Source organism: Aquarana catesbeiana, linkage group LG02 (assembly GCF_042186555.1).
Source record: "Aquarana catesbeiana isolate 2022-GZ linkage group LG02, ASM4218655v1, whole genome shotgun sequence".
NCBI classification, from domain to species: domain Eukaryota; kingdom Metazoa; phylum Chordata; class Amphibia; order Anura; family Ranidae; genus Aquarana; species Aquarana catesbeiana.
Window position 1 is genome coordinate 796,455,540 of NC_133325.1, and position 61,004 is coordinate 796,516,543.

A 61,004-nucleotide genomic window follows, 5' to 3' on the forward strand; every position below is an offset into this window, starting at 1 on the left:
TTTTCGAAAAATGGAAAAAAATTAACCGTTCAAAAGACTCATTATGCCTCATAGATTATACGTTGGGGTGTTAGCTTTCCAAAATGGGGTCATTTTGTGGGTGTTTCCATTGTCCTGGTTCTCCAGGGCCTTCAAAAATGTAATAGGTGGTTGAGAAATGTGATGTGTAATTTATGCTCCTAGAACACCTGATGGTGCTCCCTGCATGTTGGGCCTCTGTATGTGGCTAGGCAGTGAAAAAGTCCCACACATGTGGTATCGTAATACTCAAGAGGAGTAGCAGAATGTATTTTGGGGTGTCATTTGTGGTATACACATGCCATGTGAGAGAAATAAGCTATTACAATGACAATTTTGTGGGGGGGGGGGATCTCAATTTTGCAAAGAATTGTGGGAAAAAATACAACTTCAAATAACTCACCATGCCTCTAACTAAATACATTGAAATGTCTACTTTCCAAAAAGGGGTTATTTGGGGGGCATTTGTACTTTCCTGGCTTGTTAGAGTCCCAGGAAATGAGATAGGCCTCAGTACATCAGATGTGATAATTTTTTTATGATTTGCACCATAGCTTGTAGACTCTAAAACTTTCACACAGACCAAATAATTTCCACAAATATTTGGTTATTTTTACGAAAGATATGTAGCAGTATAAATTGTGGCCAAAATTTATGAAGAAAAATTACGAATTTGCAAAATTTTATCACAGAAATAAGGAAAAATTTGTTTTTTTTTCAAAATTTTCGGTCTTTTTTCATTTATAGCGCAAAAAATAAAAAACCCAGAGGTGATCAAATACCACCAAAATAAAGCTCTATTTGTATGAAAAAAAGGACAAAAAAATCATTTGGGTACAGTGTTGCATGACTGAGTAATTGTCATTCAAAGTGTGAGAGCACTGAAAGCTGAAAATTGGTCTGGATAGGAGGGGTGTTTAAGTGCCTAGTAAGCAAGTGGTTAAACGCACTGTAAAACAGACTGTATAAAGCTGGTTGCTAAGGAGGGGGCCAGGATGCCGGCTGCGGCACCCCTAACAACCGATGAGTCATCAGCTGTCAGCGGGGTTCCCGCTGAAAGCTGAATAATAATAAAAAAAAATTTGCCGGCAAAGAAATTTCCAAAAAAAAAATGGCTTGGGGTTCCCCCCCAGGTCCATACTAGGCCCTTCAGGTCTAGTATTGATTCGGCAGGGACTCCCCCCCCACGCCAAAACTAAAAGAAAATAGAAAAATAAAATGGCATGGGGCCCCCCAAAATCCATACCAGACCCTTATCCGAGCATGCTGCCCAGCAGGTCAGGAAAGGGAGGGGACCAGCGAGCCTAAAATAAGAAATGCAAAACACATTAAAAAAATGCACTACTTGCGTTTCTGGTGCAGCTCCATTAAAGTCTATTAGCCGTAAATTGCGGGGAAAAAAAATGTATAGATGTGAACTAGTGCTAAAGGAAACCATGTTAAATGGACTGTAGTGCGTTTCTGCAAACTGCAAAACGCACTAAAAAATGTATAGGTCTTAAGGTAGGGTAAAAGAGTGAAATAAAAATAAGTAATCCCAGCCATGTCTGCTCTCCCATTGAAATCCCCGCAAAGGCTCCAGCAGGCTCTGCCCCCAATGCCATGTATGGGGTGGCATGGAACGCTGGCGCTGAGAAGATTGAGCAGTGGTGGTGTACAAAGTATAATACATTACTGCAGTCTGATTACTGAGATGGAATACTGCAGGTTACAAGTTCTTATTGCTCTCTGGATTAAACAATAATTCTCCCGCTCTACAAGACTCTGGTCTGGCTGCACCTGGAGTATGCTGTCCAGTTCTGGGCACCAGTCCTCAGGAAGGATGTACTGGAAATGGAGGGAGTACAAAGAAGGGCAACTAAGCTAATAAAGGGTCTGCTGGTGAAGTTTTAGGATGGGGGGCCAGATACGGTATACAGATCAGCACCACAGATAGGGTATATAGATTGTTTAGGGTGGAAAGGCAGGGAGGGGGTTATTGTTTAGGGTGGAGAGGCAGGGAGGGGGGTTATTGTTTAGGGTGGAGGGGCAGGGAGGGGGTTATTGTTTAGGGTGGAGAGGCAGGGAGGGGGTTATTGTTTAGGGCGGAGAGGCAGGGAGGGGGGTTATTGTTTAGGGTGGAGAGGCAGGGAGGGCTGTTTTAGGGTGGAGAAGTTGGGAGGTGGCGTTTTAGGGTGGAGGCAGCGAGGGGGGTTTGTTTAGGGTGGAGAGGCAGGGAGGGGGGTTTGTTTAGGGTGGAGGGGCAGGGAGGGAGGTTATTGTTTATGGTGGAGAGGCACGGAGGGGGTTATTGTTTAGGGTGGAGAGGGGTTATTGTTTAGGGTGGAGAGGCAGGGGGGGCCGTTTTAGGGTGGAGAGGCAGGGGGCCGTTTTAGGGTGGAGAAGTGGGGAGGTGGCGTTTTAGGGTGGAGAGGTGGGGGGGCTGTTTTAGGGTGGAGAGGCAGGGGGCCGTTTTAGGGTGGAGAGGTGGGGAGGTGGCGTTTTAGGGTGGAGAGGCAGCAAGGGGGGTCATTTTAGGGTGGAGAGGCAGGGGTGCGTTTTAGGATTTTTAGGACGCAGGAAAGGGGGGTTATTGTTTATGGTGGAGAGGCGGGGGGCCATTTTAGGGTGGAGAGGGGGGCATATTTTTAGGGTGGAGAGGCGGGGGGGGGGCGTTTTAGGGTGGTGAGGCAGGGGGGCATTTTAGGGTGGAGAGGCGGGGGGGCGTTTTAGGAGGGGGGTGCCATTTTAGGGTGGAGAGGTGGGGGGCCATTTTAGGGTGGAGAGGCAGGGAGGGGGGTGACGTTTTAGGGTGGAGAGGCAGGGAGGGGGTTATTGTTTAGGGTGGAGAGGCAGGGAGGGGGTTATTGTTTAGGGTGGAGAGGCAGGGAGGGGGTTTGTTTAGGGTGGAGAGGGGTTATTGTTTAGGGTGGGGAGGCAGGGGGGGCTGTTTTAGGGTGGAGAGGCAGGAGGGGCTGTTTTAGGGTGGAGAGGCAGGGGGGGCCATTTTAGAGTGGAGAGGTGACGTTTTAGGGTGGAGAGGCAGCGAGGGGGGCCATTTTAGGGTGGAGAGGTGGGGGGGCGTTTTAGGATTTTTAGGATGCAGGAAAGGGGGGTTATTGTTTATGGTGGAGAAGCGGTGGCCGTTTAGGGTGGAGAGGCGGGGGGCCATTTTAGGGTGTAGAGGCGGGGGGGGCATTTTAGGGTGGAGAGGCAGGGAGGGGGGTGCCGTTTTAGGGTGGAGAGGCGCAGGGGGCCGTTTTAGGGTGGAGAAGCAGGGAGGGGGTGGCATTTTAGGGTGGAGAGGTGGGGGGGCGTTTTAGGATTTTTAGGATGCAGGAAAGGGGGGTTATTGTTTATGGTGGAGAAGCGGGGGCCGTTTAGGGTGGAGAGGCGGGGGGTCATTTTAGGGTGTAGAGGCGGGGGGGGGCGTTTTAGGGTGGAGAGGCAGGGAGGGGGGTGCCGTTTTAGGGTGGAGAGGCGCGGGGGCCATTTTAGGGTGGAGAGGCAGGGAGGGGGGTGGCATTTTAGGGTGGAGAGGCAGGGAGGGGGTTATTGTTGAGGGTGGAGAGGCAGGGAGGGGGGTTATTGTTTAGGGAGGAGAGGCAGGAAGGGGGTTATTGTTTAGGGTGGAGAGGCATGGAGGGGGGTTATTGTTTAGAGTGGAGAGGCAGGGAGGGGGGTTATTGTTTAGGGTGGAGAGGCAGGGGGGTGTTTTAGGGTGGAGAGGCAGGGGGGGCATTTTGGGGTAGAGAGGTGGTGTTTTAGGGTGGAGAGGTGGGGTGGCGTTTTATGGTGGAGAGGCAGGGGGGCCGTTTTAGGGTGGAGAGGCAGGGAGGGGAGTTATTATTTAGGGTGTAGAGGCAGGGAGGGGGGTTATTGTTTAGGGTGGAGAGGCAGGGAGGGTGACCGTTTTAGGGTGGAGAGGCAGGGAGGGGAGTTATTATTTAGGGTGTAGAGGCAGGGAGGGGGGTTATTGTTTAGGGTGGAGAGGCAGGGGCGCGTTTTAGGGTGGAGAGGCAAGGGGGGACGTTTTAGGGTGAAGAGATGGGGAGGTGGTGTTTTAGGGTGGAGAGGCAGCGAGGGGGGGCAGTTTTATGGTGGAGAGGCGGGGGGGGGGCATTTTAGGGTGAAGAGATGGGGAGGTGGTGTTTTAGGGTGGAGAGGCAGCGAGGGGGGGCAGTTTTATGGTGGAGAGGCGGGGGGGGGGCATTTTAGGGTGGAGAGGCAGGGAGGGGGGTTATTATTTAGGGTGGAGAAGAAGCGAGGGCTGTTTTAGGGTGCAGAGGTGGGGAGGTGGTGTTTTAGGGTGGAGAGGGGTTATTGTTTAGGGTGGAGGCAGGGAGGGGGGGCATTTTAGGGTGCAGGAAAGGGGGGTTGGGAACCCCACAACTGCCAGTCACTGCCACACACCACAACAATCAGCAGCCCCCCCTCCCCCCTCCATGAAGCTCTGCAGCAGCTGATAAAAGTGAACAGAGGTGGGGGGAGGGGACACACTGCACAGCGAGTGAAGTCACTCTGTAGCCGCCCCGCAGAGGAATCTGAGGAGTCGGGGGATGGGGAAGCATGTTGCCGTTGTTGTGCCGAGATCGGTTTCCCCGTCTCTCGGCTGAGATCGGAACTCCGCCTCTTCAGCCCTCTGCATTGCCGCTCCTACAACACCGGTGATCGGTGTCTTCAGAGTTGCCAACCCTCCGAAGCAAAACTTACTGGCAGGACACCAAAATTTACAAATGGCACCAATTTTTTTACTGACAAATAATCATGCAATTTACTGGCAGCCACATTTTTTTTACCGACACTGCAAAAAAGTACCTAAAATTGCAGTTTTCAGTGCAAATATCATTATTCAATTTTATTCAATATTGATATTTATATCAATATTTAAACTATAAACATATATCTAGTGCTATTAGCAATGTGTTGAAGTTAAACAAAAGTCAAAAAACATATTTCTGCATTGACATGAAGGTCAGGTTACTAGAACCCAGTCAGCACAGAGTCCCCCCTTACATCAGAGTGTGCAGGATTCCCTCTTACAGTGAAACAAAACTCTTATGTAAAGGGAAACGCTGCAAATCATGATCTAAGGTGGAACTCTGATGTAGAGGGGGGGCTCTGGTGACCAGAGACCATCTTATATCAGAGTCCACTGTGTCCCCTTTACATCAGAGTTCCCAGTTACATCAGGGTCCGCAGACTGAGTTCCCCTTTGCACTGTAAGGGGGAATCCTGCAGACTCTGATGTAAAGGGGAATGCCGGGAACTCTGATGTGGGGGCACTCTGGTGACCAGAGACCACCTTCCGTAGAGTGAATACACTAAGGTAAGGGGAGTTACTAATATAGGGGGAAATCTTTATATCAGTGCCCCTTACATTATTGTGTTCCCTCCCCCCTTACATCAGTGACCCCCCTCAGACTTGCCTGGCGGAGCTGTCACTGACCTCCTCTCAGGTGCACCATCAGTCAAAAGGCTCCAGCTTGGTGGCTCTGGGTTTTATCCTACAGGAAACGGTCAGAGACTGCGGATATACTACAGGAGACGGTCAGAGACTGCGGATATACTACAGGAGACGGTCAGAGACTGCGGATATACTACAGGAGACGGTCAGAGACTGCGGATATACTACAGGAGACGGTCAGAGACTGCGGATATACTACAGGAGACGGTCAGAGACTGCGGATATGCTACAGGAGACGGTCAGAGACTGAGGATATGCTACAGGAGATGGTCAGAGACTGCGGATATGCTACCGGAGACGGTCAGAGACTGCGGATATACTACAGGAGACAGTCAGAGACTGATATACTACAGGAGACGGTCAGAGACTGCGGATATACTACAGGAGACGGTCAGAGACTGCGGATATACTACAGGAGACGGTCAGAGACTGCGTATATGCTACAGGAGATGGGCAGAGACTGCGGATATACTACAGGAGACGGTCAGAGACTGCGGATATGCTACAGGAGACGGTCAGAGACTGCGGATATACTACAGGAGACGTCAGAGACTGCGGATGTACTACAGGAGACGGTGATAGAGACTATGGATGTACTGCAGGAGATGGTCAGAGACTGCAGATATACTACAGGAGACGGTCAGAGGCTGCGGATATACTACAGGAGACGGTCAGAGGCTGCGGATATACTACAGGAGACGGTCAGAGACTGCGGATATACCACAGGAGACGGTCAGAGACTGCGGATATACTACAGGAGACGGTCAGAGACTGCGGATATACCACAGGAGACGGTCAGAGACTGCGGATATACTACAGGAGACAGTCAGAGACTGCGAATATACTACAGGAGACAGTCAGAGACTGCGGATATACCACAGGAGACGGTCAGAGACTGCGGATATACTACAGGAGACGGTCAGAGACTGCGGATATACTACAGGAGACGGTCAGAGACTGCAGATATGCTACAGGAGACGGTCAGAGACTGCGGATATACTACAGGAGACGGTCAGAGACTGCAGATATGCTACAGGAGACGGTCAGAGACTGAGGATATGCTACAGGAGACGGTCAGAGACTGCGGATATACTACAGGAGACGGTCAGAGACTGCAGATATGCTACAGGAGACGGTCAGAGACTGCGGATATACTACAGGAGATGGTCAGAGGCTGTGGATATACTACAGGAGACGGTCAGAGACTGCGGATATACTACAGGAGATGGTCAGAGGCTGTGGATATACTACAGGAGACGGTCAGAGACTGCGGATATACTACAGGAGATGGTCAGAGGCTGTGGATATACTACAGGAGACGGTCAGAGACTGCGGATATACTACAGGAGACGGTCAGAGACTGCGGATATACTACAGGAGATGGTCAGAGGCTGCGGATATACTACAGGAGACCAAATGTGCTCACTACTACTTATTCAGATAAAAATGTATGAATAAACACCTCAAGACCATCGAGCACAATACATAATCAATTATATTAGGAGCAAACAGTACACACACTATACAGACACAATATACAGCAGCACTTTTCATCAGAAAATCAGCTAAATCATATTGCTGCTGCCTCCCCTCCTGGCATGCTGGGATCTGTAGTGCCCCAGACACACGAGGTGGTAACTCTGGAGAGGACTGAGGAGGCTGTGCCTGGACTGGACTGGTGAGCAGTGCCGGTAATAGGCAGAGATTGGAGGAGATCCCAGAAAACATCCTACCTAGTCAGTTTAGAAACAAAGCAGATCTGACACAAAAAACGATTTACTGTACACAACAAGCCTGCTACACAGCCCCTCCTCTGCCCATCCTCCGCCCCTCCTCTGCCCATCCTCCTCCCCTCCTCTGCCCATCCTCCTCCCCTCCTCTGCCCATCCTCCTCCCCTCTTCTGCCCATCCTCCACCCCCTCTTCCTGCCCACTAAGACCACAAGGCAATGAGAGACATTTAGCTAATCACTAGCTTACCCTCCTCTGCTACAGGCTGACTCCTCCCCCTCCCAGCATCTCCTGTGCAGAAATCAAATAAGGTAGGAAGGAAGGGGGAGGGTACAAGACACACAAGTAAGCAGGCGCAGCAGTGAGCAGTGCAAGAAAGATCATCGGGAATGATCGGAGACTCTCAGGCATGCTTCGGAACTGGACATGCGCAGTTCAGAGCCGGGACCGTCATATTTTTACTGGCAAGATATTTTTTCCACAGATTTTCACAGACATGAAAAAATAGCCCCGATTTTACGGCCTGCCCAAAAAAACGGTTGGCAACACTGCATTATACACGCCTGCACTATATACACTATATTGTACATTACACACTCTGCACTATATACACTATATTGTACATTACACACTCTGCACTATATACACTATATTGTACATTACACACTCTGCACTATATACACTATATTGTACATTACACACGCCGGCACTATATACACTATATTGTACATTACACACACTCTGCACTATATACACTATATTGTACATTACACACGCCGGCACTATATACACTATATTGTACATTATACACTCTGCACTATATACACTATATTGTACATTACACACTCTGCACTATATAGTACATTATACATGCCTGCACCATATACACTGTATAGTATATTATACATGTCTGCACTATATACACTATATTGCACATTACACACACCTGCACTATATGCGATTGGTTACACTCACTGTTCACCGATGCGCATGCCGCATTACTACTCCCCTAGGGCACACAGAGGTGTCCCAGGTATTTTACAATCTCATAGTTTATGTTTCAGAAAAAATGCCAAGCCCCGCTGAAGTGTTCGGGTTTGGCATGAAGGTAGCAACCGTAATTCTGAAGCTTCCCTATAACCACTTTGCATATTATTTTATATATACTGTGATTCTGTACTTGTCAAATATTCTGCAGAAATCTCCCTCCACCGAGTCTGGCTGCAACCATTTTAACTGTGGGCAGCTGAAGCTGCTGCATTGTCACTAACTGGATTTACAGAGGCACACCTAGAGCTCTGCAGCCCTGTAGCTCTCATTGGCCCTCTTATGACTCATCCCCCTCCCTTCCTGGCAAACTCTCAGGAGAGAGAGAGCTATGTATGATGTCATAGGCCTAGGCTAATGATCAGACAAGAAACAGGAAGTGGGCTGTATAAGGGATTTACTGGCAGAAAAAAAAATGTTTTACTATCCAAAGTTAAAACAACAACAAGGGCAGAAGATTTAATAGATGGAAAGATGAAAAAATGACTGAAGGTCATCTTTAAGGCAGGATACTGGGCAAATACATGTACTGTGTATATCAGACATTACTAGTCGCTGCCCATCGCTCCACCCTGTAAAGAAAAATTGCATGAGAAATGCGAATTAGCCAGCTGACACTGAGCCAATTGATCCGGTGACAGGGATTGGCCCCCGGAGTAGATGGTCTAGTAGAGCCCATCGGTGTAAAAGTCCCTTCACTTCATTACATAGCTATGCCTCTTCTCTGTACATAACCCCGCCCCCTCTTCTATATAAGCTCGGCTCTGTCACTAGTAATGAGACCAGACCAGTGTTCTGTCAAATTATCCAACTCGTCAAAAACTCCAAACACATCATTTCCGGCAGGAGTTTTTGACGCGTTGGCTGCACTGCCCCTGCGCGCGCACCAGACAGATAATCAACCCCCGTCAGATCCATCAAATACTCCAACCGATGCAGTGCGCCTGCGTGGGACGAAGTATGGCAGCTCTTTCACCCATATTGTAGATGCGTAGTGTGTGGAGAATGGATACGGGGGAGCATTTATCGTTATACGGGGTTTTAGCATACGAGATGGAACGCAATTTACATGATGAACTGCCCAAATCACAATGTGTGGATCTGTATGGGAGTGCTAACATCATTCTAACAATACATCAAAAATACAATTACAGATGGCTGTGTCTGGGTGACTGGATTATAATAGGACAAGCAGATCACATTACCGATCTTTTCATTTTAGCTTGAGGGTAAGGCTGGGAGTCAATCGCTGTCATACCCATTGATTAGAGTAGGACCTATACAGGCAGTGGTGTCCCCCTGAGCATGAAGAATTGGTGTCACCCCCTTCCCCCCTAACTACACACCCCCTTCTCTCAGTATAGACCCCACCCACTAAGTACAGACCCCTCTCACATTATAGATCGCCCTTCCTCAGTACAGACACCCCCACTAAGTACAGACCCCCCTTCCTCAGTACAGACACCCCCACTAAGTACAGACCCCACTTCCTCAGTACAGACCCCCCCTTCCTCAGTATAGACCCCCCACTAAGTACATACCCCCCTCCACTAACTACAGACCCCCCTCTCTCAGTATAGACCCCCCACTATGTACAGACCCCCCTTCCTCAGTATAAACCCCCACTAAGTACAGACCCCCTCCATCAGTATAGACCCCCTCAGTGCAGGCCCCTCTCCATCAGTATAGACATTGTTAGAGCGGTTGCTGCATTTGGGACAGAGCTTCCCGATCCTAAGCCAATGGGTAAAACGACTGTGCAGGAGCTCGATCCCACGGTGTTTAAACTATAAGTGAAAGGAAGGGAGAGGTGTCTTGCACAGTATGCACTGTGCTCTCTGCCACCCCCTACAGTGCAGTACCAGATGTTTCGTCAGATTTGGTGACCTGTAAGATTTTGTAATGAAAGTGACTTTCCGTCACCGCTATCTTTGTACACCCCACACTCGTCCACAGTAAGGTTACAGTGAGAAGGCGGCAAGTGGACATCTTGTTACACCCACCAAAGTCTTGCATTTCACACTTATTTTTACCAATAAACGGCCACCAATGTAATAGGGGTTTACACTGTCCACTAATGTAATAGAAGCATTCACAGTAACCACCAATGTAAGGAGGGATTTACACTGACCACCAATGTAAGGGGGACATTCACACTGGCCACTGGTGTGAATGAAAGTATTCTACACCAAGACCCAATGTACAGAGAATATTTACACTGACCACCAATGTAACTGAGACATTTAGCCTGCGTTCACATATGTGTGTGTCGGGAACGCATGCAAAATCGATTTCCTGACACCACAGAAACATATTGCCCTTTAGCAGATACACAGCAGTGCCATTAATAGTTAACTACACCCTCACACATCTGCTGACATGTGCCTTGGCACCGTGTAAATTTGAAAAATGATTTGGGACTTCCACATTTGTAGCGCATAGAGCAGCCCATTGAAATGAATAGGCTGCCCTACACGTGACCTACATCTTTATCCACCCTGTCAGTACATCTTTGCATCATAAAACCCCCGCTAACCTCTGCACCCCCAAACCTCCCCCATCCTCTCTACTCCAATCCCCCTCCCCTTTAACTCTCTCAGCCTCCTCTGCTCATCTTTGCACCCACCTTCCTTACCTCTATACATCCCCTCCTTGCTCACCTCTGCACCCCAAACTGTAATTCCTTCTCTGCCTACCTCTGCACACCCCACATTACCCTCCCCCCACTAATTTGCTTACCTTTGCAGAACAAGCTGATGGTAGGCTTAATGACCACAGTTGTAGGCAGGACTTTCAAGTTTGCACCTTTATCTCCCCAGTGGGCAGCATTCAGTATAGGTGATGGTGGATATGACCTCAGGGGGGCATGATATACATATGAATACCACCTCTATTTACATATGATTGCTGCCACTATTTACATATCAATGCCAGTATTTACATGTAAACACCGGGTCTGCAGGTGAGTCATCTGTACACAACAATAGGGCAGAGCTGGGCAGCATTAGTAACAGAACTTCACACTGTGATATCAGGACACAGCACGGGACTAAAACCTCAAGGGACTGGGATAGTTGGCAAGTATGACAAAGCTGCTTTGGGCCCCACAACAATGACAGGGCCCAGGGCAGCTGCCCCTTTTGCCCTGCCTTAAAGACGGCCCTGCCTGTGGTCTGATGAGACCAAGATAAACTTAGTTGGTTCAGATGGTGACAAGCGTCAGTGGCGGCAACCAGGTGAGGAGGACAAAGACAAGTGTGTCTTGCCTACAGTCAAGCATGGTGGTGGGGGTGTCATGGTCTGGGGCTGCATGAGTGCTGCCGGCACTGGGGAGCTACAGATCATTGAGGGAACCATGAATGCCAACATGTACTGTGACATACTGAAGCAGAGCATGATCCCCTCCCTTCAGAGACTGGGCTGCAGGGCAGTATTCCAACATGATAACGACCCCAAACACACCTCCAAGACAACCAAGTGTCATTTTTTTCACTGTTGTCACATGAAAAGATAATTTTTATTGTATTTACAAAAATATGAGGGGTGTATATATATATATATATATATATATATATATATATATATATATATATATATATATATATATATATATATATATATATATATATATATATATATATGTGTGTGTGTATATATATATATATATATATATATATATATATATATATATATATATATATATATATATATGTGTGTATGTGTGTGTGTATATATATATATATATATATATATATATATATATATTATATTTTTATATATTTATGTATTACATTTTTTTTTTTTTTCATCAAAAAATAAAGGCAGTGGTGATCATTCAAATACCACCAAAAGAGCTCTATTTGTGGGACAAAAGGACACATTTTATTGGGGTACAGTGTTGCAATCGTCTGTCAGGTAAAGTAACAGTGCCAAAAAAGCAAAAAATGGCCCACAGCCTGTCTGTACTCCTACAATTAACTCCCACCTTTTTCCATAGAGGCTGGCTTAAAAAAGGTTCATTATACTTATAGTCCCACAGAAAAGACCGCGAAATTTGAATTACTCCTTCCAACATTCCTAAGAGTGGGGCTATGAACGAAGTGAGAAAAGCTATCTTTTAAGAATCATTTAACTTACAATATATACATTTCCTTTAAACATATAAAATCCTACATATCAGTATACATATATTTAAAATGCAGTGTTCTTAATCAAGAAATATAATAATGTAAAGAAACAACTTATATTCTTAACATACTGAAACTTTGTGTCTTTGGAAAGACTGTAATCTAATCTCTTACGATGGGGGAGGTGAAATGGTCTACACTAAATTGTATCCATATGTGAGATGAATCTCTCCCAAGCAATGCATACAAAGTCTATACCAGCATAAACTTATATGAGTATAAAAACCTATATAACTTCACCTTTTCCATACATAGATGATATATATATTTATATATATATATATTTATATATATAATTCAATTATCACAAGAACTCAACCATTCATAAATTCTGATATTCTAACATTTCCCTCTCAAAATGATTGATTTAAATTAATCTTAATCATTTTAAATCTAAATCTGAATCTAACTCTAAATTCATTTATACCTCAAACGCATCACATCCGTATTCATTCATGCCCAAAGATCTTAAGATAATTGACTCAAATATATATTTTCAAATGTGATTCTATATAAGGAAAAGTGAATTCATAACCCTTCATCTTCATATACCATAAAAAATATTTTCACAATTATTATTTTCTTTTTTTTTTACCAAATAAATCAATCCCCTTAATTTCATGATTCATAAATGTAACATTGTTGTACAATACTTTGAAATATAGATATCACTTCAGAAATTTGTTTCATATTTTCCCTCCACATTGTGTTTAACATAAATCTATAATCCATAAAACCTTTCTAATAACCTTGTCAAAATTAAAACATAAAATATGTTCTTAACTTCAATTTGTTCATATAAGTGAGATGATTTCAAAACTAAATACATATTACAATGTAAAGTTAATCCTATCTTGTTTATGTACCTTTAAGAAAAATGTACTCTGTCTTAATTAACACCAGATGTTCCCTCTAACTAGAATGACTCTATTGTAAGGATGTTTAACCCTTTCAACTCTGAAAATACACTATATATGAGTGTAAAAAATGATGTGTAAAAAATATCTCATCTTGATATAATAAACATGTCCTGTCACATAAAAATGATATATTAAAACTGCAATATATCTGATGGATAAATGATTTCATCAGTAGTCAAAAAAACTAAAAAGTCCATTGTTTTTAAAATGTCCTCTCTTATCAGAGGTTCTCGAGAATTTTTCTTCTTCTTCTTCTTCCTGTACTCTGTAAAGTTGGAAAAACTTTATTGAACATTAAAATGACAACAATAATTATAACGAATTAATCTCTTCTGTCAATTCTTCTCCCAGAACTGATATTCTTAAACTTCAAGATTTTGTTCCCATCTGGAAGGTCTAGAAATATTAAATTTCTTTCTTTTGGTGACTTACAAGTCAGATCCTAAAAAAGAATGCAGTATCATTATTGAGAATTTAAATACATGCAAAATATACCTTCATTTACTTATTCATTTTACATACCAAAATTCTAATATTTTATTATGACATACAAACCATATTTTAATAATAACAAATCTTCAGGCAGAAAAAAGAGCTCCAAAAAGCTCAAAAGCCTGTAGGAGCTCATCTACACTGCAGAGCAAAAAAAAACTGCTCTTACAGGCATTTGAGATTTTATTTACAACTTGAAGGAGCTTATACTTTTTATAATAGAAAAATCCTCTATAAATAGAAACCTAATAAATGTGTCACCCTTTCACAAACATAAAAATGTTTAAAACAATTAAACATTAACAAAACTAGTAGCTATGAGGTAAGTGAATCCTGTAGCCCCTTGTGACCCCAAAAGGTCGAGCAGATCCTAAATGATTCCATTGGGGTGAGAAGTATATGTAATGTGAATCACTCATCTCTTCTACAAATGCAACTTCTCAGCCAGATAAAGGGCTCAGCCTGGTGGGGCAAATAAATATCCAGGGGTTTTGTGTTCGTAAAACCATGTTTGTTCTTCACCAATTCAATTCTAATAAGCTTTATTGGCAGGACCAAATACATGTTATCATTGCCAAAGCAGTTGAGTTTCTATAAGAAAGAGGAGGGGGAGGGGGTAATGGGTAATATAAAGGTGGATGGGGAGGGGGTAATGGGTAATATAAAGGTGGATGGGGAGGGGGTAATGGGTAATATAAAGGTGGATGGGGGGTAATGGGTAATATAAAGGTGGATGGGGGGTAATGGGTAATATAAAGGGGGATGTGGGGGGGTAATGGGTAATATAAAGGGGGATGGGGGTAATGGGTAATATAAAGGGGGATGGGGGGGTAATGGGTAATATAGAGGGGAATGGGGAGGGGGGAATGGGTAATATAAAGGGAGATGGGGTAATGGGTAATATAGAGGGGAATAGGCGTAAGTCCATGTAAAGGATCTTTAAGTCCTCAGTCTCTCATGTCCCTCTCAGTCAGTGACACGCTGTCACATATTGGATAGCTATTTTTACTGTTGGCTCCTCTTCTCCCAGTAGAAATCGGAGTTTCCTCTTCTCTTCTATAGAATTGAAGTCCAGGATGAGAGAGGAGAGTCTCTGGAAGTGAGTGTCCCTTACTGATGAGTACTTTGGGGCAATGTAGCAGGAAGTGGTCCTCATCCTCCAGGACCCCCTGGTCACATTGCTGGCACAGTCTACTCTCCCTGGGCTTGTAGGTCTGTCTGTGCCATCCTAATTGGATTTCCAGGCTGTGGGCGCTCAGTCTGTACAGGCTCAGGGTCTATCTGTCTTTGGGGTCTTGTAGCACCTCCAGGTATGGGGCCAGTTGTGCAGGCCACTCGGCTTGGACTGGTCCTTACTGTTCAGTAAGGCTTTATGGTGGTATGAGTTGGGACTGCTGTTTTGTAGGTGGTCCCAGTATGATAGCGCCCTCTTCTGTACTGTGAGAAGTAAGGGAAATTTGCCCAAACCAGACCGGCAAGCACTGTTGGAGGTGCTCCGCTGGACTTGGAGGAGGTGCTTGCAGAATTCCAGATGGAATATTTCTGTTGGGCTGGGGTCCCATTTGGATTGGTCTGGGTAGGTGACAGGACCCCAAACTTCACTGCCATAAAGAAGAATTGGGGTGATGACGCTATCAAATATCCTGAGCCAGACCCTCACTGGTGGTTTTAGGTGGTACAGCTGTCTCCTGATAGCATAGAAGGCTCTGCATGCCTTGTCTTTTAGTGCTTGTATGGCTGGCTTGAATTTTCCTGATTTGTTCATTTCTAGGCCGAGGTATGTGTAGCTGTTAGTTTCATCAACAGTGCAGTTGTTTAACCACTTGCCGACCAGCCGCCGCAGTTTTACTGCATCAGAATGGCACGGCTGGGCAAAACAACGTTATGTTACATCGCTTCGTCCTGTGGCCACTATAGGAGTATCAAAGAGATCGATGGCCCGCTGCTCACCCCCAGAGCCGATGAGAGTGCCCAGCAGGAGCGATGACCGCCGGGCTCCCACGATCACTCGTGACACACCGAGAACCAGGATCTGTGTGTGTAAAGTATGAACAGCGATTTGTCATCTCCTCATGACAGTCCCATCCCCCTTTAGTTAGAACACACTGAGGGAACACAATTAACCCCTTGATCGCCCCCTAGTGGTAAATCCTTCCCTGCCAGTGACATTTTTACAGTAATCAGTGCATTTTTATAGCACTGATTGCTGTATAAATGACAATGGTCCCAAAAATGTGTCAAAAGTGTCTGATGTGTCCACCATAATGTCGCAGTCCCGATAAAAATCGCAGATCGCCGCCATTACTAGTAAAAAAATGATAATAAAAATGCTATAAATCTATCCCCTATTTTGTAGACACTATAACTTTTGTGCAAACCAATCAGTATACGCTTATTGTGATTTTTTAAAAATTTTTTACCAAAAATATGTAGAAGAATACACATCGGCCTAAACTGAGAAAAAATTTGCTTTTTTAAAAAAAAATGGGGTTATTTATTATAGCAAAAAGTACAAAATATTGTGCTTTTCAAAATTGTCACTTTTTTTTGTTTATAAAGCATAAAATAATTCTGTTGGTGACAGAAGTAGGACGAGAAACAAACAGAACAGCGCCCTCTAAGTGCAGTGTACAAGTTGGTTTAATCAAGGTAATGGTTAAAAACACTCACAAAAGTGGATGAATAAAAGGCATAAATGTCATCCGCTCCAGACGGCCGGGTGAGAGAGAGGGAGGTCCGGTATGGCTGTGGCGGTGGCAGTGTCTTCATGGATCCAATCCTATGCCGGTCACACTGCTGGTTCACTGTGCTGTCCGGTGGATTGGAGGGGGATCGATGGTGTTCACCGCTTGCAGAGACGGACGTCACTTCCGGGTCAGGTCGGCGGGATCCATGAAGACACTGCCACCGCCACAGCCATACCGGACCTCCCTCTCTCTCACCCGGCCGTCTGGAGCGGATGACATTTATGCCTTTTTATTCATCCACTTTTGTGAGTGTTTTTAACCATTACCTTGATTAAACCAACTTGTATACTGCACTTAGAGGGCGCTGTTTATTGTTTCTCATCCCTTCTAGAGTTCTTGTGCATTCTCAACTCTGAACTGGCAGCCCCCTGTGGACATTTTCTTCTAATAAAATTGCTTTTACATTGGTTTTAACATTGCTATTAATGTTGTTTTTACTATTATGCCCTGTACACACGGTCGGATTTTCCGCCGGATTGTGTTGTGGGAAATTCCGATCGTGTGTGGGCTCCATCGGACTTTTTCCGTCGGAATTTCTGACACACAAAGTTTGAGAGCAGGATATAAAATTTCCCGACAACAAAATCCGATCAGTTAAATTCCGATCGTGTGTACACAAATCCGACGCACAAAGTGCCACGCATGCTCAGAATAAATTAGGAGATGAAAGCTATTGACTACTGCCCCGTTTACAGTCCCGATGTACGTGTTTTACATCACCGCGTTCAGAACGATCGGATTTTCCGACAACTTTGTGCGACCGTGTATATGGAAGACAAGTTTGAGCCAACATCCGTCAGAAAAAATCCATAGATTTTGTTGTCGGAATGTCCGATCAATGTCCGACCGTGTGTACGGGGCATTAGTGTTTTTAACACTGTTCATATACCGTGACTAACACTGTCCTTAAATGACTGTCACATTGCCTTTATGGCCACAGTTTGTATTTTTTAATCAGTTCTAATTGATACCTGATTGTCCCTCCCCCCCCATTCTAGATATATTGTGTATCCATAGAGCGCCGGATTATCCTTCTCTTTTCATGTGTTTGATAGAAGTCGGATGTCATCCGTATACAGCTGGAACTTCCCCTCCGTGTGTCCTGTAGAGTCAGTCCTGTGGTTGGTTCTTATGACCACACTAAGACAACATTCTTTACATGAAGAAACAAGTTCTGCTTTTTTCCTCATATCCATGCTCAGTTTCTGGTAACTTCAGATAGTTCCTCAATGCACAATTATTATTATTTTTTTGCTTAGCAATCAAATTTTGTGAACAAACGTCCAAATCCCTCCATCTTATGACATTAAAGTGTTACTAAACCCACAACAGTAAAATCAGTGTGTATACTGTATGCAGTAAAGAATGCTTGTTATACTCGCTGTGGAACCTAAACGGGTTAATCCTCTGCATTGTGTAAAAAAGGCTGTTTGATCCTGTCTTCTCTGATCCTCCCCTTCTTCCACAGTCCCCAATCCATCCCCTCATAGAACAGAGCCTTGGGGCCACTCTGCACATGCTCAGTTTGGTGTGCATTGCTAGAATTTTATTCTTGAGTGCATGCAATCAATGTAGGGCCAATCAGCACTGTCCCAACAGAGGGTCAGGGGTCCTGCAGCCTCATAGGACAATCGGGAGAATTAAAACTCCTCCTACAAGCTTTTCACTGCAGCTGTATGTCGGCTCCTTTTAACAGTTGTAGCAGGCGCATGCCCGCTGCACGGCGGGGAAGGCCATGTGCATGGACGCGATCGGATTCTGTTGTGGGAAATTCCGATCGTGTGTGGGCTCCATCTGACTTTTTCCATTAATTTCCAACACACAAAGTTTGAGAGCAGGATATACAATTTTCTGACAACAAAATCCGATCGTGTGTAGACAAATCCGACGCACAAAGTGCCACGCATGCTCAGAATAAATTAAGAGATGAAAGCTATTGGCTATTGCCCTGTTTCTAGTCCCGCTTTACATCACCGCGTTCAGAACGATCGGATTTTCCGACAACTTTGTGCGACCGTGTGTATGCAAGACAAGTTTGAGCCATCCGAAGGATTTTGTTGTCGGAATGTGCGATCAATGTCCGATCCTGTGTACAGGGCATAAGACATTAGAAAAGATCCACTAAGGGATAAATAAAGTGCAAACATATTAAAGCGGCGCTCCGCTGAAATTTTTTTTTTAAATCAGCAGCTACAAATACTGCAGCTGCTGACTTTTAAAACATGGACACTCACCTGTCCAGGGCGCCCGCGATGTCGGCACCCGAGGCCGAACTGTCTCTCGGTCCTCGGCAGCTGCCGCCTCCATCTTCGGTAAGGGAATCAGGAAGTGAAGGCTTGCGGCTTCACTTCCCGGTTCCCTACTGCGCATGCGCGAGTCGCGCAGCGCAATACAGATGGTCCCTGCTGTCTCTGGGAGCCGTGTGTTTCCCAGCAGACAGCAGGGGGGGGGGGACAGGAAGTGGCGTAAATACCCGCAGATTCTGCGGATATCTATGCCGGAAGTGGGTGCAAATACCTGTAATATACAGGTATCTGCACCCCCCTTACCCACTGAAAGGTGTCAAATGTGACACCGGAGGGGGGAGGAATCCGATGAGCGGAAGTTCCACTTTTGGGTGGAACTCCACTTTAAGGTGCAGAATTATGGTGTCTCCAAAAAAAAGGTGCAAACAATGAAAAAGAAACATATATCTATATATAATATACACACACATGTGCCAAAAATGTCCAAATAATGTTCAAAATCCTTATGAAAATGAAGTAAAGCACATCAATAGACAAGTTGAACTCTTCACAGCATCCTATTGGGGCCTTATTTTGTTAACATACACTGCTGCTGGAACCATGGATACTTCTCCAAATATATAAATCCTCCACTGAGCCGTCCTAATTTTCTCCGGTACAGTACCAAAGCAAAGATGGGGGAAGAGAGAAAGAATGCCTCCAATGGTGTAGTAGGTTTAAAAAACAAAGGTAATATTTATTCAAGTACCAAATAGGTGGACTCTTACATAAAAAGTATAAAAGCAAAAAGCAATAACATCGGCGTTCTCAGCACCTTCTCACGTCACTTCCAGTGTGCGTCTGATTCAGGCCACTCCCTATGCGTTACGACACGTCACGTGTCTTCATCTGGGGAACCGGATTGGTTGTACAGACCTGGTTTATATGATGTGAAACCGTAAATGATAGAGCAGCCATATTTTTGTAGTTCGCTCTATATTTACATTACGGCCATTTTGTTGGTTATCTATACGGTGCGCACAGCGGCCATTTTCTTGTGGTTCAGTCGACACAACATATAACCAAAGGGCCGTGTCTGTATAAATCAATCTCATATATTCCAACAAAGTAACTAAAGATTATTAATAAATAGAAAGTTGAACCAATTGCTCCATTAATATAAATACAGAACGGGCATATGTTTGGTGTGGAAAATTGATGAAAAGTCTGTAGACTTTTTGGATTTGAACATTAGCCTAGAGGGAGATGGGGCTATACAATATCTCTATAGGGGCAACTAAAAAGAATAAAAAGGAACTGTACAAGAGAAGAAGACTACAGGATGCAAGCCAAACAAATTGGAGAAAGATTTAAAGCAAAAGAATATGATGACTCATAGATACAGAACAAGATACAACATGTGAATGAAATGGACACGACAGACATTGCTACAAAACAAGCCAAAAAAGTTATGCCATCAGGTTCACTTCCACTTCCGCTTTTCACACTGAGGAGTTAGCAGTAAATAACCTCAGTGTAGAAGAGCCCTAACTCTGGAGAAGTGTTGCACACTGAAGAGCAGAGAGAGGAATTAGGTCTGATGTGACTTTACAATTAAAGGAGACAGACCCAGAACTCCCATTGATGCCGTATGAAAGTTGGTGCCTCTCCTACACTGGTTCTTGTCTGATAGAGCAGAAAAGAAGAATCACAATCTGTGCGGTGAAGAAGAAGGAGGAGGAGGAGGAGGAGGAGGACTCCTCTCTGTACTGTATATATAACACACATGATAATAATCTGAGATCAGTCAGGAATAGTTGATCAGTGAGGGCAGAGATCAGTGTACAGCCCGGACACCGAGTACATCACCGACCCCCCGAGACATGATCTGTCCATCCATTTCTCCTGTGTATGGAGGTGAGTGCACATCCCGGGGGGCAGAGCCATGACAGTGGGGTATATGGGGGGGTAGAATGCTCGGTGTATATGGGGGGTAGAATGCTCGGTGTATATGGGGGGGTAGAATGCTTGGTGTATATGGGGGGGTAGAATGCTCGGTGTATATGGGGGGTAGAATGCTCAGTGTATATGGGGGGGTAGAATGCTCGGTGTATATGGGGAGTAGAATGCTCGGTGTATATGGGGGGGTAGAATGCTCGGTGTATATGGGGAGAGTAGAATGCTCAGTGTATATGGGGGGTAGAATGCTCGGTGTATATGGGGAGTAGAATGCTCAGTGTATATGGGGGGGTAGAATGCTTGGTGTATATGGGGGGGTAGAATGCTCGGTGTATATGGGGGGTAGAATGCTCGGTGTATATGGGGGGTAGAATGCTCAGTGTATATGGGGGGTAGAATGCTCGGTGTATATGGGGGGGTAGAATGCTCGGTGTATATGGGGGGTAGAATGCTCGGTGTATATGGGGGGGTAGAATGCTCGGTGTATATGGGGGGGGTAGAATGCTCGGTGTATATGGGGGGTAGAATGCTCAGTGTATATGGGGGGTAGAATGCTCGGTGTATATGGGGGGGAGTAGAATGCTTGGTGTATATGGGGGGGGTAGAATGCTCGGTGTATATGGGGGGGTAGAATGCTTGGTGTATATGGGGGGGTGTAGAATGCTCGGTGTATATGGGGGGGGTAGAATGCTCGGTGTATATGGGGGGTAGAATGCTCGGTGTATATGGGGGGGTAGAATGCTCGGTGTATATGGGGGGGTAGAATGCTCGGTGTATATGGGGGGGGGTAGAATGCTCGGTGTATATGGGGGGGTAGAATGCTCGGTGTATATGGGGAGTAGAATGCTCGGTGTATATGGGGGGGGTAGAATGCTCGTGTATATGGGGAGTAGAAGGCTCGGTGTATATGGGGGGGTAGAATGCTCAGTGTATATGGGGGTAGAATGCTCGGTGTATATGGGGGGGTAGAATGCTCGGTGTATATGGGGGGAGGAGAATGCTCGGTGTATATGGGGTGTAGAATGCTCAGTGTATATGGGGAGGGGGTAGAATGCTCGGTGTGTATGGGGAGTAGAATGCTCGGTGTATATGGGGGGGTAGAATGCTCGGTGTATATGGGGGGTAGAATGCTCGGTGTATATGGGGGGGTAGAATACTCGGTGTATATGGGGGGGTAGACTGCTCGGTGTATATGGGGGGGTAGATAGCTCGGTGTATATGGGGGAGTAATGCTCGGTGTATATGGGGGGGTAGAATGCTCAGTGTATATGGGGGGGTGTAGGTATGCTTGGTGTATATGGGGGGGTAGAATGCTCGGTGTATATGGGGGGTAATGCTCGGTGTATATGGGGGGGTAGAATGCTCGGTGTATATGGGGGGGTAGAATGCTCGGTGTATATGGGGGGTAATGCTCGGTGTATATGGGGGGGTAGAATGCTCGGTGTATATGGGGGGGTAGAATGCTCGGTGTATATGGGGGGGAGGAGAATGCTCGGTGTATATGGGGTGTAGAATGCTCAGTGTATATGGGGAGGGGGTAGAATGCTCGGTGTGTATGGGGAGTAGAATGCTCGGTGTATATGGGGGGGGTAGAATGCTCGGTGTATATGGGGGGGGTAGAATGCTCGGTGTATATGGGGGGGTAGAATACTCGGTGTATATGGGGGGGGTAGAATGCTCGGCGTATATGGGGGGGTAGATAGCTCGGTGTATATGGGGGGGTAATGCTCGGTGTATATGGGGGGGTAGAATGCTCAGTGTATATGGGGGGGTGTAGAATGCTCGGTGTATATGGGGGGTAATGCTCGGTGTATATGGGGGGGTAGAATGCTCGGTGTATATGGGGGGGTAGAATGCTCGGTGTATTTTGGGGGGGTAATGCTCAGTGTATATGGGGGGGGTAGAATGCTCAGTGTATATGGGGGGGGTAGAATGCTCGGTGTATATGGGGGGTAATGCTCAGTGTATATGGGGGGGGTAGAATGCTCGGTGTATATAGGGGGGTAGAATGCTTGGTGTATTTTGGGGGGGTAGAATGCTCGGTGTATATGGGGGGGTAGAATGCTCGGTGTATATGGGGGGTAGAATGCTCAGTGTATATTGGGGGGGTAGAATGCTCGGTGTATATGGGGGGGTAGAATGCTCGGTGTATATGGGGGGTAGAATGCTCGGTGTATATGGGGGGGTAGAATGCTCGGTGTATATGGGGGGTAGAATGCTCGGTGTATATGGGGGGGGTTAGAATGCTCGGTGTATATGGGGAGTAGAATGCTCGGTGTATATGGGGGGGGTAGAATGCTCGGTGTATATGGGGAGTAGAAGGCTCGGTGTATATGGGGGGGGTAGAATGCTCAGTGTATATGGGGGTAGAATGCTCAGTGTATATGGAGTAGAATGCTCGGTGTATATGGGGGGGAGGAGAATGCTCGGTGTATATGGGGTGTAGAATGCTCAGTGTATATGGGGAGGGGGTAGAATGCTCGGTGTGTATGGGGAGTAGAATGCTCGGTGTATATGGGGGGGTAGAATGCTCGGTGTATATGGGGGGTAGAATGCTCGGTGTATATGGGGGGTAGAATACTCGGTGTATATGGGGGGGGTAGAATGCTCGGTGTATATGGGGGGGTAGATAGCTTGGTGTATATGGGGGGGTAATGCTCGGTGTATATGGGGGGGTAGAATGCTCAGTGTATATGGGGGGGTGTAGAATGCTTGGTGTATATGGGGGGGGTAGAATGCTTGGTGTATATGGGGGGGGTAATGCTCGGTGTATATGGGGGTGTAGAATGCTCAGTGTATATGGGGGTAGAATGCTCGGTGTATATGGGGGGGTAGAATGCTCGGTGTATATGGGGGGGAGGAGAATGCTCGGTGTATATGGGGTGTAGAATGCTCAGTGTATATGGGGAGGGGGTAGAATGCTCGGTGTGTATGGGGAGTAGAATGCTCGGTGTATATGGGGGGGTAGAATGCTCGGTGTATATGGGGGGTAGAATGCTCGGTGTATATGGGGGGGTAGAATACTCGGTGTATATGGGGGGGTAGACTGCTCGGTGTATATGGGGGGGTAGATAGCTCGGTGTATATGGGGGAGTAATGCTCGGTGTATATGGGGGGGTAGAATGCTCAGTGTATATGGGGGGGTGTAGGTATGCTTGGTGTATATGGGGGGGTAGAATGCTCGGTGTATATGGGGGGTAATGCTCGGTGTATATGGGGGGGTAGAATGCTCGGTGTATATGGGGGGGTAGAATGCTCGGTGTATATGGGGGGTAATGCTCGGTGTATATGGGGGGGTAGAATGCTCGGTGTATATGGGGGGGTAGAATGCTCGGTGTATATGGGGGGGAGGAGAATGCTCGGTGTATATGGGGTGTAGAATGCTCAGTGTATATGGGGAGGGGGTAGAATGCTCGGTGTGTATGGGGAGTAGAATGCTCGGTGTATATGGGGGGGGTAGAATGCTCGGTGTATATGGGGGGGGTAGAATGCTCGGTGTATATGGGGGGGTAGAATACTCGGTGTATATGGGGGGGGGTAGAATGCTCGGCGTATATGGGGGGGGTAGATAGCTCGGTGTATATGGGGGGGTAATGCTCGGTGTATATGGGGGGGTAGAATGCTCAGTGTATATGGGGGGGTGTAGAATGCTCGGTGTATATGGGGGGTAATGCTCGGTGTATATGGGGGGGTAGAATGCTCAGTGTATATGGGGGGGTAGAATGCTCGGTGTATTTTGGGGGGGTAATGCTCAGTGTATATGGGGGGGGTAGAATGCTCAGTGTATATGGGGGGGGTAGAATGCTCGGTGTATATGGGGGGTAATGCTCAGTGTATATGGGGGGGTAGAATGCTCGGTGTATATAGGGGGGTAGAATGCTTGGTGTATTTTGGGGGGGTAGAATGCTCGGTGTATATGGGGGGGTAGAATGCTCGGTGTATATGGGGGGTAGAATGCTCAGTGTATATTGGGGGGGGTAGAATGCTCGGTGTATATGGGGGGGTAGAATGCTCGGTGTATATGGGGGGTAGAATGCTCGGTGTATATGGGGGGGTAGAATGCTCGGTGTATATGGGGGGTAGAATGCTCGGTGTATATGGGGGGGGTTAGAATGCTCGGTGTATATCGGGAGTAGAATGCTCGGTATATATGGGGGGGGTAGAATGCTCGGTGTATATGGGGAGTAGAAGGCTCGGTGTATATGGGGGGGTAGAATGCTCAGTGTATATGGGGGTAGAATGCTCAGTGTATATGGAGTAGAATGCTCGGTGTATATGGGGGGGAGGAGAATGCTCGGTGTATATGGGGTGTAGAATGCTCAGTGTATATGGGGAGGGGGTAGAATGCTCGGTGTGTATGGGGAGTAGAATGCTCGGTGTATATGGGGGGGTAGAATGCTCGGTGTATATGGGGGGTAGAATGCTCGGTGTATATGGGGGGTAGAATACTCGGTGTATATGGGGGGGGTAGAATGCTCGGTGTATATGGGGGGTAGATAGCTCGGTGTATATGGGGGGGTAATGCTCGGTGTATATGGGGGGGTAGAATGCTCAGTGTATATGGGGGGGTGTAGAATGCTTGGTGTATATGGGGGGGTAGAATGCTTGGTGTATATGGGGGGGGTAATGCTCGGTGTATATGGGGGTGTAGAATGCTCGGTGTATTTTGGGGGGGTAGAATGCTCGGTGTATATGGGGGGGTAGAATGCTCGGTGTATATGGGGGGGTAGAATGCTTAGTGTATATGGGGGGGTAGAATACTTGGTGTATATGGGGGGGTAGAATGCTCGGTGTATATTGGGGGGGTAGAATGCTCGGTGTATATGGGGGGGGGTAGAATGCTCAGTGTATATGGGGGGGTAGAATGTTCGGTGTATATGGGGGGGTAGAATGCTCGGTGTATATGGGGGGGTAGAATGCTCAGTGTATATGGGGGGTAGAATGCTCTGTGTATATGGGGGGGTAGAATGCTCGGTGTATATGGGGGGTAGAATGCTCGGTGTACATGGGGGGTAGAATGCTCGGTGTATATGGGGGGGGTAGCATGCTCGGTGTATATGGGGGGTAGAATGCTCGGTGTATATGGAGGGGGGGTAGAATGCTCGGTGTATATGGGGGGTAGAATGCTCGGTGTACATGAAGGGTAGAATGCTCGGTGTATATGGGGGGGTAGAATGCTCAGGGTACATGGGGGGTAGAATGCTCGGTGTATATGGAGGGGGGGTAGAATGCTCGGTGTATATGGGGGGTAGAATGCTCGGTGTATATGGGGGGTAGAATGCTCGGTGTATATGGGGGGTAGAATGCTCGGTGTATATGGGGGGTAGAATGCTCGGTGTATATGGGGGGGTAGAATGCTTGGTGTATATGGGGGGGAGGGGGTAGAATTGGAAGGTCCAGTAATATAGCGGTGGATAAGCCGAATTTTCTTCTTCCAAATAACTTTTATTGGTATAAGGTGTAGGTACATTATAAGTATATGACAATAACAAGATCAAAGCACAAGAAAACAATTAGATTGTGAATAATAGAGAACAAACATTGGTCCATTACACTGAGAAGAAATGATTGGATGATGTGAAGATCGTCTATACAGCGGTGATGTTTCACTTGAGAACAAAGTAATGAAATCTGATTGTGAAGGGTGATAAATAAGGTGATGTGAGAAGAATTACCTTGTAGAGGTTGGAACTTTCTGTACTCTGGTCGCTTGTGTTGTGGAGGGATTTGTTCATGTTGTGAATGTTGGTGACCAGCACATTATATATATATTACAGTGAGATCTGGGTTTGTAGTAGAGGAAAGGAGTTTTCTTGGGCTGGTGTAAAGATTTTTAAAACCCCAGGCAAAACTTAATTTTGCTGCCCCCCCTTGGCTCCGCCCCTTTGCCCAAGCATTGGTGTGACGGGAGCCGATGTTCTGTGGAGAATTATTATTATTATTATACAGGATTTATATAGCGCCAACAGTTTGCGCAGCGCTTTACAACATGGGGCAGACAGTACACTTACAATACAAATCAATACAGGAGGGACCGGAGGGCCCTGCTCGTTAGATCTTACAATCTAGAAGGGAGGGTCAAGTGGAAACAAAAGGTAATAACTGTGGGGGATGAGCTGATGGAAAAAATGAAAATACAGTTAGGTGTGGGTAGGATAGGCTTCTCTGAAGAGAAGGGTTTTCAGGGATCTTCTGAAAGCTAATAAAGTAGGAGATAAGCGGACAGATCGGGGTAAGGAGTTCCATAGGATTGGAGAGGCTTTGGAAAAGGCCTGGAGACGAGCATGGGAGGAGGTGACAAGGGAGCTAGAGAGCAGGAGGTCTTGAGAGGAACGAAGAGAACGAGTAGGTTGGTATTTAGAGACTAAGCTAGTGATGTAGCTGGGGGCGAAATTGTGGATGGCTTTGTACGTAGTTGTTAGAATTTTGAATTTAATTCTTTGGCCGAGCGGAAGCTAGTGGAGGGATTGACAGAGAGGAGTGGCAGACACAGAGCAATTGGTAAGGTGGATGAGTCTGGCAACGGCATTCATAATGGATTGAAGAGGTGATAGACTATGTAGAGGTAAGCCAATGAGAAGGGAGTTGCAGTAGTCGAGGCGAGAGATGACCAGCGAGTGAATTAAGAGCTTTGTTGTGTCATTGGTTAGAAAGAGGCGTATTTTGGAGATGTTGCGGAGGTTGAGGCGGCGGGATTTGGACAGTGATTGCATGTGTTGCTTGAAGGAGAGTTCAGAGTCTAGGACTACTCCTAGAACTTTGGCATGTGGGGATGGGCTTATAGTTGTGCCATCGATTTTGACAGAGAGATCAGGGGAAGAGGCATATGGGGGAGGAAAAATTATAAATTCGGTTTTGGCTAGATTGAGTTTGAGGAAGTGGTGTGACATCCAGACTGATATTATAAAAGAGAGAGTAAGTGCAGCGCAATAAATACATAAATAGATGAATAAAGTCCCCAATGCTCTATATAGGCAGATCCACTAAAACTTTCAATGACCAGAGAGGATGGGATCTTGTGTGCAGTAAATCAATATGCGCTTACCAGAAGATGTGGACCTCTGCAAAGCAGGGGTCAAACTCGCATATATCCCCTCAGGAATGATGACCTCCTGGATGTAGTCACTGGAACGGGACACAGCCGGCAGAAATTCCTGGTATCCACAAACAGAGCCAAACTTCCAGCAGAAGGAGCCCCAAGGAGTACAGGCATCCAGATCCTGGTGTCCCCCCGAGTATCTCCAAGGTGTCAGAAATGAAAGCACAAAAAAGGGGGATACTATCTAAGAGTAATCCGTTTATTTCAGATTGAAAAAACAACAAAACACTAACGTGTGCAGGCACTCACAGGCGCTGGGACATATAAAATCATATGGAATTGTTTAAAACTGCCGGGCTGCGGTGCGCAAGCAGTCCCGACATACAGAGAGAAGCAGCGGGTGACGTCTGTGTAGAAAACTCCGCCCCCGTACGCGGCATTACGTCCTATTGGAATTTGTCAGCGAGGGGTGACCCCTCGCTGACGAAGTCCAATAGGACGTAACGCCACGTACGGGGGCGGAGCTTTCTACACAGACGTCACCCGCTGCTTCTCTCTGTATGTCGGGACTGCTTGCGCACCGCAGCCCGGCAGTTTTAAACAATTCCATACGATTTTATATGTCCCAGCGCCTGTGAGCGCCTGCACACATTAGTGTTTTGTTGTTTTTTCAATCTGAAATAAACGGATTACTCTTAGATAGTATCCCCCTTTTTGTGCTTTCATTTCTGACACCTTGGAGATACTCGGGGGGACACCAGGATCCGGATGCCTGTACTCCTTGGGGCTCCTTCTGCTGGAAGTTTGGCTCTGTTTGTGGATACCAGGAATTTCTGCCGGCTGTGTCCCGTTCCAGTGACTACATCCAGGAGGTCATCATTCCTGAGGGGATATATGCGAGTTTGACCCCTGCTTTGCAGAGGTCCACATCTTCTGGTAAGCGCATATTAATTTACTGCACACAAGATCCCATCCTCTCTGGCCATTGAAAGTTTTAGTGGATCTGCCTATATAGAGCATTGGGGACTTTATTCATCTATTTATGTATTTATTGCGCTGCACTTACTCTCTCTTTTATAATACTGTTCAGGCAAATGTGATTACCTGTAGTGTTCAGCTTGCAATCGGGTGTGGGATTTAGGTGTTTGCGCTGATTGATATTTTTATACATTATCCAGACTGATATATCTGAGAGTAAATTACTGATACGTGAGGAGACAGAGGGAGTGAGCTGAGGGGTAGAGAAATAGATTTGGGTGTCGTCATCGTAGAGGTGGTATTGGAAGCCATGGGAGGCTATCAGTTGACCCAGGGAGGCAGTGTAGATTGAAAATAGTAGAGGTCCAAGAACAGAACCCTGAGGGACCCCAACAGAGAAAGGAAGAGGGGAGGAGGAAGTAGAGTTATAAGAAACGCTAAAGGTGCGGTTGGATAAGTAGGAAGAGAACCAGTGAAGTGTACAGTCACGGAGACCAAAGGCGTGTCGTTTTTTGAGGAGGAGCGGGTGGTCAACCGTATCAAAGGCAGCAGAGAGGTCCAGGAGTAGGAGTACAGAATAGTGTCGATTGGTTTTGGCCGTTAGTAGATCGTTTGTTAGTTTTAGGAGAGCAGTTTCTGTGGAGTGTTGAGGACGAAATCCAGACTGAAGGGGATCAAGAAGGCCATTTTCAGCGAGGTGGACACTCAGTCGGTTGTAGACCAGACGTTCGAGGAGTTTGGATAAGAAGGGGAGCAAGGAGATGGGGCGTAGGTTGTTAAGATTGGATGGGTCCAGTGGGGGCTTTTTAAGTATGGGTCTGACAAGTGCATGTTTTAGAGAGTTAGGGAAGATGCCAGAAGACAGGGAGAGATTGAAGATGTGGGTTAAAGAGTGTAGTATAGGGCCAGAGGGTGAACGTAGCATTTGTGAGGGAACAGGATCCAGAGGGCAGGTGGTAAGGTGGACATTAGCAAGTAGTTTAGCAACTTCGTCTGTAGTGGTAGGGTTGAAAGAGGGAAATAATGATTGTGCCTGTGGGCATGAAGTGTAAAGCGTGGAGGGTGTCGGCACAGTAGAGATCTCAGCGCGAATAGTATCAATCTTCTGTTTGAAGTGATTGGCGATCTCTTGGGCAGTGAGTGAGTTAGCGGGTGGAGGCGGTGGAGGACAAAGTAGAGTTGAAGGTGGAGAAGAGTTGACGGGGACAGGATGATAAGTTGCTAATGAGAGTGGTAAAATAGGTCTGCTTGGCAGAGAGGAGGCTGGAGTTGTATTTTTTGGAGGGCAGATTTATATTGGTAGAAATCTCTCTGGGACTTAGTCTTACGCCACAGGCGCTCCAGAGCACGACTACGTTTTTTCAGACTTCTAGTATCATCTGTTTACCAAGGTTGAAGGGGTCTGGGCTTGATTCTGTGTGTAGTGAGGGGGGCAAGTGAGTTCAGTGGGGCTAGAAGAGAAGCGTTGTACACAGAAGTGGCTAGGTTGGTGCAGGATAGGGGTGAGATTTTGTCGTAGAGGTTGTTGATAGCAGAGTAGAGAAGAGAAGGGTTGAGATGACGTAGGTTTCTGCGGGTAACTTTAAGGTGGTTGGAGGGAGAGGAGGTGAAGGAGAGGGAGAGAGTGAAACTAATAAGGTGGTGATCAGAGAGAGGGGAAGGATAGTTAAAGAGGTTGCATGGAGTGCAAAGGTGAGAGAACACGAGGTCAAGGATATTGCCTTCTGAGTGAGTTGGAGCAGGTATCCACTGCTTCAGGTCAAAGGAGGATGTTATGCTAAGAAGTTTGGAAGTGGAAGGAGTGTTAGTATTAATAGGGATGTTGAAGTCCCCGAGAATGACAGTGGGGATTTCAGAAGAAAGAAAGTAGGGTAGCCAGGCAGAGAAGTCTTCAAGAAAGGTTGATACTGGTCCAGGGGGCCTGTAGATCACAGCTATCCTTAGAGAAATTGGAGTGAAAAGGCGAATACAGTGTGCTTCAAAAGAGGAGAGTGACAGAGAGGGAGGTGGCTGAAGTACTTGAAAGGTGCTATGTGGGGCTAGAAGGATTCCAACCCCTCCTCCCTTACATCCGCTGGATCTGGGGGAGTGAGTCCAGAGAAGACCACCATGGGATAGGGCAGCAGAAGATGCAGTGTTGGATTCGTGGAGCCAGGTTTCGGAGAATCTATCTATCTATCTCCTATAGTACATCCGCAGTCTCTGATTATCTCCAGTAGTACATCTGCAGTCTCTGATTATCTCCAGTAGTACATCCGCAGTCTCTGATTGTCTCCTATAGTACATCCGCAGTCTCTGATAATCTCCTATAGTACATCCGCAGTCTCTGATTATCTCCTATAGTACATCCGCAGTCTCTGATTATCTCCTATAGTACATCCGCAGTCTCTGATTATCTCCTATAATACATCCGCAGTCTCTGATTATCTCCTATAGTACATCCGCAGTCTCTGATTATCTCCTATAGTACATCCGCAGTCTCTGATTATCTCCTATAATACATCCGCAGTCTCTGATTATCTCCTATAGTACATCCGCAGTCTCTGATTGTCTACTATAGTACGTCCGCAGTCTCCAATTATCTCCTATAGTACGTCCGCAGTCTCCGATTATCTCCTATAGTACATCCGCAGTCTCCGATTATCTCCTATAGTACATCCGCAGTCTCCGATTATCTCCTATAGTACATCCGCAGTCTCCGATTATCTCCTATAGTACATCCGCAGTCTCTGATTATCTCCTATAGTACATCCGCAGTCTCTGATTATCTCCTATAATACATCCGCAGTCTCTGATTGTCTCCAGTAGTACATCCGCAGTCTCTGATTATCTCCTATAGTACATCCGCAGTCTCTTATTATCTCCTATAAAACATCTGCAGTCTCTGATTATCTCCTGTAGTACATCTGCAGTCTCTGATTGTCTCCAGTAGTACATCTGCAGTCTCTGATTATCTCCAGTAGTACATCCGCAGTCTCTGATTGTCTCCTATAATACATCCGCAGTCTCTGATTATCTCCTATAGTACATCTGCAGTCTCTGATAATCTCCTATAGTACATCCGCAGTCTCTGATTATCTCCTATAGTACATCCGCAGTCTCTGATTATCTCCTATAATACATCCGCAGTCTCTGATTATCTCCTATAGTACATCCGCAGTCTTTGATTATCTCCTATAGTACATCCGCAGTCTCCGATTATCTCCTATAGTACATCCGCAGTCTTTGATTATCTCCTATAGTACATCCGCAGTCTCTGATTATCTCCTATAGTACATCCGCAGTCTCTGATTATCTCCTATAGTACATCCGCAGTCTCTGATTATCTCCTATAGTACATCCACAGTCTCTGATTATCTCCTGTAGTACATCCGCAGTCTCTGATTATCTCCTGTAGTACATCCGCAGTCTCTGATTATCTCCTATAGTACATCCGCAGTCTCTGATTATCTCCAGTAGTACATCCGCAGTCTCTGATTATCTCCTATAGTACATCCGCAGTCTCTTATTATCTCCTATAAAACATCTGCAGTCTCTGATTATCTCCTGTAGTACATCCGCAGTCTTTGATTATCTCCTATAGTACATCCGCAGTCTTTGATTATCTCCTATAGTACATCCGCAGTCTCTGATTATCTCCTATAGTACATCCGCAGTCTCTGATCATCTCCTATAGTACATCCACAGTCTCTGATTATCTCCTGTAGTACATCCGCAGTCTCTGATTATCTCCTATAGTACATCCGCAGTCTCTGATTATCTCCTGTAGTATATCCGCAGTCTCTGATTATCTCCTATAGTACATCCGCAGTCTCTGATTATCTCCTATAATACATCCGCAGTCTCTGATTGTCTCCTATAGTACGTCCGCAGTCTCCGATTATCTCCTATAGTACGTCCGCAGTCTCCAATTATCTCCTATAGTACATCCGCAGTCTCCGATTATCTCCTATAGTACATCCGCAGTCTCCGATTATCTCCTATAGTACATCCGCAGTCTCTGATTATCTCCTATAGTACATCCACAGTCTCTGATTATCTCCTGTAGTACATCCGCAGTCTCTGATTATCTCCTGTAGTACATCCGCAGTCTCTGATTATCTCCTATAGTACATCCGCAGTCTCTGATTATCTCCTATAGTACATCCGCAGTCTCCGATTATATCCTATAGTACATCCGCAGTCTCTGATTATCTCCTATAGTACATCCGCAGTCTCTGATTATCTCCTATAGTACATCCGCAGTCTCTGATTATCTCCTGTAGTACATCCGCAGTCTCTGCAGTATACAGGAGAGTCGGGTGAAGTCCTTTGTGGCATAAAGTTGACCTTTCACCACACAGGCCTTTATCACATGTGCTGCAGTTCCTTCTGCACCTCTATAAAGTGATCAGTAGATTGCTTTTCAGAGGCAGTTTGCAAACATTCAGGAGAAGATGCTGCATTTGGCTTGTGGCGACTGTAACTTCAATGGGAAAGTTAAAATAAATAAAATAATGTTATAAAAATGCCAGTAGCTTTGCAGTGAGTTTTTCAACTTCTTTCAACTTTTTTCAACGTTTTTGCAATAGCATTAAACGCTGGTGAGCGACGTTTTTGAGCGTTTATCAACATTTATCAGCATTAGAGCGTTTTTACAGCTGAAAAACGTCTCTCAGAACCCACTAGTTTTGGGGGTTTTTTTACTGCTCAAAAATGCCACTGTGCAAAATTGCTGATAACAGCCTATGTGTGCACGGACACCTAGGATATCATGATGGAGAGTTTAATGACTGTAGAAAAAAACATCTACAGCCAAAAAAAGCTGCTGTAAAAATGTAAAAAAATGTCCAGTGTGCATGAGGCCTAAAAACGGCCCTGGCTGCGGGGGATGTGTCAGGATGGCGAGCAGGGGAAGGGGCCAGTAAATAGGTTGTTTATCAGCCCCTTCTTTTTCTGAATGAACACAGCGAGTGATCAGCGACTATTTAGACCTCACCTACGCTGTGATTGTGTAGGCCTTCACCCTACATGTGCCCCAAGTCACCATCTGTCACTCTCTGTCTATTCCCTCGAGACAGCAATGGGCGGGGCTGAGAATATCAGGGGGGAGCTGATGTCAGCGAGGAGGAGAGGGGCGGACGTGCCTGGTCACATGAGCACCGCTGCCTTGTACACAGGAGGATTCTAACGGACCGGCAGGGAGGAAAGTGCGGACCAACTAATCGATAAAGAAAATCATTGACAACGATTTTCATTATTGATTATTATCGATAATATCGATTAGTCGTTTCAGCCCTAAATTGCACACACTCGTGGAATGGTAACAAACTGCAATATTTAAAAATCTCCATAGGCGAGGTTTTAATTTTTTTTACAGGTTACCACTTTAACCACTTCAATACCAGGCACTTAGACACCTTCCCGCCCAGACCAATTTTCAGCTTTCAGCACTGTCACAATTTGAATGACAATTGCGGGGTGATGCTACACTGTACCCAAACAATTTTTTATTATTTTGTTCCCACAAATAGAGCTTTCTTTTGGTGGTATTTGATCACCTCTGCGGCTTTTATTTTTTGCGCAACAAATAAAAAAAAGACAGAAAATTTTGAAAAAAAACAAGTTATTCTTTGTTTCTGCTAAAAAATTTTGTAAATAAGTACATTTTCTTCTTCAATGACGGGCACTGATATGGCTGCAATGACGGGCACTGATGGGCACCGATGAGGTGGCACCAATGAGGTGGCACTGATGAGGTGTTACTGACGATGGGCATTTATAGGTGGCACTGATGGGCACTGATAGGTGGCACTGGTATGTGGCACCGATGGGCACTCATAGTTGGCACCGATGGGCACTCATAGTTGGCACCGATGGGCACTTGTAGGTGGCATTGATGGGTACTTATGGGTGGAACTGATGGGTACTTATGGGTGGCACTGATAGGTGGCACAGATGGGCACTGATAGGTGGGCACTGATGGGCAAGGATGGGCACTGACAGGTGGCACTGATGGACACTGATTGGCACTGATGCCCCTAAGGGTGGCATTGCTGGGCATCACTGCAATATAATGGTGCCAATCAGTGCCCATTTGTGGGCACTGATTGGCACATATTGGGCACTGACTGGGCACATTGGGCACATGTGGATGGCCATGGGGTACATACCTGGCCATCCACATGTTGCCCCCTTCCCTGGTGGTCCAGTGTGGTCATCTGAGGGGGGGCTGCGCTGATAAACAATCAGCTCAGACCCCCCCTTCCAGGAGACAGACGCAAGTGAGGAAAAGCCAATGAACGGCTCTTCCTATTGACATCGTGATCAGCCGTGATTGGACACAGCTGATCACGTGATAAAAAGCCTCCACCGGACTGACACACCGCTCCACCGATCGCCGCGGGCGCACGGCGGCATGTTATCCTGCTGGACGTCATATGACGCCCAGTCAGGATAACTGAACCACCGCCCGGCCGTCATCTGCTATGGGCCGGGCGGGAAGTGGTTAAAGTTAGAGGAGGTCTAGCGCTAGAATTATTGCTCTCATTCTAACATTGACGGCAATACCTCACATGTGTGGTGAAAACACCGTTTACATATGCATGTGCGATCTACATTTGCATTCGCTTCTGCACACGAGCATTGAGGGATAGGGGCTGATTTTAATCTTTTTTTTTTCTTTTTTTTTCTTTTTTTTTACACTGTCCCTTTAATTTTTAATCATGAATCACTTTTTTTCTTATAACAAGCAATATAAACATTCCTTGTAATAGAAATAAGGATGACAGGTCCTATTTTTATGTAGTGTTCTAGAGTCAAGAAGACCCCAAATCTCTCCTTTACCTTTAAAAGCCTTGATCTTTTGCTTTAAAAAAGACAAAATGGTTTACTTCCGGCCTGAACGAGAAGTGAGGTCATGGCAGGGGTGGACTGATAACTCATGGGGCCCCCGGGCAATAGGAGATTATGGGGCCCCCAAGCAATCAGAGATTATGGGGCCACACAGTATACAAACACACAGTATACAATCACACAATATACACATACATGTACACACAGTATACACAGACAGATGTAAAAAAAACACAAATTTATACATACTGTCCCTGGTTTTACTTAGGCTGGCAACCCTGATGGGGCCCCCTAGTGGCCCAGGGCCCTTGGGCAGTGCCCGAGTGGCTCAATGGTCAGTCTGCCCCTGGGTCATGGCATCCCTCCGGTCCTCTAAGGCAGTATTTCTCAACCTTTTACAGTGAAGTACCCCTGCAGGTCTAAAAAAAATTTCAAAGTACCCTTGTCTCCAGAAAGTTTCTATTGTTTGGGTGTCATAGTTTCTCTGTGTGTAATGTCAGTATGTGTTTGTGCTGGTTTTTGTTTGTTTGCAAAATCATTGTATGTGTGCATGCTGCAATGACAGATACACATACACACGCCAGTGCCCATCAGCTCAGTGTCCATCAATGCAGCCTCACCAGTGCCCATCAATGCAGCCTCACCAGTGCCCATCAATGCAGCCTTACCTGTGCCCATCAGCTGAGCCTCACCAATGCCCATCAATGCAGCTTCAGCAGTGCCCATCAACTCAGCCTTACCTGTGTCCATCAATTCAGCCTTGCCTGTGCCCATCAATTCAGCCTTACCTGTGCCCATCAGCTCAGCCTCACCAATGCCCATCAATGCAGCCTTACCAGTGGCCATCAATGCAGCCTGATCCATGCCCATTAGCTCAGCCTCACCATTGCCCATCAATGCAGCATCATCAGTGCCTGTGAATGCAGCTTCAGCAGTGCAGCCTTACCAGTGGCCCATCAATGCAGCCTCACCAATGCACATCAATGTAGCCCGATCAGTGCAGCTTTACCTGTGCCCATCAATACAACCTGATCAGTGCCCATCAGCTCAGCCTTACCTGTGTCCAACCTTGCCAGTGCCCATCAATGCAGCCTCGCCAGTGCCCATCAACGCAGCCTCGCCAGTGTCCATCAATGCAGCCTTGCCAGTCTCCAGTGCCCATTAATGCAGCCTCGGCAGTGCCCATCAGTGCAGCCTTGCCAGTCACCAGTGCCCATTAACACAGCCTCGGCAGTGCTCATCAGTGCAGCCTTGCCAGTCGCCAGTGCCCATCAATGCAGCCTCGGCAGTGCCCATCAGTACAGTCTTGCCAGTCACCAGTGCCCATTAGCGCAGCCTCACCAGTGCCCATCAGCGCAGCCTTGCCAGTGCCCATCAATGCAGCCTTGCCTGTGCCCATCAACCTTTTCCAATTTGGTTATTTTTCACTCTCTAGGGAAGCCCTTCAATGTTCCATTCCCTCAAGTATTCCCTACACTGGACTCTGTTTATGAGTTTTTACCTCGGTTAGTCCTTCTCTTGTTTTATTAGCTGCCTGTACCTCACCTCTCTTCCATTCCTCCCGGTCACCATCTTCTGGGTGTCCATCCCTCTTCTGTTCATCCTTCCATCTCCACATCATCTCTTCGGTCTTCCTAGCTTCGTATTGAGTTCTTCTCCTCTTTCCTCTCTCTTCTCCATGTATAATGGTGGTTATTGGGCTGTACAGATGGAGACATATGAAGTACATTTGGAAAAGTCCTGGAGGGTCTCTGAGCACTTCTGGGGACTTCCTAGGTGGTTGTTATAGATCTGAACTCACATGGGAGCTACAGAAATAACAAGATTCCAAGACAGTCACCAACCTTTTTGTCTTGATTTAACCACTTGAAGGCCAGTTTTTTCTGGCACATTTTGTTTACATGTAAAAATCAGTTTGTTTGTTTTTTTGCTAGAAAATTACATAAAACCCCAAACATTATCTAAATTTTTAGAGCAGAGACCATAGAGAATAAATTGGTGGGTTTTGCAATTTTTTATGTCACACAATATTTGTGCAGCGATTTTTCAAATGCAATTTTTGGGGAAAAATACACTTTTTTGAATTTTAATGCAAAAAAAAATACATAACCCAATTCTTTTTTTGGAAAATATTAAAGATTTTATGCAGAGTAAATGAATATCAAAAATGATCATGCTTTAAAATTGTGCACGCACACGCAACGGCTATAAACAATGTCAATTTTACTATCCATGTACGTCGGCAGAATGGCACGGCTGGGCAAATGGACTTACAGGTACGTCCATTTGAATTCCCCGCCGTGCCATTGCGTGCGCGCTGCCGAGAGCTCCGTGAGTCGGGTCGCGGGTCCCACGGACTCGATCGCCGCGGGGATACCCACGATCGCCTCACGGAGAGGATGAACGGGGAGATGCTGATGTAAATAGCATCTCCCCATTCTGCCTAGTGACAAGTGTCACTGATCACCGCTCCCTGTCATCGGGAGCTGTGATCAGCATAGTGACACACACAGCCCATCCCCCCTAAAGTTAGAATCACTCCACTAGGACATACTTAACCCCTCCCCACCCCCTAGTTGTTAACCCCTTCACTGCCAGTGTCATTTACACAGTAATCAATGCATTTTTAATCGCACTGATCGCTGTATAAATGACAATGGTCCTAAAAATGTGTCAAAAATGTCCAACATGTCCGCCATAATGTCGCAGTCACAATAAAAATCGCAGATCGCTGCCATTACTAGTAAAAAAAAATTATTAATAAAAATGCAATAAAACTATCCCCTATTTTGTAAACGCTATAACTTTTGTGCAAACCAATCAATAAACGCTTATTGCAATTTTTTTTACCAAAAATATGTAGAAGAATACGTATCGTCCTAAACTGAGAAAAAAAATTTTAAATTTTTTTTTGGGGGGATATTTATTATAGCAAAATGTAAAAAATAATGCATTTTTTTCAAAATTGTCGCTCTTATTTTGTTTATAGCACAAAAAATAAAAATCGCAGAGGCGATCAAATACCACCAAAAGAAAGCTCTATTTGTGGGAAAAAAAGGACGTCAATTTTGTTTGAGAGCAACATCGCACGACCGCGCAATTGTCAGTTAAAGCGATGCAGTGCCGAATAGCAAAAAAACACTCTGGTCAGGAAGGGGGTAAAATCTTCCAGAGCTGAAGTGGTTAATCACGTTTTATTGCTGTCACAGGTTATGTAAACATCCTTTGCAAAGGCAGTTGACCAGTGTTCTGTCGAAGTGCCCGCTATCGAGGTGCCTGGGTTGTACTGCGCATGGACCGTACGGATCAGCACAACAGCTGATTTTAGGATCTTCGAAGAATAGCATAAAAGTTTTATTTTGCAGCACTGGGCATCTTTTAAAATTCCGCCCCAACTGCCCATCATTTATAAATCCGCCCCTCACTGACAAGAACTCACTACAGGAGTGCAGGGCACAACCTGACAGAATGTTTATTTTCTGTCGGCTATTGTGCACAGGAGCCATCTTGCCGTCACAACAGCTGATCGTAAAATCAGCTGCTGTGCTTTTCAGTACAGTGCATGCGTGGTGCATGCGCCATTCGTTCCGGGCACTCCTTGACAAAACGCCGGGATATACACACACCACAGCACAACCATGATGTTTGGCTTCACAGTTAGGGCACAAAATAATCCCTCTGTCACATTGGGCAGGTAGTGGCACCCGCCGCCCACCAAATACAACTCATTTACCTGAATGGGGACACGCTGCCACCATGTGGTTGTGGAATGGTGGTGCAGATTTTTAGGGGTTAACACAGACAGTGAGGAGGTGACATAACGCTTCCTCACCGCCTGTCAAACACCCTCTAAACAGCGATTCACCTTCAGAGGACAACATTTATGTCAATTGGCTCTAATTGTTTTTTTTCTCTCCAGCCCCTGAGTATTCATCTCTCCTATCAGTGATCAGTAATCCTCAGCTGGCATTGATATAAACTTTCTGTCTTCTCCTCCCAGGTCTCCTGTGTATGATGATCATATCGGTGTCATCAGGAACGGTGTATGTACAGAGCGGATCAGACATCACTGACTGTTATATGAAATGTCCTGAGGATGACAGTGAAGTGACTCTGGAGCTGTACAGACAATGTAGAGGAGAGGATAGGACACTGCTGGAAAATCACTGTTATTACAATCACACTAAATCTCATGACTCCAGACTCCGACTGCACACAGGGAGCGGATGCTGGAAGCTGACACCTGCCAGGAAGGAGGACTCCTGTGTGTATAAGATCTGGTGTCACTGTGATCCAGGACATCTAATATCCTCTACAGAGATCCGTGTACTAGGTAAGAGTCCATATACCATATAAAAGTTCTTCCCCCCAGAGGGGGTCTAATGCATTGGTCTTTTTGCATTGCTCTGCATGTTTACCACCATTGCTGCCTCGTGTGGGAGAGCAGTGGTGGGATTGGGGGGTCAGTGATGGGATCGGGGGGTCAGTGGTGGGATCGGGGGGGTCAGTGGTGGGATCGGGGGGGGTCAGTGGTGGGATCGGGGGGGTCAGTGGTGGGATCGGGGGGTCAGTTGTGGGACATTACGCTCCATAAGAGGAGGTGAGACTGTATGTGATTGCCAGACTGAACCTTCCTGACATTTATTTTTCTAATAAAGTATAACTAAACCCCAAAATAAAAATGTAATAAATTTCAGCTTAAGTCCTTAAAGTGGAAGTCTATGCAAAATCTAAAATTGCTGCATCTATAGACACCACGGATCTAACACTGACCACTCTATCCCTGTAAAGAAAAGATGAGTATACATACCTTTTAGGAAGCCGATCCGACCAGGTCCCACGCTGAGCTGTCAGCCATGGGGGTGGGTGCAGAGGAGACAGACAACAACGGAAGCCCCATAGTAACTCTATGGGTGACGCCATTTCCCATTCATTTCACAGCCGTTGTCCTCCGTGTCTTCTGCAGAGCTTCCGCCACTGGAGATCCGGTCGGATCTGGTCAGATTGGCTTCCAAAAAGGTATGTATACTCATCTTTTCTTTACAGGGATAGAGAGGTTAGTATTAGATCCCTGGTGTCCATAGATGAAGGGATTTTAGATTTTGCATGGACTTCCACTTTAAATATTTTGTCTGCATTCATTTTTTTTTTTCATAGACTAATATTTTTACCAAATACAGAAAATATCTGTTGCTCCTGCCAGAAATGCCCCTTCCTTGTTACTTCGTATCATCTGAACTGAACATATAAACACCTTTTATCTTCCTTCTGTACACTACTACACCTATCATCCCCTATGTAATGGAGGGTAACAAAGGCAGACATGTTTCAAATCCAAATGGGGAAGTAAATATCCCTGCAGGAAAATCCAATCCAAGTAAATAAATTAACAAAAATAACAACAAAATGTATCTGTATAGATATGGCTGCACCCCAGAACCCAAAACCGATTTACTGTACCACACAGGAAATGAACTGATAGTCATATAACACTGGGGACTGTATGTGGGGGAAGAGGATTCAGGTCACATGAGCATTAAGCAGTGTATATAAGTATACAAAAAGAGCTAGCACTCTATTCTATGTATCTGGGCTCTGTGTTGGTGACCTATGACTGATGGTGAATGTCCTCCTCCTGAACTTTCCAGATCAGGTTCTCATCTCCAACATCACCAGTACCGGGGGCCGGTTGGGTGAAGAGATGGCTGTGAGGGTCCAGTTCTCTGGAGAAGAGAGCGCTGTGACCTGGGAGGTGGACGGGGAGCCTCTCCCTGAAAGATACCGGCTGATAGATGACAATAGGACGCTGATTATCCCCAGTGTGCAGAGAGATGACGCAGAGAGGAGATTCCGGGTCAGGATCACAAACCCGGTCAGTGAGGAGATCCGGGAATACCGGCTGGAGATCAGAGGTGAGAGGAGCAATTACTGGGGGAATAGAGGAGGCTGTCATTCTTCCCTGGGACTTGCACTATATACTGTATATATATGTGTAAAATATACAGTATGAGGTCAGTGTGCAGGTTATATAGTATATCACAAAAGTAAGTACTCCCCTCCCATTTTTTTGTAAATATTTTATTCTATCTTTTCATGTGACAACACTGAAGAAATGACACTTTGCTACAATGTAAAGTAGTGAGTGTACAGCTTGTATAACAGTGTAAATTTGCTGTCCCCTCAAAATAACTCAACATACAGCCATTAATGTCTAAACCGCTGGCAACAAAAGTGAGTACACCCCTAACTGAAAATGTCCACTTTGGGCCCAATTAGCCATTTTTCGGTGTCATGCAATTAAGTGGTGTTACAAAGTCTCAGGTGTGAATGGGGAGCAGGTGTGTTAAATTTGGTGTTATCGCTCTCACTCTCTCATACTGGTCACTGGAAGTTCAACATGGCACCTCATGCCAAAGAACTCTCTGAGGATCTGAAAAAAAAGTTGTTGCGCTATATAAAGATGGCCTAGACTATAAGAAGATTGCCAAGACCCTAAAACTGAGCTGCAGCACGGTGGCCAAGACCATACAGCAGTTTAACAGGACAGGTTCCACTCAGAACAGGCCTCACCATGGTCCACCAAAGAAGTTGAGGTCACGTGCTCAGCGTCATATCCAGAGGTTGTCTTTGGGAAATAGACGTATGAGTGCTGCCAGCATTGCTGCAGAGGTTGAAGGGGTGGGGGGTCAGCCTGTCAGTGCTCAGACCATACGCCACACACTGCATCAAATTGGTCTGCATGGCTGTCATCCCAGAAGGAAGCTTCTTCTAAAGGTGATGCACAATAAAGCCTGCAAACAGTTTGCTGAAGACAAGCAGACTAAGGACATGGATTACTGGAACCATGCCCTGTGGTCTGATGAGACCAAGATAAACTTATTTGGTTCAGATGGTGTCAAGTGTGTGTGGCGGCAACCAGGTGAGGAGGACAAAGACAAGTGTGTCTTGTCTACAGTCAAGCATGGTGGTGGGAGTGTCATGGTCTGGGGCTGCATGAGTGCTGCCGGCACTGGGGAGCTACAGATCATTGAGGGAACCATGAATGCCAACATGTACTGTGACATACTGAAGCAGAGCATGATCCCCTCCCTTCAGAGTTTGGGCCGCAGGGCAGTATTCCAACATGATAACAACCCCAAACACACCTCCAAGATGACCACTGCCTTGCTAAAGAAGCTGAGGGTAAATGTGATGGACTGGCCAAGCATGTCTCCATACCTAAACCCTATTGATCATCTGTGGGGATCCTAAAATGGAAGGTGGAGGAGCACAAGGTCTCTAACATCCACCAGCTCTGTGATGTCGTCATGGAGGAGGGGAAGAGGACTCCAGTGGCAATCTGTGAAGCTCTGGTGAACTCCATGCCCAAGAGGGTTAAGGCAGTGCTGGAAAATAATGGTGGCCACACAAAATATTGACACTTTGGGCCCAATTTGGACATTTTCATTTAGGGGTGTACTCACTTTTGTTGCCAGAGGTTTAGACATTAATGGCTGTGTGTTGAGTTATTTTGAGGGGACAGCAAATTTACACTGTTATACAAGCTGTACACTCACTACTTTACATTGTAGCAAAAGTCATTTCTTCAGTGTTGTCACATGAAAAGATAGAAGAAAAGATTTACAAAAATGTGAGGGTTGTACTCGCTTTTGTGAGATACTGTATATAATAGTCAGACAATGAAGGTAACAAAAAATAAATAAAAATGAACTCACTCGATGGAATACTCCGGTCTTTTTCTGCCGTCACTTTTCTATAAGCTGAAATTTTCTGATGTATAAATATTGTAATATAACAAAGCAGACTGTAGAACGGATACATTGTATATTGATCACACATGTAATCTCTCACACAGAGATGTGTTCTAAACATTGTATTTATTTTCTGACAGATCTTACATCAGATTATAGAAGATTCCGAATGCTTCTCATTGTTCCTGGAGTGCTCGGTGTGATTATTGGGATTTTGGTGTCTCTGGTGAGTAATGATTACATCTTTCCTTTCTGTGATCGGATTATTCCTCTAGATCAGCAGCCGCCTCTAGAGAGACTCTGTTGATGTAACATGGATCTATACTGAAAGTTATGTTAGCCGATTCTGGAAAGCCTGAAGAGCAATGTAAGGTCTGAAATACTTGCTGCTCCTGGAGAAAATGCTGCTTTAGGCCGGGTTCACCCCATTGTGAATTGGATGCGGGATCTCTGCTTCCAATTCACAATATCAGGAGATTTTGACCTGCTTTCTATGGAGCCGATTCACATATCTCCGCAGCAGGTCCGGAGGGTTTTGTAGAAAAATGCTGTGCGTCTTTTGGTCCATTTCAGGTCCAAATTCAGCAGCTGATATGTGAATCGAGCATTAGACTCCCTACCAGTGGCAGCCACTCATGCAGGGCGCAGGGGCGCTGCCCCCCTAATCCATGTGCCCAGCCTCTAATCCACATACAGAAGCATGTGATGAGAGCCTGAGGCTCTAATTGGCTTCAAAAAAAGGGTGGGCTCCGGACGCAGAGCACTGCACCCGGAGCCCACCCAGTGTGACATTAGAAAATTAATATTCAGTAATGTTTTCCTCCCAGCCAATCGGGACACGGGTCCTGAGACCCAATTGGCTGTGAGTCCTGAGAACCGAATGGCTGGGAGGAGAAGCGACCGCCGGTACTCAGAAGGAGATGTGGAGGGGAAGCCGTGAACTGGATGGGGTAAGTGTGGGGCTGGTAGGGGGCCTGGCAGGTTACGGGTGAGCGATGCAGAGATTGAGCAATGGAGGAAGCGGCAATCGAGCGCTGGGGGGCACTGCTCCCTATAGTATATGACTTTTTGGTCATGTGATTTCTTCTGAAGGGGAGTTCAGAGCTCGGGTTGGTTAATGTTCCTCTTGCAGACAAAGTTTCAGGTGCTGGTCACATGATCTTTACTGAAGGAGAGATTTGCCAAACTGAACCAAATGCCTATAACCAGTACTGGAAAAAACCCAAAGCTAAAATTGTTCCAGGAAAGTAAGCACTCCATGTCTTCCATTACTCTTTATTTATACACTTACACTTATACACTTTTATATTCATGCTTAACCACTTCAATACAGGGCACTTAAACCCCCTTCCTGCCCAGACCAATTGTCAGCTTTTGGTGCTCTCACATTTTGAATGACAATTACTCAGTCATGCAACACTGTACCCAAATGAAATTTGTTTCCTTTTTTTTCACACAAATAGAGCTTTCTTTTGGTGTTATTTAATCACTAATGGGTTTTTTATTTTTTGTGCTACAAATAAAAAAAAGAAGACCGTAAATTTTGTGAAAAATTGCCTTTTTCTTTTTTTGTCATAAAATTTAGCAAATTAGTAATTTTTCTTCATAAATTATGGCCAAAATTTATACTGCTATATATCTTTGGTAAAAATAACCCAAAATTAGTGGATATTATTTGGTCTTTGTGAAAGTTATAGAGTCTACAAACTATGGTGCCAATCACTGAAAATTTAAAACATCTGATCAAGCCTTCAGTACATCAGGTGAATCTCATTTCTTGAGGTACTAACAAGTCAGAAAAGTACAAATACCCCCCAAATGACCCCTTTTTAGAAAGTAGACATTCCCAGGTATTAAGCAAGTAGCATGGTGAATTTTTTTAAGTTGTAATTTTTTCCCACAATTCTTTGCAAAAGGAAGATTTTTTTTTTTTACAAAATTGTCATATTAACTGGTTACCGGGATGGAGGAACATTATTGTTCCTCATTTAAAGTCCCAAAACCCCCCCACTTAACTCTATTGATTATCGGCATGGAAGCTCTTGGTTAAATGGGATGGGTAGTGTTCCCCTACCCTCTCTGTGTGAGGTATGCCCTCCCCCTTTTTGATAGGGTATATAGGATACTATTTTTTACATGTACATAGATATGTTTATTCTTTAGTTGTGGATTCATTGCTCATCACATGCATCCATCAGTTTAATTGTCATATTTTACCAGCAGCATCCTGATCATTGATTTCATGCCCCAAAAGGTTTTTCTCATATAGATGCCCCATCGAACACTCTCCACCTGGCCAGCACTCGTGCCTCTAGTGTGGTATCTGGGTGGCTGGGTGACGCCGGGCTCTCCTCTCTATGGGAGCCGCGATGCGCCAGTGGGTCCTCCCTTTCTCCTCCCCATCTTTTGGGATTGGGGGACTGGGCGGTCACCACTCTGCGCATCGGTGCCACGTATCCTACGTCGGGCCTGTGACATCATTCCCCGGCGTCACGGCCCGGACTTTTAGTGATTCCTCCTCGGTGTCTCAATGGAGAAAGCCCTTCGCGCCATGAGCTGAGTTTACTCGGCTCGGGTGCGGCGGCTCCTCCTCTGTGCCACCCACGTGGCATTGGCGGCATATTTACATTCCCCATTTGGAGTTGGCGGTTCTCACGGCCAGTTTCTCTCTGGGGTTTCTGCACACCAGCCCTGCAGTCGCCGTTCGGCTGGTGGTGCCTGTAGATGCCATAATTGGGTAGGTCAGTACCTCATGTCTTTTTTTCCTTTTTTTTTTTCCTTTCTCTCCCCTCACTTGATTATGGCTTTTTTTGGGGGTTTAAGTGCTTACTTCCTTGGTGAGTCTGCCTTTCTCACTCTTCTAGTCTGTTGCCACTGTTTCCTTTGTTACTTCTCACACAGTAGTTACCATTCAACACCCATTTCACTTTGGCTACTTCCACATCTTTTCCTTCATCATCCATTTTTTCCACAGATCCTCACATTTGTTCTACTGTATCTTCATTCTTTATTCTCTTTGGAATTTACTGGGTTCACGATCTATTATTCCATTATCACTACTACTATTTATAAAACACCATTACTTACCATATACACACTTAATGGAATAATTTTCTTTTTTTAGATCTGGTTGTTTCCACGACATACATTCCTGCCCAGTAGATATACTTTGCCCCAATCTTTTGTTTCCTATTCTGCTTGCCCAATGTCGCACCTACATCTACGCTGCCTCGGCTCCCGTGGAGAGGCTATTGTCCCTGGCTCACCTTGCTCCCACTACCACGCACTGCACCTGCTGCCTAAGTTGGTGAGTGCGTCCAATACTACCTGCTCTATATATTGAATGTTCATTTTCTTATATATATTTTTTATCTTTTACTCCTTTTACATGGACAGTATGGTTCATTATATCTCATATATACTCTACAGGAAAATGTATTTACATCAGCTCCTGATGAGTGGGTATAGACCCACGAAACGCGTCGAGCCTTGCCATCTAATGTCCCAAACTACAGTCTACATGGAACCATAGTCATGTACACTAGTTGGTCTCCTTGAATACATTAACCATTTTCCTATGTATTTAATGCACATTTATACTGTGGGTGCACGTATCGTGATCAGGTATGTTGCTGCTAGCAACATCATGTCTTCCTACCTCTTCTAGTAACATCTAATCTCGTGCTGCTATTTATGTATATTTTTTACTATGCCTATATTATATGTACATCATTTCTATGTATATGTATGAATTATTTTACTGTATATGAAATCAATACTCCTTTACTATGTTTTATATGTCTGACAACCAATAAATATTTCATCATGCAATTTATATATGGTCTATTTTACCTCCACTACCCAATTGCTTCATCTTAAAGTCCCAACTTCCTACTTATCTGTTATTTCTCTCACAGAGCATATGCATACAACAAATTACACCCCAAAATACATTCTGCTACTCCTCCTGAGTATGGCGATACCACATGAGTGGGACTTTTACACAGCCTTGCCACATACAGAGGCCCAACATTGAAGTAGCAGCATCAGGCGATCTACGAGCATAAAATTGCACATCTCATTGCTCAACCACCTATTACACTTTTGAAGGCCCTGGAGCACCAGGACAATGGAATTGCCCATAAAATGACCCCATTTTGGAAAGCAAATACCCCAACGTATAATCTATGAGGCATAATGAGTCTTTTGAACGGTTATTTTTTTCCAGAAGTTTTTGGAAAATGTGGAAAAAAATAAAAAACGCTTTTTTTTTTTTTTTTTTACACAAAGTTGTCCATTTATAAGATATTTCCAACACATAGCAAAAATGACACCCCAAAATACATTCTGCTACTCCTCCTGAGTATGGGGATACCACATGTGTGAGACTTTTACACAGCTTGACCACATACAGAGGCCCAACATCCAAGTAGCACCATCAGGCATTCTAGGAGCATACATTACATAGATAATTTCCTGGCAACCTATCATTTTTGAAGGCCCTTCATATTTATAACACATAGCATGTACATACCAAGAATTACAATCCAAAATAAATTCTATTGCGGAAATGGTAAAAAAAAAAAAGTATTACCTGTGCTTTTAGTAGTGTCCACAGAAGAGAGCACTGGTCCAGGCAGCAGTCAGGGATGTGCTTAGCGACAGCAATAGTAATTATCCAGGCAGCAGGCAGGAATATTGTCTATAGTCAGCACAAGGATATTGTCAGCACAGCCAAAGCATTTGTCCATAGAAATTGTCCAGGCAGAGACAGCCAGCACAGCCATAATATTGGTCCTGGTACACTGTTACCTGCAGACACTCATTATTGTACCTCTCTCCAGCCCTTCATAAACATACTGCCTCTTGCTACAGCTAATCATTTGCATAGTCCAGGTAGCAGGCAGAGGTGTGGTCCGTTCATGCGGCAGGCAAAGGCATGATGGCAGTAAGTCAGCAGCAGGCTGAGTGCCACAATCGGGTAAGACCTGTGCACAGGGGCACAGGGGTAGAGGCTTCGACCCACCCAAATCTCTATAAGGCCTCCAGACTCCAGACCCTAATCCGGAAATTACAAAACCCTGAGAAAAAAAAAATTGTTTTCTCCATCTGGTAAAACTATTCTGGAGCCCCTCACATATGTGAGACCTCTGTGTACTACAGTAGCAGGGCAACAGATCAGTCCAAGCGGTAGGAAAAAGCATAGTCCATAAAACAGGCCATGGTCAGTTCACATGCAAGCAGTCCAAGCAGTAGGCAGAAGCATAGTCACAAAACAGGCCAGGGTCAGTTCAAGTGGAAGCAGTCCAAACGGTAGGCAGAGGCATAGTCACAAAACAGGCCAGGGTCAGTTCACGTGCAAGCAGTTCAAACGGTGGGCAGAGGCATAGTCACAAAACAGGCCGGGGTCAGTTCATGTGGAAACAGTCCAAACGGTAGGCAGAGGCATAGTCAAAAAACAGGCCAGGGTCAGTTCACGTGGCCAGGCAGTGGCATGGTTATTTGGGGAAGCATGGGAAATGGTCAGCACAGATGATGAAAATGGGGAAAATATGGGCTAATATTTTAGGGATGTATGATAAAGTTCGAAGCATTCACCAATGCAAAGGCCAGGTTGTGAGGGACACTGAGGACAATGGAAGCTGGTATCTTTTCAAAATCCTCTTCTGCTGCACACGCAACATCTTTTTTGCCATATTCCGGCTTCTTCCGATGTTGGAATGTTGTACGGGAAGTTGGCTAACAGCATTGGAGCGAAAGTCTTCTGGGGGGGTCTTTGTTGATAGATGAGGGATGTGACTACTACTTCTATGAATTTTGGAAAGGGGGCGGGGCTTTCTGTGGATTTTGTGTAGACTATGTAGGAATTGTAAATGGCCAAATGGATGAGATAAATTGCTACCTTCTTGTACCAGAATCGGGACCTCTTTATTGACAAATAGGGCTGAATCATTTGATCATTGAAATCCACCCCCCATGTAGAGATTATAATCTTGGACACATGTCGGTTTTTCAATGGGACCTCTTCTTCGCTGAACTACAACTGTAGAGTCATCATGAATTGTGGACATAGTTACATAGTTACATAGTAGGTGAGGTTGAAAAAAGACACAAGTCCATCAAGTCCAACCTATGTGTGTGATTATGTGTCAGTATTACATTATATATCCCTGTATGTTGCGGTCATTCAGGTGATTATCTAATAGTTTCTTGAAGCTATCAATGCTCCCCGCTGAGACCACCGCCTGTGGAAGGGAATTCCACAACCTTGCCGCTCTTACAGTAAAGAACCCTCTACGTAGTTTAAGGTTAAACCTCTTTTCTTCTAATTTTAATGAGTGGCCACGAGTCTTATTAAACTCTCTTCTGCGAAAAAGTTTTATCCCTATTGTGGGGTCACCAGTACAGTATTTGTAAATTGAAATCATATCCCCTCTCAAGCGTCTCTTCTCCAGAGAGAATAAGTTCAGTGTTCGCAACCTTTCCTCATAACTAAGATCCTCCAGACCCTTTATTAGCTTTGTTGCCCTTCTTTGTACTCGCTCCATTGCCAGTACATCCTTCCTGAGGACTGGTGCCCAGAACTGGACAGCATACTCCAGGTGCGGCTGGACCAGAGCCTTGTAGAGTGGGAGAATTATCGTTTTATCTCTTGCATTGATCCCCCTTTTAATGCATGCCAATATTCTGTTTGCTTTATTAGCAGCAGCTTGGCATTGCATGCCATTGCTGAGCCTATCATCTACTAGGACCCCCAGGTCCTTTTCCATCCTAGATTCCCCCAGAGGTTCTCCCCCCAGTGTATAGATTGCATTCATATTTTTGCCACCCAAATGCATTATTTTACATTTTTCTATATTGAACCTCATTTGCCATGTAGTCGCCCACCCCATTAATTTGTTCAGGTCTTTTTGCAAGGTTTCCACATCCTGCGGAGAAGTTATTGCCCTGCTTAGCTTAGTATCATCTGCAAATACAGAGATTGAACTGTTTATCCCATCCTCCAGGTCGTTTATAAACAAATTAAATAGGATTGGTCCCAGCACAGAACCCTGGGGAACCCCACTACCCACCCCTGACCATTCTGAGTACTCCCCATTTATCACCACCCTCTGAACTCACCCTTGTAGCCAGTTTTCAATCCATGTACTCACCCTATGGTCCATGCCAACAGACCTTATTTTGTACAGTAAACATTTATGGGGAACTGTGTCAAATGCTTTTGCAAAATCTAGATACACCACGTCTACGGGCCTTCCTTTATCTAGATGGCAACTCACCTCCTCATAGAAGGTTAATAGATTGGTTTGGCAAGAACGATTCTTCATGAATCCATGCTGATTACTGCTAATGATATCATTATTATTACTAAAATCTTGTATATAGTCCCTTATCATCCCCTCCAAGAGTTTACATACTATTGATGTTAGGCTAACTGGTCTGTAATTCAGGGATGCATTTTGGGCCCTTTTTAAATATTGGTGCTACATTGGCTTTTCTCCAATCAGCTGGTACCATTCCAGTCAATAGACTGTCTGTAAAAATTAGGAACAACGGTCTGGTAATCACTTGACTGAGTTCCCTAAGTACCCTCGGATGCAAGCCATCTGGTCCCGGTGATTTATTAATGTTAAGTTTCTCAAGTCTAATTTTAATTCTGTCCTCTGTTAACCATGGAGGTGCTTCCTCGGTTGTGTCATGAGGATAAACACTGCAGTTTTGGTTACTGAAGCCCCCCGATTCACTCGTGAAGACTGAGGAGAAGAATAAATTCAATACCTTCGCCATCTCCCCATTCTTTGTAATCAGATGACTTTCCTCATTCTTTATGGGGCCAATATGGTCTGTCCTCCCTTTTTTACTGTTTACATACTTAAAGAATTTCTTGGGATTTTTTTTGCTCTCCTCCGCTATGTGTCTTTCATGTTCTATCTTAGCCGTCCTAATTGCACCCTTACATTTCCTGTTGCATTCTTTATAAAGTCTGAATGCTGAGGATGATCCCTCAACCTTGTATTTTTTGAAGGCCTTCTCCTTTGCTTTTAGATGCATTTTTTACATTGGAGTTAAGCCATCCAGGATTTTTGTTCGCTCTTTTAAATGTATTACCCAATGGAATACATTGGCTAATGCCCTTATTTAATATGCTCTTAAAGCAAACCCATCTCTCCTCCGTATTCTTTGTTCCTAATATTTTATCCCAATTTATGCCTTTTAGCAAGGTTTGTAGTTTAGGGAAGTTGGCTCTTTTGAAATTCAGTGTCTTTGTGTTCCCTTCATGTTTCCTATTTGTGTGATTTATACTGAAACTAATTGACCTGTGATCGCTGTTACCTAAATTGTCCCGTATTTCCACATCCGTGATCAGGTCTGTATTGTTGGTAATCAGTAGATCCAGTAATGTTTTATTTCTAGTTGGTGCGTCTACCATCTGACCCATAAAATTGTCCTGAAAGACATTAAGGAACTGGTGAGCCTTAAATAAATGCGCAGTTCCCTCCGCCCAGTCTATGTCTGGATAATTAAAATCCCCCATTATGATAACACTTCCCATCCTTGCTGCTAATCCAATTTGTGATAGGAGATCCGTCTCCACTTCCTCCCTCAGGTTAGGGGGCCTACAGCATACTCCCAGTATTATTTTCCCCTTAGCTTCATCCCTTTGGAGCTCTACCCATAAGGATTCCACCTCCTCTCTAGCTCCCTCAGTGATGTCATCTCTCACATTCGCTTGTACATTATTCTTGATATATAGGCATACCCCTCCCCCTTTTTTATCCTCTCTATCCTTGCTGTATAGGGTATACCCTTGAATGTTTGCCAGCCAATCATGAGAGCTGTTGAACCAGGTCTCTGAAATTCCCACAAAATCCAAATCCTCCTTGTACAACAGTATCTCTAGTTCACCCATCTTTTCCGCCATGCTCCTGGCATTGGTGAACATGCCACATAGTTTAGACCGGTCGCATATTGTCCTCGTATTGGGTGTTTCAAGATTGCAACTAGGACTTACTACTATACTCACCTTGTGTTTTTGTGCTTTGGTTAACCTACCACTAATGCCCCCAATACTACCCTCTGGAATATCTTCCGCGCTGGCTATCTGTCTCTGGACCCTCCCCCCCATCGCCTAGTTTAAAAAACCCCTCTAACTTTTTGGCCATCTTCATTCCCAGCAGATCTGAACCCTCCTCATTTAGGTGCAGTCCGTCCCATCTATAGTACCGGTTACCGACTGAGAAGTCGGCCCAGTCCTCCAGGAACCCAAACCCCTCCTTACTACACCAGCTCTTCAGCCACTTGTTTACTTCCCTAATCTCCCTCTGCCTTTCTGGTGTGGCTCGATGTACCGGTAGCTCCTAAGTCCCTAAAATCGTTCTTTAGGACACTCCATCTGCCTCTGACTTTGTCATTGGTGCCAACGTGCACCATGACAGCTGGGTCTTCCCCAGCCCCTCCCAGTAATCTGTCCACAAGATTCATGATGTGCCGAACCCGAGCACCCGGTAGACAACATACTGTTCGGCGCTTCAGGTCTTGGTTACAGATTGCCCTCTCTGTCCTTCTAAGAATTGAGTCCCCTACCACCAGAATCTGTCTTTCCTTTCCCTTTGCTGCCCCCTCCCACTCTCACTGGAGGAGTTCTTCCCCCAGCAGCTAGGAGAGTCCCTCAGCTCCAGCAGTGCTGGTCCCTGACTGGTTTCACCAATGTCACTCAATGGAGCGTATTTATTGGGATGCTCCAGTCCTGGATCGGCCTCCCTGGCACTTCCCCCTCTACCCTTCCTGACTGTCACCCATCTACTCTTTGCTAGTGCCTGCACCTCTTTGTCTCCACCCGCCTCTGTGCTGGCCCCTGCCGGCACCTGCCGTGTACATTCCTGGCTCTCCTTTAGTATGGAGGGACTTCTCAGTGCTGACAGTTGCTTCCCCAGATTCAGAACCTGGGCTTCCAGGGAAACAAGGTGCTTACATTTTGCACAGCAGTATTCGCCCTCGATCAGATGATCAAGGAACGCATACATGCAGCAAGATGTACAAAGAGTCACCTCTCCACACCCGTCGGGCATCGTACCTATTAAATTTAGTGAGGATTTGGGGATTTTACCCTGTCCAAATTACCTAACAGCTAGCTTCCTGGCACTAATACTCAAGACAATACACAGGTACACAACAAGACAATACACAGGTACTCACAGACCTACGTGCAATCGCAGAACAGTCGCAGACCTACGTGCACTCGCAATACTCAAGTATACAGTACACAATACACAAGTACTAACGATCCACACACACTACTCAGAAAACACTCAGGTACTCACACTACACAGGTATATGACCCCTGTTATAACCTCCTGTTTTAAACTCTGGTATTTAACTCACCACTTATACCAGTTCCACTTACACAGAGTTCCACAGCCTCAGACTGAGTCCTACACCCAGTTATATAGGCACCTGTGAGCAATTAACCACCCCCCTTAATTGATAGGCTGAAGGAACCAGAGAAAAAAAAAAAACTATTTAAAAAATGACAGAAAAAGGTGATTGACATCATGTGCATGTTCCTGTTATCCTTCCACCTCAAGGCCAGCACTTCATTGCATCTCAGTGTTGTTCTCCCCCCCCTTTGCAACTTTTTGTTTACTATGGATTGTGGGAAGCCCTTCCTATTTTTTCTTGAGGTTCCGCAGGCCAGGGTTTTTTCGATATATAGGTGTCTGAAAAGGGGCAGGCTGGTATAAAAGTTGTCCAGGTATATATGATATCCTTTTTTCAGAAGTGGGTAAGCCAGGTCCCATACGTTTTTTCCCATTGTGCCCATGTAGGCCAGGCACTTAAGGGGCTGGAGCTGGGAATCTCTTCCTTCATATATGTGGAACGCATACAGATATCCCGTGGCTCTCTCACAGAGCTTGTAAAATTTTACTCCATATTTGGCCTTTTTGCTAGGAATATATTGTTTTATTCCTAGCCGGCCTGAAAATGGTACCAGGGACTCATTGACACATGTATTCTGATCGGAGACATAGAGTTCTGCAAATCGTTGGGAAAATAAATTTATCAGGGGGCGAATCTTATAGAACTTATTGGAATTTGGATGATTGCAGGGAGGGCACTAGGTGTTGTCGTTAAAATGAAAGAATCTCATAATCATCTCATATCGGGACCTGGGCATTGCGGCAGAATACATGGGCATATGGTGGATGGGGTTGGTGGACCAATAGGTATGTCCTTCATTTTTTTTGTAAGCCCGATGTTTAGGGTGAGGCCCAAAAACAATTTGAACTTCTCCACATTTAGATCTCTCCACTCAAACGGACGGGCATAAGATCATTGGGGGTTGCTGGTAATATACTGCTGGGCATACAAATTTGTCTGGCCCACAATAAATTGCAGCATAGTGTTGGGCAAAAACAGGTGAAAGCAATCAATCTCTGCGAAATTTTGGGTGTTGGCTTGCACACCTGGCTGTGCTGTGAAAGGGGGAATAATTGGTGATCCCGAGTTGGAAGGCAGCCATGTTGGGTTGGCAAGACCATCTGGCATGTATGTAGCAGCCCTGGCTCTTGGGGGACGTGACACTCCAGTAGTTGTGGGAGTTGAATTTCCTATGCTGGTACTCAGGTGTGATGTGGCAGCACTGGTACTGGGCCTGGGCATTTGTGCGCGGGGCCTATTGCTGGCGGCAGCACTGGGCCTTTGTTCCTGGGGCCTATTGCTGGTGGCAGCGCTGATACTGGGCCTTTGTTCCTGGGGCCTATCGCTGGCTGCAACCCTGGTACTGGGCCTGGGAATATAATCCTGATTGCTGGTGGCTGCCTGGTTTCCAGAGTGTCGTGCCCTTTTAGGAGGGACCCATTCTTCATCCGAATCATTACTACTCTCAATTGGTTCAAATGCCGAATTTGATTCGGAATCAGAATTGGAATTGGAATCTGATGAGAACTCCCCGGTGCTCTCATCAGTCATGGAGAGGATCTGGAACGCCTCCTCACTAGTATATACTCTTTTGGACATGGCTGTGTGGCGGGTAGCTGTGGGACAGGTGACAGATGGGTGGCAGGTGACGGTCACTGATGGGCTGTGCGATGGGTGGCATGTGACGTTCACTGAGAGGTGGTGATGGTCACTGATGGGTGACAGGCCACGGACGGTGACGGGTGATGGTCACAGATGGTTGACAGGTGACAGTCACTGATGGGTGACGGGTGATGGGTGACAGGCCACGGTCACTGATGGGTGACGGGTGAACCGCTGATGGTCACTGATGGGTGACGGGTGACAGGGCACGATCACTGGTGGGTGACGGGTGATGTGTGACAGGGCACGGTCACTGATGGGTGATGGGTGACAGGGCACGGTCACTGATGGGTGACGGATGCACTGCTGATGGTCACTGATGGTAGTCTCTTATGTGACAGGTGCACTTTTATGGGGTGACTGTTGGGTCACAGATGACAATTAGGGGGGGTGATGGGACAGGTGTGGTGTAGGTGCAGACACTACTAAACATAGATCTGTAACTCACTGCTCCTGGCTCTTCTCTCCTCACACTGGAAACGGTGTGTGAGGAGAGAAGAGCTGGTAACAGCTAGTGACAGCTCTGTGTACATTTGACAGTGGGCGATAGGCTACTGGTTAAGTCAATGTCTGGTATAACCAGCTCAGGGCTCTTATTTTGGTCATCATGGGATGGGAATGAAGGGGATACATGGGGGAGGAGACACCATGTGGATGTAAAATTAGTGTGGGGATGAGGTCTGTGCAGTGACATCTGGTACAGATAAAGGTTGGTGAATGTGTGAGGATGGTTTAAGGAAATATCAGTCCTTAGATGTGGTGGCTGTATTTGTCTTCTTTTTTTTCTGTCTAAGATCAGCAAGGACAGATAATAGTTTTTGATCCTGCCAGATATTCAGTGTCCTCTTTCTTCCAAGCTTCTACTATGCATTCCCCTCCCCCATGTAATGGAGATGAAGATCTGTTTGTAGTCCAATTCAGGAGAGCAGCCTAGGGTGACAACTCCGCTCTACACAGATACAGTGCAGTGAGTGTTGTCACCCTAGGACAGGAAGTGTGTTATTCACATAATTACCAGGCAGGTGAAAATAAAGATGAAACAACAGAAGCCATATCACATGGGAGAATGGACTATTGGATGATGGAGGGTGGGAATAAACTAGAGAGAGGACAACACCAATGCTGTATGTTGGTGATAATCTCTGCAATTTTGTGTGATTTATATTTCCAGATTTACTGCAGAAAAAGAGATTTGAAGAGCAATAGTGTCTGTGAAGATGAGCCACTGGCAGAGTACAGATCAGTGCCACCCATCCAGAATGGATCCATACCCACCAATTGTGTCTATGAAGATGAGCCACTGGCAGAGTACAGATCTGTGCCACCCATCCGGAATGGATCCATACCCACCAATAAGATTGGATTCCCACCTGACACAAATTTTCATCAATTGAAAGAAACAGGGCCTCCTACTCCAGATAGAGCAGCTCACTATCTACATAGTTACAAAGTTAGTCTGGCTGAAAATAGACACAAGTCCTTCTAGTTCAACCAATAAAAGGGAAACAAAAATACACAATCCTTTATACACAATCCTATACTCACAGTTGATCCAGAGGAAGGTAAAGAAACCAGCAATGCATGATCCAATTTTCTCCATGATCCAGAGTCTAATGTTTGGATGTCTAACAGAGATTTGTTAGCTATCATTAAAAAAAGACCTTTATCATATAATTCTTTATTAGAAGCAGTGGAGCACTTCCTCACATATAAGGGAACGTTCACATCAGATGTATCGATCAATACAAGGACACTCTAAAAACAATTGCTGTCTATGAGCCCTTCACACCACACTGCAATTGATGCAGCGTTACACACAAAAGTCTACATAAATGTAACATTCTTGTCAAATTACAAACAAAAAGTGAGTATCTTGACCCTCGATGTGTCTAATGAAGTCAAACTGCATTTTAAAAAAATGTGCAGGTCAGTGTGCAGAAAGATGTATGTTAAAGCACATCAACCTGCATGCGGTGTATGTGTTTTCTATGCACTCAGGTGTGATTGAGCCTTCAGTGCCTGAACACTCCTCTCCTCACAGGTACCTATCAGGTGTGTGACATCATCAACTGTATACCCCGCCCACTCCTACCTCTGACACTCATGGGGTCATCAGGGGCGGAGTCTAGAAGAGCTGCCTTTATGTAGGCATCACCTCCATTGAATATAGTGGCCATCTATAGATTCCTGAGAATAGGTCTCCTTTCAAATTGGATGTGCAGCCATATTTTTGAGAAGTAGAGAAGGGTAGTAGCCTCCCTGGCGGTTTTCCTGAGTGTGGCTCAGGGTTAAAGATCTGGACCATTAGCGGTAACCCTGAGCCACACTCGGGATTACATCGCAGGATCCTGGTGTGGCTTTACTTACCTTGTCCCCAGGATCCTGCGATGTCCCCCGCTGTGTTTGCGGGCTCCGTCCTCCTCCGAAGCCTCTCCGTGCCAGGCTCCATTCCCTGCAAGCGTTGCGACGCACGGGGGCGGAGCCTGGCGGCAAATTCAAAAAATTGTAAAAATCATAACATACAGTACTGTAATCTTACAGATTACAGTACTGTATGAAATTATTTCACATCCCTTTTGTCCCCAGTGCTTTGTCCTATGCCCTGCATGCATTTTTTCTATGATATATATTGTTCTTTCTGCCTGGAAACTGGAGATTGTCCATAGCAACCAAAAAGTGTCCCTTTACATCAAAAGTGGCTTTAGACCAGCTAGAAAACAGCGATAGTAAATTAGAACACTTGCAGAATTGAGCGATAGTGAATCGTGGGGAAATTTATTTTATTATTATTTCTATTTTTTTTAAATTATTTTTTTTTTATTTATTATATTATAATTTATGTTTTTGTGTTTCAAACTTTATCATACCCAGGATATCTACTAGACTCTTGTTTGGACAGATTTAAGTTTGTTATTGTTAAGAATTACAGACCTACAATATAAAACGCCAAATTTCCATGCAAAATAATTGTACCGCTTTCAGCACCTAAAATCCGAAATAATCATACCGCCAGGGAGGTTAACCCCATCAAGTTATGTTTTGTCTTGTAACCCAAAGCAGCAATTTCCCTTCATTTTCCTGCCTTGGGATGCAACAGGAAATGAGTCTTAGAAAGTTGTCACAGAGACCAGTGAAGGATATTTTCTCACTTTTGGACTTCTCATTATGTTCTGTCACCAGGACGAATAGAGATAAAGAGTCTCCATGTTGGGGACATTGCAATAAAAACTTTGACTTAGTGTCCAGCCCTGTGGTACAAAAAGGCTTTACTTGCGCATTAAAAGGCGGTTATATCCTGAATAATGTCCGCCAGCATTTGCCTTAATATGAAGTATTCACAGCACTTACCTCTGGGTGTGCTCTCCTCCAACGATGAGAGGTCTGAGCCCCCCCACATCCACTCCATCCCTGCCGATGCCGCACCCTTCCCCTCCTCTTCCAGAGCTGCCATCTTCTTCCTTCTCCCATTGGATGTACACTGGAGTTATATGATCTCAGCATCCGACACCATTCCCGGCATCTGTGAGATCCCCGGACTATACACTGCACTCTGCATGTACTACAGTCAGAGTGCAGAATAACATTGTCAGCAGGAAAAGTCAATTTCCTACATTTCTCAGGATTTTCTACTGATTGGTAATCTGTATTTTCATCTGTTTAGACCCCCCAGATGAGCAAAACATAGATCTGGACTTCTTATTCCGGTGACAACACTGCCGGGTGATTGTTGGCATTTCCTGGCTATATGTCTTGTGTTGGAATGTATTTGAACATTGCCGGGTCATATTAATCCACAATATTGTTGGAGGAAATTACTGTTGCCATTTATATTAAGCTGAACTCCAGTCAAACTGCTAAATAATCATCAAAGGATTTATAATTCTGTCCGGACACTTTTGTGATTCACACATCAGAGCCGGACAGGTGATGTTTACAGCTATAGAATACAGTGATGTCACCTCCTGCCCACAGCATGCTGATTGGATGGTGAAGGGACAGCAACACAGACTAACATATCAACTCTGCCCTCTCCTTCTCTCAGCACATATGCAAGCAGCAGAGCCCTGATTGGCTCATACTGTTGCCCCTCCCTTCCTAGTTTGAATGCTGCTGTTCAGAGGGTGATGGGGGTGATATCCAGACCGATTTAGATACCTAGGCTAGTTGTCTGTAAAAATAATTTTACGTCCAACTTCCTTGACCCTCCTCCCCCCGTATATTTATATTTGTGTGTGTGTGTTTTTAACATTATTTACTTACCTTTTCTAATGTCTTCTGGCCAGTCCTGTGGCACGCTGGGTTCAGTCCTCTCTGGTCTTCTCTCAGGGTGGGCAGTCCTGGATGATGCAGAATGTGGCACTGATTGCTCTCTGCAATATTACACAGTGAGTGGGGGGAGGGGGTGTGCACAGGGGGCAGGATCATAGCACTCTGCACTCACAGTGTTTCCTCAGTCTTCCAGCAGGTCTAGTCACACTGGACATCCCTCAACCTGGAAGACTGAGGACATCTTGTGGTGATGATGAGATTCTGCAGGGGACAATTCCAGAGTGAAAATGCCATGAGAACTCAGGCTGGACAGTAAATATTACAAAAAATGAATATATTGTATAAGATGTAAAGACACTCAGTGAAGTTTTTATGTTTGTAAATAGTATGTAACATATACTGTCTGTATATATTGCTAAACTTTATTGTATGCATATACAGTATCAGTTCTCCCAACTGTATAATCTGTATCATCGGTGAATACCGGTTCTCCCAATTATCCCGTTAGCATTGAATTATCTCAGGATAAAGCACTTAGCAAATAGAAAATGTGCAATAATGAGACATGGAATGTGTAAAGTGTACCTGTCTATATACAATGAAGATCTATTATCTGTCCAGAATGTGATCACATCTCTGAGCCTCCCTTCCTCTATGGAGGACAGGTACTCTTCTCCTCTACATAGAAGAGAGAAGATTGGTCTCATTTGAAGTCAAAAGTAAATTGCACTTTTTTAATTCTCTTTTTAACATTTGTATCAGATTTATATCAGTTATTGCTACAATTTTGTGAGAGCAGTAAACTATATTTTTCTATGTGTTATTTTATACATATTGTACATGTTTTAATATTATCTGTGCCTAACAGAACAAATCAAATAAAATTCAGAATTTGGTTGTTGGTCTCCCTTCTCTGTCATCTTCCTGTACAAATAATCCACAAAAAAAATCTCTAGTCTCGCCATTCTCAGCCAGGGTTCCTCCAGAGGTTCTAGGGGTTCCTCAGGCTTCTCCTGGCTGACTGACCTTCTATGTAGGGATGTTGGCAAAGCTCTGGAGCCAATGCAGAAATTAAGATATTAAAAAACAGCCGTTTCTTCGGAGTTTGTACTTCCAAATGATTTGCAAAATGTATTGATTTGACCAAATGAATGCTTAAAGAGGTTGTAAACCCTTGTGTTTTTTCACCTTAATGCATCCTATGCATTAAGGTGAAAAACCATCTGGCAGTCACCGGCCCCCAGTTTTACTTACCTGAGCCTCTTCATCTCTTCGGCAGGG

General features: G+C 45.3%; 1 protein-coding gene across 2 annotated transcripts; it reads left to right on the forward strand.

Annotated features, from left to right (window-relative positions):
* The first annotated feature begins 20,309 nt into the window (after window positions 1-20,309).
* LOC141129450 (uncharacterized) lies at window positions 20,310-60,605 on the forward strand. 2 transcript variants are annotated; one of them, XM_073617485.1, is made up of 5 exons: window positions 20,310-20,729; window positions 39,623-39,955; window positions 41,271-41,534; window positions 43,514-43,599; window positions 56,626-60,605. In XM_073617485.1, exons 1-5 carry the CDS (start codon window positions 20,696-20,698, stop codon window positions 56,938-56,940), a joined length of 1,032 nt encoding a protein of 343 aa, XP_073473586.1. In that variant the 5' UTR covers window positions 20,310-20,695; the 3' UTR covers window positions 56,941-60,605. The 2 variants fall into 2 exon arrangements, with proteins under 2 accessions (XP_073473586.1, XP_073473587.1); XM_073617486.1 differs by lacking the exon at window positions 56,626-60,605 and adding an exon at window positions 46,498-46,716.
* The last annotated feature ends 399 nt before the right edge of the window (window positions 60,606-61,004 follow it).

Excerpts from the sequence above, each read along its gene's own strand:
- LOC141129450 (XM_073617485.1), top strand. The coding sequence starts at position 20,696 with ATGATCTGTCCATCCATTTCTCCTGTGTATGGAG. Across the intron at positions 20,730-39,622 it reads CATTTCTCCTGTGTATGGAG|GTCTCCTGTGTATGATGATC; the intron begins GTGAGTGCACAT and ends TTCTCCTCCCAG. Across the intron at positions 43,600-56,625 it reads TTGGGATTTTGGTGTCTCTG|ATTTACTGCAGAAAAAGAGA; the intron begins GTGAGTAATGAT and ends TTATATTTCCAG.